Consider the following 51,216-nt stretch of genomic DNA (forward strand, 5'->3'; position numbering starts at 1 on the left):
CTTCTCGTATCTCGATTACGCACATGTGGCTTAAATCAGCTGAATTATTTTATCCCAACGTGACTTTCATCTAACCACCCAGCTGATTTTTTTCAAAATAATATAAATATTTGTATTTATGTCTGCTTTCAACTGACAGTAGGCTACCGCCAATGATGTTTACATTTACAAAAGGTTTCCAGGAAATGAGAGACAGCAGTCTTGCATATAGGAACTAAATTTAGACTGAGCTTGTCCAGTGTCATATGAACAATTACCATGGAAACAAGTGTCACGTTGTCTCACTTGTAGCTGGATGAGAGTTGAAAATCCCTAAATGAGGAGATGTATCCAGTCAAAACAGCATTAAAAATATCGTCAAAATGTGTGGGTGTCATTAAGCTAATTCATCAAAGCTATTTATTTTCCAAATGAATTACATTGTGCGTGACTGAACAAAAATATTATTATGTTTTGTACAGTAGCCTATGTAATGTTTATTTTTTATAATGCTATTAAATAGGCTATTATTTTGTTTATTGCTTAGACTAATTGTTTGGTTTTACATATTGTGCGAATTAAACTAATGTTTTTGAGATACACAGTGGTTTATAAATTTATGATAAAATTACAGATAATAATGTGTTGTGTGTACTGCATGAGTCTACTGTTGCTATGGTTACATCCTCAGGCGAACATATGATTTCTGTTCGCGAGCGCCTAATTATCGCTTATAAGTGAAAATACCAGCTCGTACTAATGTAACTGCGAAACCACTGTTAAAACGTATATACTTTTTTGCTTAGACAACCTTGGAATGGAGATGTATTTTACTTCAAAAAAAGAGAAGAAATTACTTTTGTGAGTCGTGACTATAGTCAGCATTAATTGTCTCCATACATGCATGGTAAGTTGTCACAATGTATCGGAACTGACAAAAGTCATGCCAAAAAAACTAGTTCTAAAATATTATTTTTTTTTTTTTTTTTTTTTTTTTATTAATATTCCTAATATTCACACATAGGCTACATCCCAGAGATGTCTATTTGGTGTGCGTGTTTACATCTGGAAGAGGTCTCTATGACGTTTCCTGTCAGACGTTAAATATACATTTAGAAAATGTCTTTAAGATGTTTATGATTTATGTAAAACTGACATCTTAAAGACGTCTCTAAGATGTTTGTACACAGCAGATGCTTTCCAATTCCAGATTAAGTGCTCTTTAACAGACATCTTGCAGATGTAGGCCCCATGTGTATCTGGGTAAATAGCTAGTAAAAATGTGTTGCTATTGGAATTTTAGTTCATTTACAATTAGAAAATAATTATTTTAGTACTAGTTTTTGAATGAGGTGGTGAGGGTGAAACCAACGAAGATAGGCTACTGCTAGAGAAAACAAGATTAGCCTATGCATTTGGAGTTTTGACTATTGAAAGCTTTCCCCGAGTGACAAACAGCCCTACTTTCCCCGATAAGGCACATAAACGGATTTTCTTCAATAAGCAAAAACAATGAGCAATTCAATTTCATCAGATAATAATAAATGAAATTTCTCCTGAGTAATTTCAACAGTATCTTTAGGAACAAGGAGAGGAAACCCGGGTGGAAACAGATAAGCGCGATTTGAATCAAGAACTTACAATTATTTTTAAATGAATCCAAAGGAAACCAGAAAATGCATCGCATGCTTCATCCTTCCCATAATAAATAAATAAATCCCAGGCACTCCAGCACCTCCGCCGGCTGTGCGGAGGAAGTGAACGGTGAACGCAGAAGCAGCACGCGCGCGGGAGTCAAGTTTGGTTGAACTCCGGTGTGTTCATTACCACGACAGCGGCTGCGTCTCTGCACTGAGTCTCACAGATGTTTATGATCGTGCTAACGGAATGGAAAAGACACCTTGATAAGCTGGACGACACAATCCACTGGAAAAATCCTCTTCCTACTTCCGGGTGTGAGGTTGTAGCGCAGGATACTTCTGTGCTTCTGGAGATCGGTAAGAATCGCGTGGAAGTGCAGCAGTGAGCCGAGCTCTTCGTTCACAGTCTAGCTATTTAGTTGGGTGTCATGTCGCCGCGACAACTCTTTGAACTCGGTTGCAAGTTCATGAATCTCGATGAATTATAATTTTGATTTGTACGAAGCAAAAGGTTGCATATCTGTGTACAGGGACTGAAACAAAACACCGTTCCTATAGGATAAAACTTGTAGAAATGAACTACTTTTAAATGACATGCAAATTCAACGAATCTCAGATAGTCAGTGATGTTGTAGGGCTAAAGCTCGTCTCTCATCCACATACAGCTGCATTATATAACAACCTCTGTTTAGGAATAAAGGGGATGTGAAACGGTTATATGAACACAGACTGGCCCAGTTATCATGCAGGGATTGTCATTCCAGAAATGCTCTTTCCCCGTCAGTCCTGGACTACATAAAGCAGGGTTCAACAACAAGGTTTTGCTACAAGGATTTCCCCCCTGCTTTCCTGGATGGGCCAGTACTTCAGATATTTACCTGCCCTGCCAGCATTTTCATTAACCCCATCCATAGACATTATATATATATTTTGTATTAGCTTATAAGCAAAATAATAAAATATATTAGAAATAATAGAAAATAAATGATATTGCAATATAACAATATTCAATAATAAATTAATAATTAAAATAATTCATTTCAGGATAGATATATATTCAAGAACACACTTTTACTTGAAAACAATCTGAACATCAGTGACTGGTTTATACTTTTTAACCTATTCTAACCTACAGAATGCCAATATGTTCACTAGTCCCAACACAGAAAGATTATTATTATTTTTAGCAAAGTATTTATGTGTGTTCCATAACACATGTTGGGTTTTCATGTTTTATGGGGACATCACATTCCATAGACATAAATATTTTTGTCACACCCCACACACACACACACATTGCGAAGATGTGTCTAGATATTATTTGCCATATATGTATGTTTATATGTGTGTCTATATGTATATTTATATATATATATTGCTTATAAAAACTCAATTACAGTTATAATTCATAAACACATCTTTGCTAGCAAACAGTGCAATGATGCAGAATATTACTGATAGATGAGCTAGATAACGTTGCATTGTTGACACATTTAAATCAGCACATTTGCAACAAAAAAGGTCAATGCGTCATTAAAAACCTAATGTATTCCATGCAAATTTATGAAAGGCACAAGATAAACATATGTAAGATTTAATGACAATGCAGCACTGGGCAAATAGCTGACTTTTCCATTAACTGGCCTGAAATTGTCTCACACTATAGCCCTTGTTGAGCCCTACGATAAATCTATCCAATAACCATACACTAGAATAATACTGTTTCTCCTGTCTTGTCCCAGTCTGTGTGTAACAGCGTTTCTGGGGATATTACTATGGATTCCTATGGACGTGTGGAGTTCCTGCAGGCTCTAGCAGAGGGCTGTGTGCTACCCACTGCCCAGCAGGGTTTAGAGCAGGTGTGGCAGCTTCTGCTCCTCTGCCTGCTGTGTCGGGTCATCTGCAGACTAGGTGAGTCCATCGTGCACAACCCCAGCCCTCAAACACCTGTGAGACTGTTAGTCTTACCCCAAAGGATGGGAGCGTGGCCTAGATGGTTCTTGTATGGCTAACTTCAGTGCTTTTTGTCATCCGTTTCACAGCAAAATGTATTGTAGCTAGGGCTGCACAATATATCGAAATAAAATTAATATCATATTATGGCTTAGTGCGATTGACAAATTGAACAGGTTGTGATTTAATCAAATAAATATATGTGTGGTACTTATTTCAGAGTAAAGCTCATCATTTACACGTGTATAGTTCACGATACAGCATTGAGGTGTAAATATCGGTATTGTAATTTTATAGTAAAATAATTTTATTTTATAGTTTTATTTAATTTAATAATTACCATAATAAATGTAAGATATACTAGACATTTTCACTCCGAAATTGCTAGTAAATTTCACAAATAATCACACAAAGAGTGCTTTCTTTGTTTTATTAATTACAACTTAATATTATATTTTTATTACAGTGAAGCTTTTCCTAAATCGTTCGGTGCTAAAAAAAAATTGCCATTAAAAAAGTCTTCTGAGTAAAAAGTCATTTTTAAGGTTTTCATTATCAGTGGCTATTCAAGTCATCTGGTGAATATTCCTGTATTATTTTATATCACAATATATATTGCAGATAAACAAAATCTCGTAATGTCAGTTTTTCCAACATTGTGCAGCCCTAATTGTAGCGCAAATTTCCACACTTGATCTTGTTATATCGAACTCATGTTACTGAATCGGTCCATCTGTTGAGTCTTGATGCTAATGGCGTGTCTGTGTTTGACAGGTGTCTCGTGTCATGTGAAGCATCTGAGCTCGCTGGCAGGCGGTCTGTATGTGCTGTACGTGTTCTTTGAGCTGCACACGATGTGGGTTATTATCCTGAGTCTCCTCTGCTACCTCATCCTGCTCCTCAGCATAAACTCCAGCAACCGAGGGGTCTTCCTCTCCGTCGTCATCCTCATCTACATGCTGATGGGGTCTGTCATCCACTGCATAGCTAGGGCTTAATGAACACAGAAAACTGCCTGGCTCAAATTGGAAAAACTAGACGCAGCTAGTATTTGATCACCAGTGGTCACATATTTTGTTAATTTTCATTATAGGGAGCTTCATATGATAGATGCAGCAACCTGGCATAAGATGAGAGGTGTGTCTTTATTGATTCATTATACATCTGCATATTTTACTCAAGCTATTTTTTTTTTATACGCATGTTATTTTCCTCAAATGTCACTCACCATCGCATCACATCCCGTACTGACTGTTTTGGTTGCGTCCAGGCTCTCAGATGGTGGTGGCCATGAAGGCCATCTCTCTGGCCTTTGACCTTGATCGAGGCGCTGTGTCCTCCTTTCCCTCCCCACTGGAGTTCATGGGATACCTCTACTTTCCTGGAACCGTCATCTTTGGCCCATGGATCAGTTTCGCCCGCTACACAGATGCAATTAATGGACAAAAAATGGTAAATAAATGTATTTTTTGTATTTATTAGAAGTATTTTATTATTTTTATATAATTTTATTTCTGTGAGCTCACTTATTTTTACCATCTATTTTAGTCTATCTTTTATTATCTCCTTTCGTAAATATTAATGTGAACATTTATTTATGTGTACACAGGGGTCAGATGTTTTATTTAAGTAAATGAAGGCTCATTTTCAGCAAGGATGATTAAATTGATCCAAAAATGCAGTAAAGACATTTACATAGTCACAAAAAACATATTTCAAATAAATGCTGTTTTTTTTTACTTTCTATTAAATAAAGAATCCTGAAAATCCACTATTTTAACCAGCACAACTGTTTTCAACCTAGATAATAATAAGATGTTTCTTGAGCTCCAAAACAGCATATTAAAATTAATTCTGAGGGATCATGTGACAGAAGACTAGAGAAATGGCCATCACAGGAATAAATTACACTTTAATATTTATTAAGTTATCTTAAATTGTAATAATATTTCACAATATTGCATGTTTTACTCTATTTTGATAATAAATAAATATATAAATTTGGTGAGCATAAGAGTCTTACCGACCCCTAGCTTTATAACTGTATAAAAATATATGTACAAATAGCAATTTTTCCAATACATATGGTTTCAATACAGTTTTCAGAAAGTCTCTTTACATGCATATGCAAATATTGACATTAAAATGAATTGAATGTGTTTTGCATTTTTCTTTAATGAAGAGAAGATAATCTTGATTTGTGCTGAGCGCATTTCCATCAGCAAAGAGCTTGTTATTCAGTAACTATCTAACTATCTCCTGCAGAGCCTTGGCTGGTTCGGAAAGATTGCTCTGAGCTTTCTGAGGAGTCAGATCTGCCTGGTTATTTCCAACTGTATTGCTCCTTATCTCTTTCCTTACTTCATTCCCATCTACGGAGATGGACTTCCTCGTAGGTGAGCTGCTCTTCCCTCCCTTCCTCAGAGATTCCATATTCAGAGGAAATGAAATTGTCTGTTTAATATTGTTTTTATTGGTCTTTTGTCCTCAGGTGGCTTCACGCTTATGAAAATGCAGTGTCCTTCCACTTCAGCAATTATTTTGTCAGCTACTTGAGTGAAACAACCACTGTGATGGCTGGAGCTGGATTCTCTGAGCACAAAGACCACCTAAAATGGCATGTACTCATGCTTTTTCTCTCTTTATTTCTCTTTCTTTGTAAAATAAGAATTATTGAGACCTAATGTGACATCGTGTTAATTCAAAGGGATATTACAGTAGCTAAACCTATGAATGTGGAATTGCCGAGGTCTATGGTGGAAGTTGTTACCTCTTGGAATCTGCCCATGTCCAAGTGGCTTAACGCATGTATGTATATTTATCCCGGTTTGTGATGTATTACTGATTCATATGTTATATATTAATGTTCTCTCTGTACAATTTACCACACAGACGTCTTTAAAAATGCACTCAAACTTGGCTCCTTTCCTGCCATCTTGGTGACCTACACCGCCAGTGCATTGTTACATGTAAGTATGATTTTCAGCTCTCTGGTTATTAGGAAGGTTTGTTGGCACAGAATCAGGTTCCATCTGTTTAAACAGATTTGGGTTTGTATAAGAATAAAACAACACCTGATCCAGAAAACAGTTTCCCTCTAACATGACAGCTTGGATAAAGATGGTTTGTTATCTCTGAACACCATGACCCAGATTTAAACTGCTGTCTACAGCTGTTGTGGATAGATAATTCAATCACAGCTGCCTACCCTGGCAGCTTATTCCTTGTCACCTTAGTGAGCTGTTGTAGTTGTGCATGTTACTCACTGTGTAGCCATGATAAAGTCATTCATGCTGTAATACCAGTTTGGCCTTTAGGAATGTAAATAAGCTATATAAGAATAAAATCTATACGAATTATTAGATATACATGTATCAGAATGTCTCTGTAAGTGTAAAAAAAGTTAAATTTTTGTTTCATTTTTTAGCCAATCAAAAACACAGTGTGAATGTGAATCTGTTTGGGTTCGCTGACTATTAATGTGTTTTAGAGAAAGGATGTTTGGTTGTAGGGATGGGGGTGGGTCAAAAATTAGTAAAAAGCATGATATTAAAACACCTTTAACATTGTGTGAATTTTTTTTTTTTTTTTTGATTTTTTTTAGAACTTCACAGGACAGTAATCAACCGGCACTATATCAGTGACAAGGATGCTTCCTTAAAATTTTGTAGTTGAGTGAAGCCCTCTGGTGGTTAATATAGGACATTGTAATTTTCAGAACTTATATATTCAGTCAATTCACTTGGGTTTAATAAGAGTTTGTAATGTTTTTTAAAGAAGTTTGAGTTTATATTCACCAAGGCTGTATTCATTTGCTCAAAAATACAGTAAAAACGGTAGTATTGTTAAATATTGTTACAATTTAAGATGTAATTTATTATTGTAATGTCAAATCTGAATTTTAAGCAGCCATTACACCAGTCAGTGTCATGTCCTTCAGAAATCATTCTAATATGCTGATTTGGTTGAGATTTTTTTATTATTATTTTTCAATGTTGAAACAGTTGTGCTGTTTAATATTTTTGTGGAAACTTTGATACATTTGCTTTGGATTTTTTGATGAATGAAATGTTCAAAGGAACAGCAGTTATTTGAAATAGAAATCTTTTGTAACATTATAAATGTATCAGTTGCTTTTGATCAATTTAATGCATCCTTGCTGAATAAAAGTATTAAGAATTTAAAGGAAAAAAAACCTTTCTGACCCCAAACTTTTGATAGCAGTAATTTGATTTGTAGTGTATTTCTATCATTAATTAATTACGTGTTGTTTGACAGGGTCTCAGCTTTCATCTAGGGGCCGTGCTTCTGTCTTTGGGATTCATCACTTACGTTGAACATGGTAAACAATAATTTTAGTTCATTCATGCATTCTTGCCATCAATAAAATTACCAGAGCTTTGATACAATCAGTAAATCAATTATATTAACATATTAATGTTAATGCATACAGTCATCATGACACACATTCCAGTAGATATGACATTCATCTGTATTTGAAGTGACATGACATCAGTAGTCTAGGTAACAGGACTGAAATACAGACTCTTTGTTTTTTGGTTTTTCTTGTAGTCCTGAGAAAGCGGTTGGCGGCTATATTCAGTGCTTGTATACTGTCAAAGCGCTGTCCAAGTGACTGCCATCACCAAAATAAGAAGGTGATCTGTTATTTTAACCAAGTCCTGCACTCCAGGATCAAATGTTTGTGTATTGTGAAATCTGTAGTTCATGGATTTCCAGTGCAATTCCTTATGAAGTTATATTATTGAATTGAGATCTCTTTTTCTTTTTTCTTATTGTAGACTGTGTGGGTGTATGGTGTAAACATGTTCTTCAGTGCATTGTCAATATTCCACCTGACATACTTGGGATCACTTTTTGACTCTGAAATGGACAACATGCACGCTGAGGAGGTGAGACATTTTTTATATGCATTCTTTTTTCATATACAATTTAATAATTAAATTTTGTATTAATATAAACAATCAACTACTAATAAAAATCTATCAAATCCAATTAGTAAAAGTTGCTTGATCGCAGTATTTTGTTTCCACACAGGGTTACATGGCCAGTCACACCATTCAAAAGTGGTCGGAGCTAAACTGGGCGAGCCATTGGGTGATGTTTGGCTGTTTTGTGTTTTATTGGCTCATTTAAAGAGAATGCTATAGTATTGAAAACAATCAATGGGTCATTCACTGAACCTGAACATGAAATATGGTGGATGCTTGCTGAGAAACCATAGACTGCCGTTTTCAACAATCAGCGTTACCACATCCATCCTTCTGTCCCTCACATGGAGAAGAGTGCCATAAAAAGTGCCTTACGACTCATGGTTACAAGAATAATTTTGTCATAATATGATGATACTTGTTCTTTTTATTTTGATTTAGATTAGGTAAAATTTTTGATTAAAATCAAAATCAGTGAGCAGTTCATCTTAAGTGTTACTTGTATCTATTTTTTTGCCAGTTTTCGGCTCTTTATGGGTTCATATAGAGAATAAAGCATAGTCTCTTTTAGTGTGACCATGTTATAGCCACTTTTATAGTACATGTCTTAGAATGGTAAACATGTTTCATATTTTTACCTAAAGGAGTGGATTAGGTCTGACAATAATATTTATTATTTTCTAATAAAAAAAATTGCCAACATGACTCTTTTTCTTGAATTTTATCTTTTGCATTACTCAATAGCACTTAGGTCACTTTGTTCTCTGACAAGTAGGCACTTTTATCCAAAGACAATTACACTCATGTCATGGTGATAGTGCAGCCATGTGGTGTACTGTGATGTTATTTTATGGAATTCTGAAGTATAAAAAGAACATCGTGTACTACCAAAATACATGTAAAAACGAAAAATAGCATTACCATAATGTCATGTCATACACCACCACAGTAAAACGTGTTTTGGTGGGTTAATTGTTAGGTCCTACTTTTAGTTAGTTGGGGATTTTCTATCAATTAGGAAAAATCTGATACAAGAAGTCCAAGCTTGGGTCACTGATAGTATATAAAAACAGTTAACAGTGGAAATGTAGAACAGAAGTTATCTGTACTTTACAGTGACGTCTGACCCAGACGTGTCCCCCACAGTTCACACGGTATTGTTTTAATATCGCGAGAGTTCGCACAGCCCCTCACTACGTAATGTGCCGTGCTGCTTATGGCGGCGCTGGTGACAGTGCTGAAAGCTGTTGGGGTGAGTTTTTCCTCTATATTTATTAAATGTTGTGATGTCACAATTTTCACACGGGTATATGAATGTATGAGCTTCCGACATTTGCGTTTATATTACTCTTTCTAAATACCCGTGCGTGTTTTTGAACAGTTAAACGGTTGAGGGTGGGGGCAGTGTTTCCTCTGCGTGTGTTCTAGCGGTTTAGCATGTTAGCCAGCGCTTCGCTGATACTGGGGAAGAGTCGCTTTAAACCATGAATACACACGTATTATTTTGACCACATCCGTCATGGGCGATGTTGTGCAAAGGTCACTTGTCAAGAAATGAACTGCCCAGTCGAGCATCCAACGCAACAGCAGCGGTCCAGCGTGACCCGACAGCCGCCCCGGGTGCCTTTGTTGTCGGGATGAGTGATTTATTTTAAGCCCGTCTGGATCATAGTCTATACCTCTATGTCGACACATAAGTTAGTTACTTGAGTTAAACAACTCAAACCCCCTTTTGTCAGGACAGGAGACGAGTTTACTTGTTTTCCAAACGAATTACTACTAAAATTAGCGTTTCCATTGTCATGACAACATGAAAATAACAGGAAATTTGGAAATTGTGATTTTGCAGGCCCTGGAAAGTAATTAAAAAAGATAAAACTTCTAAAAAAAAACATTTTATAATGAATAAAATATGCTTCAACTAATATTCCGCCGCACTCGGAGAAAGAACTTGCTCTTTGTAATAGCAATATTCGTACAATTCTTTGTTAAAACCCTTTCCATGGTTTCCCACTTGTGTCTGAATAAGATATGGAAATGCCTTGTTTAAAAAGTTTGGCAACGGTCATATTTTCTCATTTAAATTTGAAATATTTGAAAAGATTGTCTTTTAACCGTTTGTTGTTAGTCTTTATCCTCACAGTGCACTTTCTGAAATGCTCGTCGGAGTTCAGTCTTGTCTGAAATGGCATTGCTAGTGATTTTGTCTTTGGATGAGATCCAGATGGATCCACTCCCGGCTATTGCTCAAGCGCTGTTTGCGTCACTTAGTTTAATGTCCTAATTTTTTGTTTACGCATGCTGTAGAAACCTGCCGTTTCTTTTATTCTAATGAAACTTGTGAACGAAGAACAGTGGTTCCGATACTTTGTAGCTTTTATTTGAGCCGCTGTCAAGTCCAGCTGAGCAGCACGCGCTCGAGGGTGTCGACGTCACGCGCTTAGGCCTATGAACTTCGGGATAAATTCACTTGTTTTTCCACACATTTTTATTGTACCAATTTTGACATGTTTACAATATTGTTTTTACTTAATTGTAAAGGGATAGTTCAGCCAATTGTAAGTTTCTCTCCCTTATTTAATTCCAACACTCCTGGCAATTTGTTCCCTCGTGCTTGTTTTTTGTTTTTTTTTCTAAAATTCGAAATCGCCAACTTATACAATCACATACAGTGACAACGAGTAGTTGTAAAGCTGTAAAACGACAAGATAATATAGCCTACCATAAGTGTATTAAAATTAATATTTTTTGGAATTATCTGAATTATTATTTAAAGGGAATTATTCCTTTAATTGTCACTGGAACCACGAGGTTGTAAATCTAGGCACACAATGTGTTCTCAATGTTTGTTTGTCTGGCACTATTTGTGTTTTTCTTCCATAGAATGGGGAACAGGTCAAATTCTGCCTATGACTTCCATTTTAAAATCAGCATGAAATTAAAAAAAAAACTATTTTCTCAATGTATTGTTGTGTTATTGTTCTAAATTCATCCATGCATATGTTTAAAAAAATGTTTTGATCTCGTTATGTTTAATCATAATGTCATAACTGGGCCTTCCAGTGAAAATGGCAGACTTCTCTCTAAAGTATGCAGGACTTCTCCAGTAGTTAATTCTGCTTAAACCTGCTCCTGCAAGATCATCTGCCTACACTTTTGAGTACAAAATCAAATCAACAACCAATGCATAGAACTGAGTCCCTGCCCTACATTTTTTTCCTCTTTCGATAAATTGTTACACTCGGATGTATTTCACAATATGGAGGAAAAGATCTGTCCCTATTTCAGTTTTATTGTAACTTAAAATATTTATCTCTTTGTTTCTTGTGTACGAAATTGGCAAGCTATGTAAGATGTTGTCTCCATCCATTTTAAGCCTTTACTTGATCCATCATATCAAGTTGTGAACTGGCCTATATATCAAGCTCTTTGATCCTCCCACCTCTTGTGTAATAGACCAGAGGGAACTGTATGATTGGCATGCTGGATATCTGCAGTTGTTAACCGCTTGAATTGAATGTATTCCATAAATGCTCAGCCAACTGCGGGTTCACGCTGAGACTTGTTGATCCACGTGTTTTCAGTCAGCTGCTCACTCTCTACACCAGGCCTCTGAGGAAACTTTATTTTTAGGGCTGTGTATCAACAGGAGAGTAACATGCCGTTTTAACCCACATGAAATGAATGTGACTGAGGGGATTGATTGTTAAATCATTTCTTGAGGGTGTGTTCAATGCTGTAGGGGGCAAAATTAGACCAGAAATCAATCAATATAGTGTATATTAGACTAGATGCATTTAATGTGTAACTTATCTGTCTGTGATCTAATATCCTTTTTGTTTTCTTTCCCTAAACAGTATGAAGTGAAACCGAATTGATTTTTGTACCATCTGAAACCTACTTCAAGTTCAGATCATCTATCGGTCAGAAGAAACGTCAAGGAAAAAGAAAACACAACAAACATCCCCAAAACGACCCAACGGTACAACAACTCTGAAGACCAAGACGAAGAACTGCACTGCTACAAAACGAGAAAACTAAAGCAACACGAAGCAACCAAACGAGCAAACCAAAGATTTAAGAAACAGAACCAGGCCGCAACGAGCGTAGCAACCAACCATCAACGTTAACAGCGAAGGCGAGACCTGATCTGAGACAAGAAGTTTGTGCCTACTCAACAGCTTTGAAAAAGCACACGTCCCAACGCTGCGCCAAGCCCTCCTCATCCTCCCCGCACCTCTTCCTCTTCTGGGGTGCGGAGAGGGCTTTTCAGTTTTTACCTTTTTCTTTCTGTCAATTGCAGACCGAATCCCTCCCTCCTGATCTTTTTCCCCCCGTTCACCTAGTCTTTCTCTTGTCTTTGTTAACTTTTTTCCCCCCAAAAGAAGTGTTCATACACCTGCACTTGCCTTTTTATTTGAATATCTTTATTTTTTGTTTTGCTTTTTGTCCTTTATTTTTGCAACTTTTTGTAATTAGAACGTCTGCCAGAGAGCCGAACCTTACAAGTGTGTGTGCATGCGCGTGTGTGAGACGAATCTGAAGCATCGATTAATTGATTGATTGGTCCAAATCATTACAGCCTTCCAAGACAACAGAACAAGGTAAGTCATGCCAGACACTCCTCCTTACACTTTCTATCCATTACCTAATGAATAATCCTGATTTGTCTGGCTTATTTTTATCTATAATTTACAGTGTGCCAAATCAGGCCAATTTTTCATGCTGTTTATATCTCTTAATTTAAATCTAAAAAGGCTGAAAATGGGTTGCTTTGTTCCAGAAACTAGTGAGCTGCCTTCTGAGCAGCATCCTAACTGAAATGGAATGTGTTTAGCATTAGCATCTTGCTAAGCTAACAACGCAAATAAAAAAAACATTAAATTTTATATATATATATATATATACAATAATCAATCAATCAAATCCTCTTTCTTGGACAACCTCTTGGATGGATTTCATTTCACTGCAGCAGTTGCAGTGCATTATGGGATTGCCTTCTCTTATGAAGGATGCTTGCATGCAATGGTGCTTTATAATGTGGCCAAAATATTTAATAGGTATTTTGACTGCATAAGGCATTTCTACTTTCTCCCCCCCTTAAAATGCTTCTTATGTAGGCAGCTCACTAGGTTTTGGAACGGAGATCATTCAAGTTCAACATATAATTTAACTGGCAGTTAAAGTTTTGAAATAAGGAATTGAAGGGATAGTTCACCGAAAAATGAAAATGGTCATTTACTCACCCTCATGTCATTCCAAACCTATAAGACTTTTGTTCATCTTTGAAACAAAATTGTCATGTCAATCATGTCTTTTCTAGGGCTGGGTATCGATACAGATGTCCCGATTCGATTTCAATTCACAATATCTCAATTTGATTTGAGATTTTTGGTTTAATTCAGTGATTCAATTTTCACTGGCCCCAACACACAAAATAATAATAAATGAATAAAACTGTTATTTTTTTTTACCAATGTTTGTATTTATTACCTATTGTAATAAGGTTATTACTCCAAAATGTTAGATACCAGTGAAATTGAACAATTCTCTATTCCAATTTCGACACCACAGCTAAAACTACTATCTAACTAATATAAATTTCAAAGATTATTAAAGACAAATAAACAGTCATTTATAAAATAAAAAAAAGAACAAATAATCAAGCCACCATCAATAGCACAAATAAATAAATAGAATAGAACAAAGATACAAAAGAAATAATCAGGTTTTTCAGGTAGGTCTAACATTTAGTTTTCAGGTACAGAAATTGAATAGTATGTAAAATAACACTGCTGCATATAATCTTCATAAATTAAATAAAGATTAAGCATTAAAGTTTCAAAAGTTATTCAGTGAAGGGCAGTGATTAATTTCTTTTTTTTGTAGTTTGATTAACATAAACACAGACAGCAGCAGGAGTATTAGGCTGCTGGCACAGATCTAATATTCTGATACACATTGTCTTTCTCTACTGAAATTGTTCACTTATGCCGTAACGTAATGTTTACTATGATACTTGCCAAGGTGGGAATTTTGAGAGAAATTTGTGTAAATCTGTCCGTTCAAGCTCAAGGAGACGTGCATTATTTGCACCATGTCTGAGATATGCAGCTTTGTGTGCGCTTCGAATGTGTGCGCACCAGCCACGGCTCTTATGTAAAATATTCATCCAAAACATAGACCTCAATATAAACTAAATCAATAATAAATTGTAAATGTGTTTGGCATTCTGCAACAAATGTATGTATTATGATATCAAGCGGGGCAGCGGATGCCTTAGGCCTCCCCAGCTCAATTTTCGCAATTTTCCAATATAAATCTGTGGTAAAAAAAAAATAGAACTGCAGTGCGCTCTAATTGAGACCTATTGGGGCAGATTTCAGACTGCCCGGGTTATTTTCTCATTACCTTATGTAAACCTCACTCCAGACCAAGATGATATCAGTCCGCTTCAGCTATGTGTATATTAGGACGAACAGACATGCCAACTAGTTACTGACCTGACCCAGACTATGTGGAGTTGCGTATCAAATTAATGATACATTTTTAGTTTAATCATGCTCATGAATAGCCTTTTTATAGTTCTGTTGTGTTTGTTTGTTTTTTGTTTGATAATAGACATGTTTTTTTTTTTTTTCACTGAAATTCCTCTACAACTTGTAAGTTTTAAAACAACATTCGGAGTAAAATACTACATTAAGGCAATTCTAAGATAGCATTCTGTACGTGTGTCATGTGAACTTAAAGACTGCTAATTCACATTGGAGTACCACCCTTAGGCTGAATAACGAAACCTCTGCCAAAAGTGTTCTGCGTTCAGCTTACAAAATGTTTATCATAAACTAGCGCTAAGACCCAGAATCTGCCCTACCAAAATGTACTTTCAGGAACTGCTACAGGCACTGCGCGCACACAACTTCCTACACAACGCACGCACGTCTTCTTGCGCTTGAATGCTTATTGTCAAGGCTTGAAAACGTGTGAAAATGACAAACTTTCGTGACCATGCAGCACTGGCCCGATTGGGACAGTGAACTTTCAGGGAATGTCTTTCACACTGAAAGGTGCTCTTGTTAAACCATGTTAAACTCTGAATAAATGACAGGGTCCCCTCTGTAACATCACGCTAGGTAGAAGATGACATCTAGTGGAGAAGACTAGTAATAAGATTAACATCAATCAGATTCAGATATTATGTTCAATGTTTGCTGTCGTGGCTTTTGAGAATCAATATTGAATTGACCACGTTTTAACGAAAATGTTTCGATTTAATGGAAAAATCAACTCATCTCAAAAAATCATGACAGAACGACATGAGGGTGAATAAATGACAGATTTTTCATTTTGGGATAAATATTTTAATTTCTAAATTCTAATGAATGTACTGTAATTTCACACATTTTGTCCTGTTTGTCTTGTTCAAAGTGAATATTGAGTGAACTAAACCTGTGCTAGGTTTCATTGTTTACTCATGTGCCAACCTCTGTTTAAAGTAGTTGTAGTTTTGGCATACATTTGCTCAACAATTCTTCCTTCTAGTTGGGCATAAAATACTTATGATCTCTTTCCCTTAGAAAAACATATCTGAAGTACATAATTGAAGCTGTCTTTAGAAGAATTTATTAGGTCTTGGCCCAACCTTCTGTGCAGATGAGGCACACTTGCATGTTGTCTGTAGGGTCCTCTCCCCAACACACACCAACAGCCCTCGACTGACCCTACTGTGCTGCTTTGTTCACTGGCTGTTCTTGTTGCCTTTCCCTCAGTTTATTTTCACAGCTTCCCTCCTTTCTTCACCTTTGCAGAAATCCAGAGGTGTTTTTGTTTGGTGTGTAACCAAAAGGAGAGGGTAGAGGGGAAGGGAGGAGCTGCAACACGACGACTGAATTAAAAATTAAATAAATTCTAGACTCTGGGAAACGGCTTAATCTGATCCATCCCAGGTGTAGTAGATTTGGCCACTGTGAATGGGATAATTATGGGTAGTCCCTGGAAAGGTTTTGTCGAGTTTACCTTGCCGGCGTCGCCACCTGCAGCTTTTGTTAGCGCTGACCTGAACAGCACCTCGCCCGTCGGTCTCAGCCTGTCACCCTACGGCCGTTCCGTAAGTGCCCAGCCATCCGCTCTCCACCCTACTTTCCCCCACGCTCCTGAACTCGACTCGTTCATTGAACACACACTGTTGCCCCTCTCTGTGCTGTTCCTTTACCACATCATCCTGATCAGCAGGCTTAGAGGCTGGCCTCGATCACTTGCCATAGAGACGAGCAGCAACGAGAGGTGGCGAGGCAAGAACGATTATATTGTTTTCACTAAGACTAATATAGTGGCTGGTACATATGTTTACTTTACTCATTTGATTTGGCTGCTGTTGAACCATGTCTGACTGACAGAAAATGGATTTTAGGCTTTGTTTTCAGACACTAGAGTGAATATAAAGTATTTATTGGTGTTTAAAGTCCTGTATCTGTTTCGATGTAATGGCCCAGTGGTCGAGGCTGGTCGGAGTCTGTGTCATCTAACCATTTTATGTTACCGTATAGTCTAGTAGTGCCATTCCCAGTCGCTTCATCAAACTAACACATTCTGATTTTCCTCGAGCATGTCTTCCAGCACAGGGAGAAGAATTAAAGTAGTTCACCCTAAAACAAAAAATAACATACTCTCATATGTTATTCCAAACCTGAATGCCTTTTTCCCCCCCTGTGGAACAAATATAATAATAAAAAAAATGTCCTTACAATTAGCCTCATTCATGAAATTTTCATAAATTAGTAAATTCAGAGTAATTTGCACATAAAATAGATCTTCCTGAAAACTCTTCTGGATTAACAAACTATTCATAAACCTCAGATTTGATAGTTAAACGTGTGTATGTAAATTAATTACAACTATTCGTGAATAGGGCGGGCGTGGACTCTCATTCACAATTAGCATAACCCCCCTCCATGAATTGCAGCTACGTAAATTACATGTCCAGGAAGTCTGGAATTTTCTGGACTTCCTTCTCTGGTTTGGCTCCAGTATATTGCATAAATGCAAAAGAGACTATTGGCTATATGCCTAAAAAAATCTTCCATTTAAAGTGTGTGCACCAAAGCTTTTTTTAGCCAGCTGAAAATGCTCAGCTAGGGGTGCTTGAGCATTTTGGAGGCGCAAAATTTTTTCCAGCTGAAAACCTGGTATTATACAGAATATCCACGGAAGTAATGTAACTAGTATCTGATTTCGCAGATAGTTTGTTTTATCAGCAATTTTCTGAATATAAAAATGCTAAGAAACCAAAAATTAACTTCATTGTCATTGTACAAGTAGGATGTGATGGTTGGTCTTTGTGGTATTTGTCTCACCCCTCCTCCACTGGGATTGGATAGCTGGTTAAAAAGTGAAGTGACCCCAAATTTTTCAACTTGTCGACCAGAAAAAATGCGTCAAACACCCATTTATACTTATCTTCCAAGCACTAGTAGTCTCTGGGGATATATCAGAGCTCGAGTTGAAGCCGCTTTCTCAAGCCTTATCACTGCGGACAGCGAGCCAAATACGTTTAACCTCAATAGTTAAAGATGGCCAAAATGGGCAAACAAACACTTGAAATATTATTAGTGTTATCAAAATGCAGTTATCCATTTGCTTAAAAGAACACGAAACGTTTAGATGTTTTAAGGACCATTTACGTGTGGTAGGGAGCAGGTGTAATTTATTTCATGCCAACATTTTGAAAATTCAATCATTTTCATAAATCCGAAAATTTGCGTCAGAACAGCTTGACGAACGATTTGCACAAATTTGTTCTGCTTGTGTTTCATGAATGAGGCCCAATGAAAGTCAGTGGGGTCAGATGTTTTTAGGACCTTCTTTTTGTAATCCTTAGAAGAAAATTATTGGAATCGGAGATGATTGTTTGCATCTGAAGTGTTTGTCATTCTCATGCTTTAATGCAAAATGAAATCTCTCTGACTGAATAAACATTTCACATGCTTTATTAAAACCATCACTAAAATTGAACACGTTCGTTCTCCTTGAATGGAGCAGTCAAGGAAAAATGTGTGATAGCATGACATTGGAATGCATCGCCGTGTAAAGAAAATATTGTTAGTAATAATAGTACAGCTGTTGTAATGGTTTTGGTCATCTGTTGGTATAGTATATTGACATTCCCATTTGTCATTTGGCAGCACCGTAACAACGCAAAAGGAGTATATATTTGTGTTTTTGTTTTTACCCCATCTAAGTCATCACAGTGGTTTGATAGCCCCTTTGACAGGTCTCATAAGAGGGTGTTTTTTTTACAGAATTGAATACTCTGTAAGGTCTGCTCCAATGTGTTTATGATGCCATGTGTATTGGCTCTTCCTGTTTGATGATCCTTCATTTTTAGCTTTTTTTTTTTTTTTTTTTAAATCCACTCCCCCCCTTATACCCCCCAGTGTCCCACCACCACCTACCTCCCACTCAAGATGGAGGCCTCTGATGCCCCTGTTGCTGCCCCCACACCCTCCACCTCAAGCCAGCCAATCCCCCGCTCTGCCTCAGTTTCATGCCATTCCTCTCGCGCAGTAGGGGGCAAAAAGCAAAAGCGGACCCCCTTGTATCAGCGATCTGTAAGTGGTCATGATGGGACAGTGTGCTGGCTTGATGTTCTCACAGTGTCAATACCTGACACTAACTGCATGCTTGGAGTTGAGTTTTCAAGCTCTTTGGCTTTGTGGAGCTTTTTAGAGCCATGGTATATCTGTTTTTAATTGTCTAACTTTGACTACATGCCTGCTGACCGTTACAATTAACTCTATTTGTGGATGAAGTTGTCCAGAGAGACTTAGTTGAAACTTTGGATGTGGTGATGAGTTTGTTTGCGTGTATATTCTAATATATAACTAAATGCGTGTGGGATGGATTAAATGCATGAACGTAATTTCTTGGTTTAATGACACCAATGGAATTTTAAGTTAAGTGTTGTTTTCTTTAGTATTGTACAGGTTTCAGCTTTATTTATCTTGGTCATTTTGATCAAGGAACCAGTTCAAGCAGGCCACACAGAGGAGAGAAACTCTTACATCTACATTCAACTATTTTTTTCTTTATTTTTTGTGTGTGCTGCATTTAAAGCCTTGTTTCATCCCATTTTACCATTTCCGCACTTGTGTTCTGATCTATTGTGGAACATTCGTATGTTTGGACAGAGCTGAAGGTTGAATATTGATGAAGTTAATTTTTGAACGTGTCTTATTTCTCCATAGATGAGTTTTGACCCCAGTCTGCTGCATAATAATGGCCATGGTGGATTTGCCAATGGAACAAGCATGGGAATCCGTGAGACAGGAGTGGTTGAAAAACTGCTTACATCATATGGTTTCATTCAGTGCTCTGAGAGACAGGCCCGTCTCTTCTTCCACTGTTCTCAGTACAATGGCAACCTGCAGGAGCTTAAGATTGGAGGTATGGGTCGAATGGGGTGGGAGAAAACAGCAGGAACTAGTGCTGAGCAGTATAACTAAAAAGTGTATTTATTAGCCTTTTGAAAGTAACCATTTTGGCCAAGTTCACTACCAAAAACATTAAATGTTTTTGATCATTGAATCAGCATTATGAATCACTTTATTAAAACAGACAAGTATATTACCAAAAACATTTAATCAGCATTATGAATCACTTAAAACAGACAGTTTGAACAGATCCATGAAAATGAATTAAATCTATCCACTCTAACACCATTTTTTGCTACTGAAGTTTAAATCTGAGACTCTTATCTCCATTTTAACAATCTCATCCTTGTTGCGTGATCAGGAAGAATTGTGAAACTAGACTAGTGACAATCTTTAGGGAAAGCTTTTGGCTAAATAAAAAGATAAATATAGCCACTTATTAATCTCATAAATATAGCCACTTATTTATCTCATAAATAATATATCTTATTTATAATATAAAGCGGCAATCATCGGGGGCAAAGCACTAATGGCCCATGTGGATGATTAGCGATCCAATTGAAATATATCTTATGATGATTTAAAGCTAAATCCATCTTGGATCTTCACTGAATGTTAGAGTTTGATCATAAGTATCTGTGTGGACTCGTATTCAACATTTAAATTGTTTTATTCATACCAAAACAATAAATGTCTTTATACAAATGTTATAATATTTTATCGTGAAAAGACTATTTTTTGTCTCTTTGTTTTAAAGAGACAGCATTATATTTAATCGTGTCTGGCAACTTGAAAAAATGTTTTATTTGGGTCTAAAGTAATCTATAAGCATTTCAAAGATTTCTATGTACACTAATTATATAAAACTATACGGTCAGTACACCATAGTTATACAAATGAATTAGTCTATCCATTTTTTTCATTCAAAGGGATGGAAACTGATAGATAAAGATTAGGCTTAAAAGATTCTAAAGATTAGGCATTGGATATCTAGTGGACCACATTTATTGTAGCCATCTTTCAGTTGAAATGGCCGACATTTTAGAATTTGTGGTTAGCTCTAATTAAAATCATTACAATAAACACATCTCTAGCAAAATCATCACGAATATATTGTCAAGATTCAATATCGACAAGCGCTAGTAGGAATCGTAAATATTAAATATTTTGTTTTGTTTCCAACATGAATATTAATGCAGGAATTGACTTATTCCGTGTCATTCTGTCCCATTACTTTTCAGATGATGTGGAGTTTGAGGTGTCGTCTGATAGACGCACTGGCAAACCAATTGCGGTGAAGCTGGTAAAAATCAAGGCAGAAATGTTGCCAGAAGAGCGAATTTCTGGGCAGGTGGGGCCTGACTTGCACGCCTCTCCTTTAACTGTGCTGCATGGTTTTATTCATCCAGTTAAGGAACACATTTTACTTTTGTGTTTTATTGTCCTTGTCCCATTAATGTCTGTCATTGTTGGGGATTTCAAGCTCATTTTTAATCCATATTGATCAGGCAAACGCACATGCATCACTGGTTTCAATTATCAGGAATAACATCTAGCAATGCTTAACTGACCTGATGTTATTGCTTTGTTTTGTGTGGGTTCACGATGAGCTTGATTGTCTTCGTGTTTTGTGGTCTTGTTGGGTGGACTTTTCATCCTCATTTAATATACAATTGTGGGAGAAACAAATCTTGATTTGTTGTCAATGTTAAGTTTGTCAGTCATATTTATATATTTAGTTTGTCTGGTTCTTTGAACTCAGACGTAAAAGTCAATTCTTAACCTTAAATGTTGTTCTTAATTAAAAATCTAATTTAGTTTACGTTAAGCATCTATGTTTAGGGACCTCTTTAGCATTTTAACATATATGGTTGATCCTGTTTCTGTCACCAATGCAACCTCTAACCTTGCCTTGTCTGTTTGTACGGTCCCTTTCTCCAGGTAGTTTCAGCTATCCCCTCTCACCTGGACGGGAAGTCTGCACCTGGCCAAGTGCCCACAGGCAGTGTGTGTTATGAGAGGAACGGGGTATGTGTCATTTATCCTCCTTTGCAGAGTTTCCTAAACATTTTAAACGCTATCACTTGTTTTCTTCCCCCGCTTGTGACCAGTTTTCCTTTAAGTTCTATAAAAGCAGATTTAGCTAAGCAAACCTAGAGAAATGCACTGAATTAAACACAAACGCACAGTACTATGGTTCATATTAGCCTCTACATGGTGCATTGATTTTGGTAGTTGATGTTTCTGAAAATGTTTGTGGTTTGAATCTTCTCACAGGAAGTGTTTTATTTGACATATGCCCCTGATGATGTGGAAGGAAATGTTTCTTTAGATACTGGAGATAAAGTCAGTTTTTACATGGAGACCAACAAGCAGTAAGTTGTTTTCTTTAATGTCTAATTGATATAGGTAAAATGTCAAAAGGCGCTTTTTTTTTTAATGTGGAAATGATTTATTTTTGTTTCTTTCAGTACTGGTGCTGTTAGTGCTCACAACATTGTATTGGTAAATAAGCAACAGTCAAGATGTCAGGGAGTGGTTTGTGCTACCAAGGTAAGGATCTGATTAAAAAATGAGTTTTGTAGTTTAGTAGCTGCTTTTTTTTTTGTAGAATGAATGAGGACTAGTGATCTCCTGCCCTCTGGTGGGAAAGCAAATGTGAATGGCAAATGTACTTCAGACTGCTATTATCTCTTAAGTCTGGGTTAATCAAGTTTTTTGTTGTTAATGTGTTTTTAAAATTATATAATGACAAACAGTTTTTTTTTTATTATTATTATTTGAACATTGTTATAACTTGCTGGTTTAGAATGCAGCTGCACATTTTTTTTTTTTTAACTAGTGCCATAATTCTTAGTTTATGAATGCTCAAATTTAATTTTGAAAATATAGTTTTAAATATATTTGGCCTGATGTTTCAAAGCTATGATTGTGTCTTGCAGGAGGCCTTTGGATTCATTGAACGAGGGGATGTTGTGAAGGAGATCTTCTTCCACTACAGTGAGTTTAAAGGGGATCTGGAGGCTCTACAAGCTGGAGATGACGTGGAATTCACCATTAAAGAACGAAACGTAAGCTTGAGTAGAAATAAAGAACTTCTGAAAGCAAAACTTTATTATTGATGTTCTATTGGTCTTTTGTTTGTAACTGGAGGAATTATAACCATTGAAAAGTTACAAAAGGTTTTACTTTCTATCATTTTGAGTAAAATGCATGAGATGCATTGCTGTTTCAAACAGCGTTATAGATGTTTCTCTTTGCTTCATAGGGCAAGGAAGTGGCCACAGATGTGAGACTGTTGCCTCAGGGCACTGTTATATTTGAGGATATTAGTATTGAAACCTTCGAGGGCACTGTCTCCAAGGTTATTCCCAAGGTTCCTACCAAGAATCAGGTTTGTGAATCAGCTCTTGTCATTAGTCTTCCTAGACTCTCTTGATAACATTACCATATAGATACTGCTTGCATGTTAAATCAAATAAGACTCCATTTGTCTCACTCAGAACGACCCACTGCCTGGGCGGATCAGTGCCAGAATTAATTTCACTGACAAAGAGCTGCTATTTGGGGAAAAGGACACCAAGTCCAAAGTGACACTGCTGGAGGGAGACCATGTCCAGTTCAATATATCCACCGACCGTCGGGACAAACTAGAGAGAGCGACAAATATCGACATCCTCCCTGACACCTTCCATTTCACCAAGGAGACCCGTGAAATGGTACAACTGCAGAACTTTGTCTTTGTGATTTTTCTTGCAATACTTTTACTTTTTGCTAATGTTGGCTTTGTCTCTCTACTTGTCTTTTTGTGCAGGGTGTGATAGCTGCTGTGCGTGATGGTTTTGGCTTCATCAAATGTGTGGACCGTGACGCCCGGATGTTCTTCCATTTCAGTGAGGTTCTGGAAGAGAGCCAACTGCACATTTCCGATGAAGTGGAATTCACTGTGGTCCCTGTGAGTTCCTAGATATTACCAAACCTGAACCACTTTTGTGTTGCTGATTTTCTCTCAGCTTCAATAAATGCAGTTTTTTTATGTCCGACTGACATCCTGCCCTCTAGATACTGGAATAACAGGGTAGCTGCGGGGTCTTAAAAGTCTTAAAAAGGTCTTACATTTCATTTTCCTAAATTAAGGCCTTAAAAAGTCTTAAATTCCATTGTCAAGTCTTAATTTTTTAAACGAATGTCTTAAATTTAATTATACTAGCCTTATTCAAAGTCAACCAGACTGCAACGCAAGGTGAAATGGGGGGAAAACCAGTCCCTCCAGGATTTCGCGATGGCAACTATTAATGCAACTTCAACAAATCCCCGTGAATTCAGTGCACCTTGCAATTTTGACCAATCACCGCAACTTTTCTGCAACTTTGACCAATCATCGCGGTCTCCTGCAAAGCGTCATCATACGTCATCAAACTCACTTCTTTGTTTTGTTCAGAAGACGTAGCAGACATGTGTGCTGCTAACGTCTCACATTTACCTACAAAAATAACAGCGAGAGAGAGGCGCGATCGAAATGTGTGTGTGTGTGTGAGAGAGAGACGGATCGAACTGTGTGTGTGAGAGAGAGAAAGAGGCGCGGGCGCGATCGAACAGTGGAAACATAAAAACATACTCCGTCATTTTGTTCATCAAACAGCAAAGTGTTTACTTATTTGTTTACACTCGCAATAAAACACAACGTTGTGCTTTTGTCGCACTCTAAACTCTTGTCAAACTGTAACCTACAAAGGAAGCAAGATGACTGAACTTATTGTAAAATCGAACGCTTTCCGAAGGAGCCACAAAGACAAACTGGCTGAGCTTAAGAATATAGATGAAGAGATTGTTGCCAAAGGTGTTGAGCTAAGAAACTTGTAGCTACTAAGTGATTTGATGTTGTTGTGATGTACTGAAAACTCTCTCTCCTATACCTCTCTCTCGCTCTCCTATCTATCTATTGGTGTCTCTCTTTCTCATATCTGTCTATTGCTCTCTCTCTCTCTCCTGTCTCCTGTCTAATCTGTCTATCTGTTAGTTTATCTGTTTATTGTTATGAATGTTTGAAAATTACCAAAAACATGGTGTTAAATTAGTTTTTTTATAATAAATGTATTTTTAATTAAAACATTTGTTAGTAATAGTCATTATTGGGATTTGATCTGGTGTTTTACGGCTGCATAATGGGTGCGATGTAGGTCTTAATTTTCATTAAAGTGGTCTTAAAAAGGTCTTAAAGTCTTAAATTTGGGGTGATCAAACCTGGGGAAACCCTGAATAAGACTTTATAAACAGCTGACCAATCTGGGTTTTTCACTGTAAACAGAGCAGGGGCAAAAGTAAAATTGATCTTACATTGCCTCAATCCAGCTTTAAAACACCCCCTCTTGCCTTCATCAGGACATGCTGTCAGCCCAAAGAAACCATGCCGTGCGGATCAAAAAGCTGCCCAAGGGCACAGTGTCATTCCACACTCAATCTGAGCTGCGTTTTATGGGGGTGGTGGAGAAAGAAGCCGTGCCTGCTACTACCAACAAGAACTACAGCCCCAGCAAGGTCAAAGAGAAGGTAAATAAACTCTTGACTTCCTGAAGCTACACTACTGTTCTAAAGTTTGGGGTCAGCAAGATGTTTTTGAAAGAAGTCTCTTATGCTCACCAAGGCTGCATCTATTTGATCGAAAATACAGTAAGGGTGCCTTTACACCTGAGCGTTTGTTTCGGAACCTGGTGCATTTTCTCCCTTGGTTCAGTTCGTTTAGGCATATGTGAACACAGCAATCACGCTCGGATCCGCACCAACAGAATCGTTCCGAGACCGTCTGAACGAGGTGGTTTCAGCCCGATTGCAAACAAGCTCTGGGGCGGTTCGCTTCAGGTGTGAAAGCAATCCGAACCAATGAACCAAATGGTATTATAATTCATAACAGGAAATGTGCTATATAAATAGCAGTAGTGTCTGATTCTGTGAGTAAGCACATTAGTTATCACAGTTGAAAACAAAAAGAGCACCTGTTCATCTTAAAATGTTATGTAATTGCGCTTCTCCGTGCGAGAATTCTGTCCCAATGAAGCCTTGATTACTGCTCTAGCTGCATTATAACATTCGTATAGTGTTTGTGTGTCTTGACACTGTTAACCTCTTGTCAGCGCTGGGAGATCCAGAGAGAGTGCGTTTGAATTTGCTATAGTAGTATTACATTTGTAGTATATTATTTAACAACGGGAAAGATGGCTACATTCGTATAGTGTTTGCGTGTGTCTTGACAGTTACAAATAAAGCCACAATAAGCTCATGGAGCAAACTTGTCAATCTTCTTGATGGATGACGCACAGGACACTGACCAAAAAGAGGACTTGCATAAACACATTTTGGTATCCTTTGAAAGGTTGCCTTGTGAAAGCAAACCGAACCAAGAAGAAAATGCAACATTGTAACAAATTAAGTCCCTGTTTCAGAACAAAACAAAAAAATTATTTATAGGCGTGAAAACGCCCAAAAACAGCTCTATTGTGAAATATTTTTACAATTTAAAATATATCTTTTAATATATTTTCAAATGTAATTTATTCCTGTGGTGGTAAAGCAGATTTTTCAGCAGCCACAAATATAATTCTAATATGCTGAATGGTGCTATAGACATACAGTATTTCTTATCACAGTTTAAAATGGTAGTTCTGCTTAATATTTTTGTGGAAAGAACCTTGATGCATTTTTTTTTTCATTATTTGTTTTAATAAAGTTCAAATGAGCAACATTTGTGAAATATAAATCTTTTGTAACATTTTAAATGTCTTAACTGTCATTTGATCAAATGAATGTGTCCTTTAAATAAAAGTAATAATTTCTTTCAAAATTCTCATGACCCCAAACTTTTGAACTGTAGTGTAAATGTAGTTGATTTTATTTGTATTTCTTTGTGTGAATGGCCCCTAAGGGTCCTTAAAGTACACAACTCTGGAAATTTGGGAAACCACTAGTCATAAGTGGAAATGAATGACTTTGAACATGGAGGAATTCAGTTGCTAAATATTTTTGTTTTTTAAATAATTTTACTTTCCAGACTTTAGCTTTCATTTCCTCTATCTGCTTGTCTCCCTCTTGATTGACCCAAGCACGAAATACAATAGCAGGCTTTGAGGTGCTATGTAATGCTACTGCCTCTTGTCTGACCCTCTTTTCTTTCTTTTTATTTTTCCTTTTTTATTTATTTTTTCCTTTCCTTTTTTTTTTTAACCATGCTCGTCTACATTAGAAAAAAGACAAGGTAGGCTGCTGTTTCCTGCATGCTGCCTCTCCTCCACAATGTAGACCAGTTCAGTCATGCTGTCAGAAAATCCTATTCTGAAAACATGATCTTTAACGCATTTGAGGCAAATTGTTAAAGTACCAAGGATGAGATTTAGCTTATTGTAATTATTTTTAAATTAGTATTTCATTTTTAATTCGATTCACCTGCAATAAAAATGTTCTGATTGGTTAGAATAAATCACAGATGTCTAATCCTCCGCATTTCTCTCCTTTAAGGGTAAAGTTGAAAAGGTCAGTTTGATCTGTCTGTCTGTTTGGTTATGAGGGCTGTTGGCATGAGCTGGGAATGATTTAACAGCTTTTAAGTCATACAGACATGTTAACCTCATAACCATACCAACTCAAGCTGTGCCACTCACTGTGTGCATTCTTTTGTGAGGGGTACAACGGTTCGGTTTCTGTGTTGCTCATGCAATTACTCTTGAAAATGGATACCACACAATTCATACACATTTTCAACTGTGGTACAGATGTACTGAAGCGTGGGTGGCAAACTGTATGGGAGCAGTTTTACCCCTAGTTTTAGTGTGCGCATGATGACTATATCTTTCATTAAATGTCTTGAGTTTCTTTATTTACTCATTGTGTAAATACACGTTTTTTCCCCATGCTTTGCTTTTGTTTGGATATTTATTTTGCAAGTTAGGAGTTGCAAAATGTATTGCTGCTGCTGATATCCAGAGACACATTGGGCCTGTCCAAAAACCCACTCTTGTCTTCTTACATTTCTTGTGTACCTGACAGGACACTTTTCTCGTAAAAATGTAAGTGTTTACAGAGCTTTACGACACAATTTAGTAATTGTGGTGCTTCTAATTAAGAGATAAAAAGCAAATGTTGTACAAAATACACCCATCTTTGCACCAATAAAATGGGCACCAATTTGTTTTACTGCCAAGTTATATGTAATATCTAATTAATTTAACTTGCTGTGGAATGTTTTCCTTGACATCTCCTGTCGAAGTTTCAGTGGCACTTGAGTTCCTGAACATGATGCATGATGGGATACACTTAGCTTTGAATACTGCTCCGAAGTGGTATTTGTTGTGTGTTAAGGGCACTGAGCTTGCGCACTGATTTTGCGCACGCACTTCCTGTTGTGTGCATGTGCTCTCAAGTGGCCAAGACCACATGTGTGGGTATTTGGACAGTCCCAATCTTTACATGGTTCTCAAGTATCTGCAGTCTGATGTGTGGATGCTGGCCATCATCACTGACACTAGTTGAAGAATAAAAATGTTAGTTCACAACTATGGATAATTTCTAAGGTGCACACTCGGTAGTATTTTCTTTTGACCAATTATTTTTTTAAATCATGAATACTTATGAGACTCATGCTGTAAGTCCAAGATGACCAAGTGCAACATAACCAGAGCTGAGGTGCACTCTGTAATTTGTGTGCATGTTAAAAAAAGTTGTTGGTCCTTATGTGAATGTGTGTAATTGTGCCGTCACCAGGATGCAGAAGAAGGCTTGATTGCGTATGAAGAGAGTGGAGAGAAAAGCACTATTCCCTACCATATTAAAGACCTGGATGGAGGCATTTACCCACAGCTTGGAGACAAGGTACGTTAGGCACTACAGCTCGTTGTTGTGCTTGCTGAATTTGTGCTTCATGTTAAACTCCGCTTCACCTGAAAGATTGGAATAATTTTATATTTACCATTTTGTTTATTTGGAAGCATTTTATTATAACCATTTTATGAAACAAATGTTATCTAGAAAAACATCTAATAAAAAATCTAATATTTTTAGAAAACAATTTTTTTCAGCTTTTTAAAGTGACTTGTAATCAAGATCAGTAAGAGCAGATGTAATTTTTGATTTAATGTAAACCGCCTTGTCTCCACTAGGTGGAATTCTCCATCAGTGAGGTGAAACGCACCGGACAGCAAAGTGCTGTGTCCTTCAAGGTCCTTAATCGTGCTGTTGGCACCAAGAGGCTTCTGGGATACATAGCCACACTGAAGGATAATTTTGGCTTCATAGAAACATCCAATCATGATCAGGAGATCTTCTTCCACTACAGGTAAAGTTTCTACCTGATGGTTTCGACTTGTTTTTTGTTTTTGTTTTTTTCTTTATAATGGTTTACTCTGAATTGTTTGCAGTGAGGTGTGTGGGGATGTGGATAACATGGACCTGGGAGATACGGTGGAGTACACTCTCTCCAAGGGTAAAGGAAACAAAATCAGTGCTGAGAAGGTCACCAAAGTTGCAGCTGGTATGTTAGAGACTTTCTATGGGCTTGGCATTAATAATACTTGGTTCATGCAAGTAATACAACTCTGTGTGTGTCAGTGAATGGAGTAGGAGAGGATGTGAGTATTACTGTGTTCCTGGGGAAAGTGGTTCGGCCCTTGCGCAGTGTGGACCCTTCTCAGACAGAGTATCAAGGCCTTATTGAGATCACAGAAGATGGTGAGTGACATCTCCTGACGTCTTTTTAATATTTTGTGTATCTAGAGTTGTGTAAACGATGTTCAAAACCATTTTAATAACTGTTCTCTGCTCAAACACTTTACCAGGCTCCAGTAAGGGTCAGAGTTATCCATTCGGCATCGTTGGTATGGCCAATAAAGGTGACTGTCTGCAAAAGGGTGAAATGGTGAAGTTTCAGTTGTGTACAATGGCCCAGACAGGACAAAAGATGGCCTGCAACATTGTTCCTCAGCGCAAAGCCCTGGTGGAGTGTGTCAAAGATCAGGTAAACTCATGTCCACAGTGAGTTTAATGATGCAAGAAAGTGTTAGACACTTGCTAAAAGTAGTCTGTTTCCCCAGTTTGGTTTCATCACATATGAAGTTGGAGACAGCAAGAAGCTGTTTTTCCACGTCAAGGAGGTGCAGGATGGTCTGGAGCTGCAGGCTGGTGATGAAGTAGAGTTTTCTGTGATTTTGAACCAACGCACAGGCAAATGCAGTGCCTGCAATGTTCGCAGAGTCAGGTAAGACTTCTCGGTTAAATGTAATACAAAGTTATTTTTGTTATTATTATTATTATTATTAGGGGCCAAGCACCAAAGGTGCGGAGGCACCTATTTATTATTATTATTATTATTATTGAGTTGTAAATCGTGTTATAGTTATATTTGCTTTTTATCAAATCTAACCAGAATAATTTTTTCTTTTCTTTTTATCCAGTGAGGGTCCAAAACCCATAGCAACGCCTCGACCTGACAGACTTGTCAATCGTTTGAAGAGCATCACTCTGGATGACACTAACGCTCCCCGTCTTGTCATTATCAGACAGCCTCGTGGCCCAGACAATTCAAAGGTAAAAATAAACTGCATTTCTGTTTAGCATTTTTTGGAATTTGTGCAGGGGGAGGGGGGGGGGGGGGGGTATTTTTAAGTAAAAAAATTAAACTTCTTGCACCTAAAACTGCAATTTTAGACATTGAGAAGAGATTGTTAAAACAATTGTAATAGTTGGATGATCTTGATATTGACCTGGTGTTTTGTTCATACAGGGCTTCAGTGTAGAGAGGAAACTCCGCCAGCCTGGTATTACTGACTGAGACCTGTTCACCCCTCTCCTCTTCACTACGGATGAGACACCTTGGAGAAAAGCAATCAGACAAAGGGCATAGGAAGGGATTTGTGTGTCTGTTTCTCTCACACTCATTTTATCTCTCTCGCCCATAAAAACAATTCACAGAATAACAAACACATCAAGACTCGAACATTAGTACACACAGGTCCCTTCCTTTGTCACAGGATCCCTTGCAAAAAAAATACTCATCTCATTGTCTTCATTGTATGTGTGATGGTTTTGTGTGGTTGTAATTTGAGCAAAACCCCCCTCGTGTTGTGTGAGTGTGTGGTATGCATCATATGTTTGGAAAAAGTTCACTTGTAAGGTTGTTATTGTTATGCAGAGGATATGAGGAGAAATCTGGGGTTTGTAGTTCTCACATCTTTTAGATTGAGATGTGGGGACTGTTTGACCCACTTTTCATTTCTGCTGAAATTGAAATGCCAGGAATTCTGCACCTGCTGCTGTGAGTGAATTATTGTTTTAGAGTAGCTTTGCCTGTCTGTATTTTGATTTCCGTTATATATACTTTATTCTTCCTGTATCACTTGAATACGTCTCCCCATGTTGTTTCTCACCCAGGTGATATTGAGATATTGTTGGTCTCTTTCTGGTGAGAAATAAAATGACCTTAAAGTTCTTTTCACTCACGTTTTCCACACCTAATTCCTTTGAGTAGCTTTTAACATGGATCTGAAAACGAAATAAATTTTCTCTCCGCTCAGAACTCACTTGTGTATGGTTTTTGATTGTGTAAATGACAATTTTTGAGATTTATATTGTTTTGTTTTTTAAGGAGCCTTTTTTAATTCCTGTCCTGATTTCACTAGCTCCGTCTGGGCATGTGCAGAATTCCTAATGGCATCTTGTAGCCTGTGGTCTTTTTAAAAAAAAATTCTTCTTTTTTTAAAGATCTTTTTCTTTGCACATACTTTTTTTCATTTTATTTCTTTTTTTTATTTCTTGAGTTTAACTTAAACTCAATATCTGCTAATGAATAAATAAAGAAAAAGGTGCCTAAAAACAAACAAAACAAAAAATAAAACAAAAAAAATTGGTGTCTCCTCTATCCCCAAACAGCCACCAAAATATAAGAGCAATTGTAGGGTGGCTTTTTTTTTTTTTTTTTTTTAATTCGAGAATACTGGTGTGCATCCCCCAAACCTGTGGGTTGAGAAATACTGTATGTACTGTGTGCTTTTACTTGGGTGGACCTTTTGAAAACCTAAATAAATCAAGCAAAGTGTGCAGAACTTGAGAAAAGGGGAGAACTGTAATAGGTAAAATTTAAAAACATGCAGAGAAAGGATGTTGATAGAGGCTATTTACAGTGCTTCTTATGACAAATGGAGCTATTACTGTCATGAATATTATCTGGAGCACTCTGGGTTTGTGTTGAACCTTAGGGTTCTCCTATATACTTTTGTTAATGGGCTTGAATGAAACAATTGAAATAAACATTTTATGAGAATCAAAAGGGTATTGTTTAATATTTTTTTCTAGTAAAGCACTATACAGAACCTTAGACATAAATCATGCCTTTGCAAACTTTTGTGGCATTAAAAAAAGAAAGAGATATCCCTGAACAGAGAAGGGGTTTCGTGTGATTAAACTCTGGTGCTTCCCAGATGTATGGTGATTTCAGAGCGATGCACTATCTTTGGTTTTGTCACTGATGTTGGATTCTGGCTTTGAGACCATCGTGTCCACCATTCCCTCAGGTCTGCTGGCCCGCGTAGAGGAGGATGTGAAATCTGGTTTCCTGAAACAAACACATACGGGAGTTTGGACTCCAGCGTTGTTACCACCCTTTTTGTTCCACCGTCCCCATGCGATCTGTCTGCTGAAATCAGTATTTGTTTGACGCTTGTTTGTTTTGGCGTGTCTACTGGGCTATTCTGTTCAGTGATGTTTTCTTGTCCTGTTTTCTGCTGGGAGTTTCTCAGGTCCATTGCTTGCAGTTTCTGTTTGTACTCTTCTAGTTTAGCTTTGCACTCGGAAGCAGCTTCTTTTGTCTGAAAGAACTGCCTCTGAAGGTCTCTTTCAAAGACTTCCTCCGCCTTGAGCTCATTGAGCCAGAACTTGAGCTGTTCCTCTTCTTCCGACAGGGACTCTGAAAATGTCCTGGTGGCCTGCTGCTGCTCAAGCTCAATGATCAGCTGGTCCGTTGACTCGATTTTGAGCTTTATTTCTTGCAGACAAGACTGTTGTTGGACAACTAGTCTCCTTAAATGTGAAATCTCGTCACTCTCGGTTTCAACGTGGCTTGTTTTGACCAGAGGAACAACTGGATTGATGGTTATCAGATCCTCCTTTGCCTCTTTCAGTACCTCTTCCTCCCGTCTCTCACATTCAGCACTATTATCAGTGCATCTCCCACGGTTCCCAAGGCAACTAATCAAAGGCTGATGTGGTGCTCTAATTTTGTCTTTTTTGTCCCTCGACAGCGGTGTCCCAGAGGCTGGTAAACCTTTGGTTGGTTTTAGAGACGTGTTATCGGAGTGCCCATTTCCTTTATTGCCTTCCTTGTCTTTCTTCTTATCTCGTCCTGATTGCTGCTTCCCGCCCCTGCCCAAATTTTCCAGCCAACCCCATGCTTCCTCCATTAGTGTCAACGACTTCCGCTTGGGTCTCTTGGGTTCCTCAGGGGGTGGCTCGGATTGGACGCCGAGGTGTGATAGCGGAGGAAGACTCTGGCGGTGTAGGCCGATTGCCCCGCTGCCTCTCCGTGGCCTCCCCGTCCCCTCCGCTCGCCTCAATAGGGCCCAGGGCTGGTTTGTTTCTTCCCCAGGCGATGGGCCGATATGCTTCAAAGTGAGCTCCACCTCCTTAACTTGCTCACCATATTTCTCCAAGGACTCCAGGAGAAGTTCATCCGGAGACACGTTACGTTCAAATTCTTTGAATTTTTCTCTCAGAGTATATCGACCAGTGCGACCTAAGAGTGAGAACAATATTAAAAAGTGATATTTTGGGGATGAATATACATTTACAATAAACTGATTTTTCATTCAGCAGATGCTTTTGTCCAAAGCGACTTTCAAGTGAGGAAAACAACAAGTAATTTCATCCTAAGGAGGCAATAACACAAGAAGTGTTAGCAATACAAAAGTTTACAACATTGTCCAGAATAGTACAAGCTAGAACAGGGAGGGTTATTATAAATAGTGAAAGCACAGAAGTAGTTTTTATTATTTTTTATTTTAAACTCCGCAGGATGCCGTTAAATGCCTGTGGAAGAGATTAGTTTTCAGCTGTTTCTTGAATAATGTCTGGTAATTTGCTGTCCGGAGAGTCATTATCTGATCTGTCATTCTAGACAACTATGTTTTGTGGAACACACACAAAAAAAGATATTTTGATGAATATTTTTGCCAATATAATGGGAGTTTATGGGGTCCAAAAAAATCCATATTTTCCACAGAATAAAATCATACTTTGGGACAACATGAGGTTGAGTAAATGATGATGATGACAGAATTTTCATTTTTGGGTGAACTATCTCTTCAAAGATTTTTAAGAGACCTTTAAACTAATAGTGTTTTCTTCATGTTTGTGTTTTTCATAGTCGTCATGTAGAAGATGCTTTATGGAATGATAAACTCTGAGATGTTGGGCTAGGCATGTACTTACCAAGTGCTTGTGCTAAAGCGATGACCACCTCCTGACATGTTGTTTTCTCAGTGACTCCACAAACAATGCGCTGGACTCCTTCAACAAACACCTTTACCTCCATTCTAAAAGAAAATAAATCAGCTCTTTGTTTTTTCTCTAAACATTTCTGTACTTCTAGAACGTCTCATTCCTCCAATAAAATGACTCTGCCAGTGAGAAAAAAAATGGTTTTACAAGTTCCCTCAACTTCCCTGTATTGAGTTGTACAGATTGCGGAGTTTACAAAATCAGATTACTGTACGATTCATTATGAAGGGTGTGCTGTACCTGTCCTGATGGTCAGAAGATTCCTTCAGTTGACTCGTATAAAATCCTTGTACTTCAATAAGAGGCAGTTTGGTAAATGTTGTCCTACATGGAAAAGTCATGTTGTCATCCTTGACTTAGCTGAACACGTACAAACCCTTCCCTTTAGTAAACACTCAGATCAAGACTGATAACTCAGACTCGGCTGTAGATGTTGGTATGTGTGTTTGTCTGCAGTGCAGTGCATGATATCCCCAGACATTTTTTGGATGCTAATTATTTTGAATCTGAGTAAACATGTTTACATTTGAAATTTACTTCTGCCAAAGCAGGGCTTCAGTTACTAAACAAGTTGTATGAGTTCTTACATGATTTAATCAGATATTGAAGAAAACTAGCACAGACTACACATTTTTTTAATTGAGTAAAGTTCAAATAAATAGACACGTCAAAATTAAAAACAAAAACAAAAAAAATTACAATAACAAAACCCTAAATAATGAAATATTTATATAAAATTACATTTATAAATTTTTTGTGACATCTTTAAATACATATTTTGCCTAGATTTAATTGGTCAGTAATCATGTTAGAAAAAATATTAAATGTAACTGATTTTAAAGGTCTTAATTCATCTGAAAGAATATCAGATATTACAAGAATAGGGTGAGTTGTAACATTAATAGAAAATGTGTACATTTTTAATTTTGTGTTTGAATGGCTTGTGGTAATCAAATTAAGGCCTACGTGTTTAAAAAATATTACATGTACTTTTGACTTCTGTAATTATTTCTTTTAGAAGTGAGTCTGTACACAACCTTAATCTCTAGAAAATATATAAAATACAATGTATTCATTATAAATTAATAGTTTTATATATAAAAAATGTTGTTGTTTTTTTAAAAGCTACACTAAAATGCATGGTGGAAACTGCATACTAGTGTATATGTGTAAAGACTTTTATTTTGAAAAGCTATGAGATAGACAAAAATAAGGTCGATACTTCACACACTTGCGTTCTGCTTGAGCTCTCCGACCTTTTTGACAGATAAACATGAAGATTGTAACATGGAACATAAACGGGATACGAACATTTAAAAATGGTATCAAGAAAATTCTGGATTCATTTGATGCCGATATAATCTGCGTTCAAGAGACTAAAGTTACCCGTAAGTGTTTTAAGTAACGCGGGACTTTGAATTGGGTTCATATAGCACCCTTATTTTTAATAACTTAACAGCTCAGCAATTGCACATTGTTTGCAGGTGACCTGTTGGATGAGAAAACAGCGATTGTTGATGGCTACAATTCATACTTTAGTTTTAGCCGAGGACGAGGTGGATACTCAGGTAAAGCAGCCTACAGTACATTCTGTCAGTAAAATATGCAAAATGACTTTAAATACTTGATTGATTTTAGCATTAGATTAATTCCAATATTTTGTATTTTTAAAATATATTTTGTCTCGGTTTGCAAATTGCAATTGCAAATGACAAGTACTGTACTGAGTATGAGATGAACAACATTTACTCCGTGCCCAGGTGTCGCGACCTACTGTAAAGATACCGCTACTCCATTCCTGGCCGAGGAAGGATTGACAGGTCTGATCGCCAATCAGGGAGAGGCTGTTGGTTGCTATGGTGACCAGTTAGAGTTGTCCAGTGATGAGCTTCTGGCACTAGACAATGAAGGAAGGGCTGTCATCACCCAGCATCACTTCATGTAAGGGTCTTAACTTTAGACTAGTTTTAGAAAAGCTTAACAGGTTTTGAAAGCTTCAGATATTTCTTTTATTTTCAGGGGGAGAGATGGACCACAGAAGCTGACTGTTATCAATGTTTATTGTCCTCGAGCTGACCCGGACAAACCTGAGAGAAAACAGTACAAGCTGCAGTTTTACCAACTCCTCCAGTGCAGAGCTGAAGCCATCTTGAGCTCGGGGAGGTGAGAGAGAGAGCTCAAACCATTACCTGTTCTCACACACACACACAACGTGGCATGTTATTCCCTGATATATTGGTAATAAGTTCTTTCTTTATGTTGCTATAATTCTGTCTTATTGGTCCTCCTTCTCAAATTGTTATCAAGATTCTTCTAAGATATAATGTGTCTTTTTGTTTGAACAATGCATCCCTCTGTCTCTCTTCAGTCATGTGATCGTTTTGGGTGATGTGAACACCTCTCACAGACCCATAGACCACTGCAACCCAGATGATGTGGTAAGTCCGTAAACCATGTTCCTTCATCATGATTTCAGTTGACACAATTTAACCAGGCACAAGAAGTAATAAAAGTCGACACAATAAAAGAAAAAAAGCTTGATGATGCGCCACATTTGCAGCCAGTCATATTTGATTTGTATTAGAGAGTAGAGATGCGTGGATGGGCTATTATTTCATCTGCAACCGCATCACAAAACTCATCATCAGTCCGCCATCCATCCGCACCAACGTTTTTGAACAATTTTCAAAACCGCACCTGCCCGCCATCCGCTGATTGGGCGATACAAGGCGCTGCTGATGACAGCCGCGAGACTAGAAAGCTCTCAGAATATCAGCAGTGAACTCCGTCTCCGATCGGCGCGCAGGGACAAAAATAAATAAATAGCCTAAATTAAACGCACTTCGGCAAACCTGACCTTATCTGATAGGCTACTGTACAATATTTTCATTGTAGCCTAATAGAAAACGCATTTTGGCACATAATTTCAACATCCTGCTATTGTATGGGGCGCCAACAATGTTACGTGACAGTTCTCCATTACGGACGCGAACACTCAGAAAGCGGCACTAAAAGACTTTCAAACTTTCACAGAGGCCTCAAAAAAGCACAAAGCCTTTCTGTAAAGCGAATTTCGTTTTGTATTAATTGTATCTTCATTTTAATCCATGTTTCATTAACCAATTTCCTGGATTTAATAAATAGGCTAAAAAGTAAATAGTCTATCTTGATTGTGTAGGCTATTTTTCATTATAAAATATTAGGCTGTGTATACCGACATGGATCAATTATTAATATTAGATTTCATCTGTCTTTTGTAGACATAGCTGATGGCGCACCAACGAAAAAGCCTATAGTGACTTCGGCGTTTCTTTAATATCGAGGCCAGTGGCGTAGGTTTGATTTTGAAATTGGTGGGGACGGGGACATTCATTTATAAATATATTTTAAGTTTTGATCGAAATTATTGCTAGGGATATATAATTGTCACTGGATATTGGTAGGGACACGTCCCTAGCGTCCCTACTAAATTCTACGCCCCTGATCGAGGCTCTATAGTTTATTATATGATTGTTAGGCCTGTTGATGGTATAAAATGAATTGCACTGTGCCTGAAAAAGACGCGCTCTCCGCTCTCTTCCCGTGCATTCAAAATTAACGGGAGTCTTCAGAACAGGCTCGTCCAGCGTCAACAGCACCGAACTTAGCTCCAATGTCAATCAACGTCTGGGCCACTTGGTGGAATCCTTTACCAGAAACAATATTGAACGGGCGCATATCAAGAGAGCGCACAACTTTTTCCAGACAACACTTTTCTGACCTTCTATTTCCTTTGTTTTTAATTCTCCTTTTTTGAGTTTGTCACATAGCTATTTCGCCGGCGTTGCCATCTCTGATAACTAGCAGTCTCTGCATAGACTCGACTAGCTGATGAAAATTTGACTATTTCAAAGTGTGCTCGTTTTTTTTTTTTTTGGAAGTAGGTATAGTCAGATGACAATATTTAACAATGTATATTTTTCATTTGATTGTTTCAACCGCCCGCCACCCGCCCGAATTTAATTAAAATATTTTTTTTCGTCCCGTCATCCGCCCGATCCGCGGTTTATCCGCGGAGTCCGCGGCTGTAACCGCCAACCGCGCATCTCTATTAGAGAGCAACAGTGCCTTCCTACTTTTTCAGTGGCCTTGGTTCTAGAAGTAATTTTCTCTCTCTCTCTCTCTCTCTCTCTATATATATATATATATATATATATATATATATACATAGCATAGGCACAGTGATTCGTGGGAGTGGGTGGGTGCTAGAGTTCTTTTGGCATGATTTGCTCCCCATAATTCTCTGATTGGTAAAGATTACTTTTTAAAATCTTAGGTAATGACTTCTTTACACGGAAGTCTGCTGTTCAACACAATTATTTAAAAAAGTTTAAATAATGCGGGTGAAGACTAAAATGTCCTAATTTAATATTATCTTCAGTATTTTTATTACTTTTTATTAATATTCATAATCAGTTGTATTAAGTATCTGTATTATTACTTTTTATTTGTATCCATAATCATTTGTAATCATTGTATTTTGTGAATCATAGTGTTCTTGAATACATGTGTGTGAGAGAGACATTGGGTCAAGCTAGACTGCATAAACGGGGGTGAGAGAGTGTGTGCTGGTAGTTAGAGACATGGAATGTATGAAGTTTCCACCGAAGCATAGCGATGGGATATACATTCCATGTTAAATAGAAACCATATGTTCCCCTGGTAATGGAGTATTTTTGGTTAGTGGCATATAAAACCCATCCTCTTTGTCCAGAGGAACAGAGAAGCTAGAATGAAGACATTTGTTTGGTCAATTGTCTCTCTCTCCTATGTCTTGATATTATGATATGATAAAATAAATAAGAGATCTCTCTGCAAAATAACTGGTTTCCGGTCCTGTGAATTATACAACAGGGGAAAAGTTTAATTTCTAAAGGCTAATGGCTACAGCAGGCTAATGGCTTTAAGAGAGAAGAATATACCATTGACTTAACAACCTCCATAGCTTACAGTAGGTCTGTCTTTAAAGGTTTATAAGTTAAAAAATAAATCCCCTATAGAGAAACTGAAATAAATTTTACTTCCGGAACCCAAATGATGCTCTCCATATAATGATATGTGGAACAGTATTTTTGACCAATGAGATTTTACTGTGGTCACCCAATGCAGCAAGGCCACAAATAGAGAAATTAGGTGATCAGGCAAATGTCTTGTTGTGACTGTATAGGACAAAATCTTAAATTTACAAGAGCTATTTCAGGTGATCTCAGCATGAAAGCGAGAAGGGATGGGGGAATGGGGTGCCAAGGGAAAGAGACGTAGATTAAGACGATGCTGAGGTGAGACTTGCGTCTAGGATGGGGATGTTAATTTCGGAAGAGAGAGTTCAAATGTTAATTTTCCAGAAACGTCCTTTGTCTCCTCGGGGAGTAGTCGTTCCTCAAACAGACGGCCCGGCATTTTCGAATTTCCCCAGTCTTACACTACATGCAAACTAACTCAAACCTTCTCCTATTACTGTTCTGTTATTTAGGATAACTTTGAAGATAATCCTGGGAGGAAGTGGCTGGATCATTTCCTGTTTGAAACAGAAGAAAATACAGAAAATGGAAATACTGAAGATGATCTTGCAGACATCTCCCAGAATTCTGCCTCTGGTGGCAAGTTTGTGGACTCTTTCCGCCATTTTCACCCAAAGCGCTCCAATGCCTTCACGTGCTGGTCTACACTCACGGGTGCCAGGCAGACCAACTACGGCACACGCATCGACTACATCTTCTCTGACCGCCCTCTGGTGGAGACGGGCTTTATTGGCGTGGACATTATGCCAGAGGTGGAGGGATCCGATCATTGTCCTGTATGGGCGCAGCTCAGCTGTACCCTCCAGTTTAGTCCGAAGTGCCCGCCCCTGTGCACACGGCACATGCCAGAGTTCATTGGCAAACAGCAGAAACTTTCACGCTTCTTAGTAAAAGTTCCTGAGAAACAGAGCGTTTCTAAAGGGAGTGTAGAGAGTCTACCTGGATCACAGGATGCTGGGGAAATTCGGGAAAACCTGAATCCTGTGGTACAGGGGAACAGTGTTGCAAAGAAGAGACCTACAGATAGAGAAGCAGACACAAATGGACACAAAGCCAAAAGAAGCAAGCAGACGAAAACGGAAAGTAATGCTAAAGGAAGTCTTTTAGCTTTCTTTAAGCCTAAACAAACACTGTTGATACCTTCAAGGGGGAACTTGGGCTTAAAACAGGCAGAATCCTCTCAGGATGGCCCTGGTAGTGAGAGCAACACTAGAAGCTGCCCCAGTGATGCGCAAAAGGAGACAAATCTCTCCAAGTTAACGGAGATGGAGAATGAAAATCAGGATGAAGTGGAAGGAGAATCTACATCCATAGACAAGTCAAAGGACTGTAAGAAAGGGCCATGCACTGGTTTTTGGAAAACTGTTTTGCATGGGCCTCCTCAGCCGCCACTTTGTAAATCACACAATGAGCCCTGTGTTTTAAGGACTGTGAAAAAAGCAGGACCTAATCTAGGCCGGCAGTTTTTTGTATGTGCCCGTCCTCAAGGCCATGCCTCCAATGCTCAGGCCAGGTGTAATTTTTTCGCCTGGGTAGAAAAAGGAAAATAGATTAAAGTCAAGGAATCTTTATGCATACTGTATTTCATGTTTTGAGTGTACATGTATGTGCACTGTGTTGGTTTTATATGTACCATTTTTATTGTTCAACTAACAATAGAGACAGAAATAAATAATGCTCTTTTTCAGCTTGGGTGCTGTTGTCAGTGTATTTTCAGACACTGCAGAAATCCAGTGATAATCATGGAATATCTCAGGTTCTATCTTCTCTTCATCACTACCTGATAAGGAAATTGAGTTCCCATTGTGAGTTATATGAAATTAAACAGACCTTTACCATAAACTGAATTTAAAATTAGGCAACTAAGCAGGAACTGCTGGAGAATGAAAGCCTCTAAATATAAAGGCATTTGTGTTCTGTTAAATATTGTACATGGAATAATTAATTAAACAATATAACTCATTCAATTTAATATGTAATCTTTGATGTGATCAGATCACTGTGTTATACAATGTCTTGCATTTATCATTTTTTTTTGCATTCACATCTTTTCGTCCCATTTGCTCTTCTCTTTTGTGCTTTTGTTTTTCCATTTAATTTAATTGTTTTCTTTTATTTATTTTGCTTTCTTTCCTGTCCCTTTTCATCTGTTATTCATTTATTAATCTCCTTTCTTTAAACCCATTATCTTTCTCATACTTTAGTTTTCTTTCTTTCTTTCTTCATTTGTCATTCATTTCTTTTTCCTTTCCTGATCCTTTTCTTTCGTTGTTCATTTAATAATTAATTCGCTTTTGCTTGTTCTTTAGGTCATTTTCTCTCCTTTCTTGTCTTTCTTTTTTTTCTTCGTTATTATTTTCTTCTCCCCTTTCACAGCAGGCTTCAGTCAGGTGTCTTTTATTTTGATTAACGCATTTCCGGTGTGACTATTTCACATCCTGTGAAGAGAGCTGTTCAAGTTTGTGGATAAAATCTAACGGTACGCGGAGAAAAACATCGACACTAATTATTTCTTGAAGTGTGATGTCTACAGGTAGTCGTGATGGAGTGGTAAGTTTATGAGCTCTGCGTCTACACATTAACAATCGTACGTGTTCTCGCTTGTTGCAAGCTCGTCTAAAATGGCGAGTGTTTTATTGGTGTCGCGCGCGCGTAATGTTATCTTACCTCTGGAAACAAGCAAAACCGATCAAAATTTAAAAAGACATATCAATAGAAACTCGAGACCTATTTTAACAAAGGTTTACTTGAATGAGCGGACAGATAACAGCTGAGCCGAATCAATATTCAGGTGATGCTTAATGTCTACAATTTTACACTTGGTTACTACTTGACAAATTAAGTACTTTTGTGCTACTTTATTTTCCATGTTTTTGTTATTGGTATTTTTTAAATTGAAGGCATTTATTATTGTGACATTGAATGCCACAGGTAAACAGTTAAAAACCATAAACATGTTATCATCATTGATAAGTTTGGGGTCTTTGAATCCAACCTTTCATGTTTTTGAAAGGTTGGATTCATAGTAGAAACAGTAATATTGTGAAATATTACAATATAAATATAACTTGTATTTAATGTATTTTAAAAAGTTATTTATTCTTGTGATGGCAAAACTGATTTTCATTACTCCAGTCTTCACTGTCACAAGATCCTTTAGAAATCAATCTGATATGCTGATTAGGAACAATTTAACATTTATGAAAAAATTATTTGAAATGATAAATACATTTATAATGCCAGAAAAGATTCCTGTCACTTTTGAACAGTTTAATGTCTGCTGAAAAAATCTTATTGATCCCCTTTACTGAACAGTGGTGTGTGTGTGTGTGTGTGAGAGAGTGTGTATGTATGTATATATATATATATATATATATATATATATATATATATATATATATATATATATATATATAATATATATATATATATATATATATTATATATATATATATATATATTATATATATGAGTTTGATCTTATTACTCAGTCCTTGATAGTTCTGATTTGTATAGTATTTTCACAGTTAATACAATATACATTGTTTATGTTTTTTTCTTCATCTTTTAGTGGAACTGGAGTCTACTACCAAGCAATGCCTGCAGTGGGACCAGATGGGAAAAACGTCATGAAGTTGATCCCTGTCCAGAAAGTGAACGGTCAGTTTTTTCAGACGCCGTTTAATACGGAAAGAGACAATGTAGATCTACACCTGAAAGCTTTTTCAAAACCTGTTCATCCTCCTGCTGCGTCTTCATCTCAAACACAGACTCGACTTCCCTCGCTTCAGCCCATAGCAGATGGACGGGTTGTTCTAAAAACACTGCCAGAGTTTAGAACTTTGACTAACTCCATCAAAACTCAACCCAGTGTTATTAATAACTTCACCATTCACAATCAAAAGCAAATGCATGTTCCTCTTACAACACACTCGCTTTCCCAGTATACAGTCCAGTTACCACCTCAACCCAATGGACAGAGCATGACAGCGGTTCAAACGCTGCCTGTTACCGTCAAGTCACCTGTTCTCCCAAACGGTCATTTCCTGCAGATCCCACCGAATGCGAAAGTTAGGACTCTGCCGGCAACTGCACTCCCGCAGTCCATCAAATGCCGGATAATGAACTCTGTGAATTACACTCCTAACCTTGGAAAGGGTCCGCCCACTGTTGTGCTTGTGTCTCCTGTGAACTCTGTGAAGCTAAATTCTGCCCAGCAAATGCTTTTGCTTACTAAGCCGAGTCTAATAAACCCTCCTGAAAACTTGCCAACACCGGTTTGTGTTGCTAAAACTAATGAAGAAGCGAATACTCCCATTAAATGGATTGTCCAGGAGGGAACAGGCGCAACCGCTCCTTGCCTTGTACCTTTATCGACACCCAACATGACCTCTGACATCTTAAAAGCAGTCAAGCGCTCGGTTGGTATGGCAAATGAAATGACGGCAAGTAAAGCCACACCTCCTCAGGCCAGCCAAGAAAAGATCACTCCGGGCAAGGACAACGCATTGGTCATGTGCAACGGGAAAGTCTATTTTGTGGCTAAGAAAAATTCTGAGATCGCCAAGGATGTGATGATCAGCGAAGGTGGAAAAAAGGTTGTTGCCAGCACTTCTCCTGCCCTGCCCGCCAGCTCCGCTCTGGGGTCCAACTCTTCTAAGCGAGCCCCTCCAAAAAGTGTTAGTGAAATCATTGATCTCTGTGATGATGATGATGATGAGGAGACGTCCACGTGCCTGGGAGGCGCCCCGGGTAATTTGCCCACACCAAGTCAAACAGAGGTGGATGAGAGCGATGAAGACTCTAATGTAATATTTGTCTCATATATACCACCAAAGTCAGGTGAAAAAGTGGCAAAATCTGTCTCTCTGAATGAAGGGGGGAAAACGGCACATGCAGAAATGGAAAAAGATGATGTTTTGGAGGATTCTTCTGCTAAAACGGATGATGACAAAATGAATGTGGATGATGAGCAGGTCAAGGAAAATGAAATGGCTGAAAGTAACTTGAGTTGTGTTTCTGAAAATGTGGATATGGAGGCAGATAAAGACTTGAGTAGAAGTCCGCCAGAGACAAGATATCAAGCTGATGTAGCTGTCGCTGAAACTGTCAGCCTGGTGGAACAGCGCCAACATTTCTGTGTTCAAGCCACTGACAATACTGAAAAGGTAATATACCAAGATTACGTTTTGTAAAATAGTAATGTAATATCTTTCAAAAGCCTGATATGTATTTGATGTGTTCTCTCTTCTGTTTCAGGTCATTGGAAATCAAGCCCCTGATCAGAGTCGTCAACCCAAGAGTGACTGTCAGCTGAAAAAAGAATTCGGCATCACCTCTGATGTACAAATTCGCTTGCAAAGAGCAAAGCCAGCTGTGAAGCCAGATCAACAAACAGAGAGACTTATCATAAACAAACGCACATTAGACGGCCTTCGTAAAGTCCTCCAGGATTCAAAGCTGCAGTCAAAAATACAGCAGATGATCCAGGTGAGTTGCATATTTGTGCATCCAGTCTGTTGTAATCAGAGCCGATCCTCCCTATACGCACACTACGCAAGCTGCGTAGGGCCCCGCAAATTACTCAAGGCCCCGCCTCCCCTTCGTGTCAAAGCGCGTCAATCAAAGTTTACAACATCGATGAGATAATTAAGCGGAACTATCCGACTGGTCACGAAAAGAGAGACTGAGAGAAAAACACCATGTGAGTGAATTGCAGGAACAGCGATCAGGCAGACTTGTGTTCTCTCATTCTAAGTTTGATGTCAGCAAAGAACAGTAAAGTTAAGTTGATGTGCATCTCTCTCTATCTGTCTGTCTAACCAACCCGATCTCATGAAAGCGCGTATCTATACCAAGAATTTCTCGTGCCATTTATACGGCAAAAATAGTTTTTGCGTGCATATGATAGGCCTACGCAGTTTTCGTGTGCATATGATTCGCACTTTTTGGCGTTTAATATGCATGCACTCCACAACCCTAATCCTTATCCTTACCCAAGAGATTTACAGTGCGTAGCATATGCACGCAAAAAAGATTTTTGGCGTATAAATAGCACGAGAAATTAAATTCGTGGTATAGATACGCACTTTCATGAGATTACGTTTGATAATACAAAGGGCAACGGTGTTTGTTTATAAACTGCAGCTCGGAAAAGATAACCGCGTCTCTCGTTAACATGAGTTCATATGCGCGTGCACGAAACGCGCACTTTCCAGTAAAACATCTATGGGGACCAGTTACCAGTGCAATATGGGCGTTATGGCACTCCTCATTAGGCGCTCATACTTTTAAAACAAGATAATGATTATCTAGGCTAGTCTCCAAGTCAGTTTAGTTACAACTCTGCAATAAAGCAAGATGGAAAGCAATCTATTGACATTGACTATATTGCATTTAAAATGTTGATTGGCTGGACATATACTGGTCAATATGGATGCACATCCCTCAGTAAATAATAACCATCAAGTATCAATTATTGCTTTTATCATTTAAAACAGTGACATGCAATGGCAAGCCATTTTAGCTTTTATTAATTCACAGGATACATTTTTGATATCAATAATTATATTTGTACTATTTAAAATGTGAATTATTGATATTAATATAAAATATGTCTATTTCTGATATCAGGAATTACATTTTCATTAGTACTAACTAAATGAGGGAGGATTGTAGTGGGAGAACTGGGGTGTCAGGTGTGACTGTGTGGCAATGGCATGGCTCATGGGTCAGGTAGGAGGGCCGGGGCCCCTTAACAGATTTTTGCTTAGGGCCCCAGGGAGGCCAGGGTTGGCTCTGGTTGTAATGTACAGTGCATGCAGTTTTATTGTGTATTTAAGAAGATATTATTTTAAAATATTTTCAAATCTGTATTATTGTTTACTTAAAGGCACACTGTGGAACTTTTCAACCTTTATAATATATTACCAAAACCCATTGAGATGGTACATCGACTTACAATAGGTTGAATGACACGTCTGCCGAAGCCTGAAGGTGTCTGTAATGCTTTTACTAGCACTATGTAACTTCGGGTTTCGGGTAGGAACCCGAGCACAAAAAGAACTACAAAATTCGACCGCTTTACGGCATACGTCACTTCCCCCACCACCCCAACTTCCTCAAATTCTAACGTGAGAGCTCAATTCTAACGTCTGTATGTTCTCGTCATGGCTGAATCAACAGCTACTCGGAAGAAAGCGAAGAAAGCAAAGATTTTGTCAGAGGAGACCAAAAAAAGAAAAAGGGAGTTTAAAATAAACATCGGCATAAAAGTGTATATATAATGTAATATTTACTGCGAATTCGTGTAACAAAACTGATATAAGTCACAACATACTGCCGTATACAAATGTAAATGTAAATGTTTTTTTTACTTTCAGCTCATATATGTTTGTATTTGTGTAAAAGGAAAAACAAACTGAAGACTACAAATAACGGAAATATGTAGTGAGTTATATCAGTTTTGTTACACGATTTCCCGACTACTCGATTTCATCTCCAACCCATTGCAAAGAGATCCTGAAGACGTTTGTTTGCTTCAGGTGCGTTTGATTAAGGTTGGAGATGAACTGTGCAGGACAGACGATCGGCAGGAGCAGGATTGGGCAACCCTTGTCAATGCGACTTACCTGATCAGACATTGTTTTCTGCGTATGCTACTTTTATTCAATTTGTTTTCTTTATAGGATTTATATTATTAATCTTATATTTATATTATTATTTTGGTCAGTAGTGAATCGATTAACTTTCTCCAACATACAAATCAAATGCCGTCTGCACTCACATAAAGACCATAGACTGTAAAAGATAAAGACACGGGAGGTTGACTGTTTGTTGACTTTTGCGACAATGCTGCGGCGCTTGTGGCCTCTAGGGGCACTAGACGTGAAAATTACAGGTCGAGCGCACCCTAGTGGCCAAAAATTCCACAGTGTGCCTTTAAACTATAATTTTTTTTATTTTTTTTTGCTAATTGAAATAAGTCTGAAATAAATAAAATATAAATACTAGATGAAAAACAAACTTACAAAATTAAATTTAGAAATGTTGCCTTGGCAACCAACTGAAATAAAACAAGTTTAAATTGAAGTATTAAAATGACTAAAAATAAAAATTAAAGTTAAATAGAAATATATTTAAAAACAAAAATCATAAAATGACAAAAACATCAAATTAAATTTCTCAAATGTAAACTAAAATTAAAATGAAAAATAGAGTAATAGTAGCTAATTAAAATATGAATAAATACTATTATAGTATATAAATATTACTAATATATAATTTTTTTATATTTCATAAATTAAGGACAAATTTACTTTTTTATGCTTAATTTTTTTTATGATTTCCTGCCCAGCTCTTACATGTTTATCTCTTTCTCCAGTTTGTCCTTGGGGGGAGTAACTTGCCTGACTGAAAACTTGTTTTGGAGGAGATAGGGCTCATAGCAACCACACTGATTAGTTTCATGTGTTTTGTTCATTTGCTGTATCTATAGGTTCCCTACACAAAAACGGAGGACGATGAACGTCTGAAGGTCAAAAGAAAAAAGCAGAAGCAGGATGGGAGTCACAATATTCTCTCTCTAAAACCCTGTAACATTTCACCTTCCTTTAAATCCTCAGTTGTTCCCATGGAAAACGGTTTGGTCTCACAGAACTGTCAAGAACAGGTTTGTTCACCAACAGAATCTGCAGCCGATAAGGTTCATATGCAATCTGAACACATGCTGTCTACTGGTAATACAAGGTGTCTTACTCCTTCACCCGAGCAAAACTCAACACAGACGGCTAGTCATCCCTTCTCACCTACCTCTGTAAGGAAGACGCCACCGCGCTCTAAAAAAGGGAAGGTGTGTACGGCCTGTCCCTGTGGGACTGTTTTAGGGCTTGCAGAAGCCACTTCGTCACTCCATAGACAGGAGAAACCCAATCCATGTTCTGTTGTCGAATCACACAAAGGGACAAGAAAAAGCCCATTGGAGAGCCGCCAACCTCAGAGACTACAACCAAAAGATCAATATCCTGTTAAGAAACGGTTATCAAGTCCATGTAAAGACATGGCTCCATTAGTAAGCTCTACTAGTGAATCCTCAAATAACCTCTCCTCACCTAATAGTTTAAGTGCATCCTCTTCATCCAGTTTACAGGACTGCAACAACCAGATTGTACTGTGCTTCAGCGGAACAAAATACACTAACATGTCGAGCAGCCACACGGATGCTGAAACATCTCAGCAAGACACCAGCCAGGTGCAGACAGCATCAAACGACCCCATCATGCCATTCTCTAAGAAACACCCAGGTCCCGAAATAGACAACTTTCCAACCCAAGCGCTCTACTCGTTGGAAACGCTGGATGCTGAGGAGATAAAGCGGCAGGAGAGGATCAAACGTTTGAAGGATCTCCTGAAGGAGAAAGAGGCTGCGCTGGAGCGGATGCAACGAAGCATGAATGTTTAGTTGTGTCTATGTTTAATTAACTGTACCCTGCATGAGAGACTGAATATGACTGGGAATACCACCATTAAATGTTTAAGAGAAAATGTACAGCATCTTTATTACATTTTTTCCCTTTTTAACTTGATTACTGAATCTGTTTCCAGTTATATTTTATTCAGTGTTTGAGTACCTAAGTGTTTTTGTGTTTGTCTTATTTATAGTTTGTTGCAATATTTCTAAGCAACTTTATATACCATCATCTTTTTTACATCTTTGTATGATTCATGTGCCTTCATTAATCCCGTAATTGTTTTTCTGTAGTTAAATTTATAGTGTAACTGCCTAATTTCGAACTAAAAAGGTGATTAATAAATAAAATGCACTTTTGGAGAACCCTTTGCTTGGTATATGAAAAAGTGAAATCTTTGTATGTTTTGCTAAAAGTACTTTTAATTGTGTAATAGTTGCGCTACTAGTGTACAATGCTTTTTGCAGCATCTTCATTTAGCCAAGTTATCTTAGTACAATATACAATTTTAATTGGTTCTCCCTTTTGCTTCAGACAATGTTTCAAAGTCTTTATATAAAAGAAAACAGTTTCATTCAGAAATGTTTGTGGCGTTAAAACATTCTCTCTGTTGCATGTGCCAGATTATTTACAATGCCAACATTTAGAAAGTGTTTTCAAATTCATAATAGAGCAAATGATTAGAAGATGAAGACCAGAGAGCTGATTCACAATGAACTTTTTATTTTTAGGACACTCTTGATTAGGACACTGCAAACATTGTTATGGACACGTCATTGTATGGCAGATGTTACTGTATTACCTCGCAACTGTATTTCTACATAAAATGGACATTAGATTAAAATCAATCACAGAAGCCAAGAAGTTTATGTAAATACCAAATGATTAATTATTAGAATCAACACAGTGATTTAATTGCTTCAGACATTGCTGGTTTCCTAGGTTGAAATTACACACATTAAATGTTACAAGTGGATCAATATGTTCAGGAGTTTACACTTAAGAATGATCAGAGAGTAAATGGTTATGAGTATTTGGCGTGCTGTCCGGGGGGAGGGCTCCGAGCTTGGAAATTGGGCAAGAACCCAGAGTACTCCCCCGTATCTCTGTTTAGGAAGATAATTAGGCAAGTGTGAGGAGATGGGGTGGTGGAGGGATGCTGAAAACTGTCAAGAACTGGGTGATTCGACTGCATATATATTTATGGGCTTTACTCATGCTGATTGAGTGGACCTGTTGATTACTGATTGCTGACAGCTGGTTGGAATGACTTGATTGTTGATCATTAGAACGTGTTCCTCCCGAACCTTGTTAATAAAACATCAATTGTCAAAAGTCACAATACTTGAAAGGGAGAAATTGAGAAGAGTAGTTGAAAGGACAGGCCAAGAATGGAGTCTTAAAGGATTATTGGGAAATAAAGGAAATATAAAAGATATTTATAGATTAAGGAAAGCATTATTTATTTATCTTCAGAATACAAAATTAAAAAATAGAATTTAATAGATGTAAAACAATGTTGCTACACACTCATGAACAGTAGGTGGCGGTATGCACCTTAAGTTGCTTGCAATCCGCCATGATAGAAAAGAAGAAGAAGAAGAAGTCACAATACTGTTCAGTTTACCATAAGTAACTACATTCTAAAAATACCTTTACGGCAGTTAATTATTAACATTCAATAATGTAATTTTTTTTATGATGATGATTTGTGATCTCTTTAAAAACATCTCAACACTCAGAAAAACAGTTTTCATTTTGGATACCAACACAAGTTCTTCCAACTTTTTCCACAGCTTAAAGGGATACTCCACCAGTTTTTCTTATTAAACTATGTTATTCCCTTAACTAAGACGAGTTGATACATACCTCTCTCGTCTCAGTGCGTGCACTATATCGCTCTGTATTGCCGCAAAACCATGTTAGCACTTAGCTTAGCCCATGCATTAAATATGGGCCAAGCAGAGAAGCGACCAAACACTTCCACGTTTTCCCTATGTAAACACAGTTACTCGAGTAGTGTAACTTGACCTGGGCTGGTGACACAAAATAAACCGTTGCGCTTTTCTAAGCGTTTAAAATTGATGACTATATTGTATGGCGGAATACCATAACAAGTGCTTTTGAGCAGTTCGACTTGGCGCAATAATATCTTCACTAGTGAAAAGTCCTCTTACCGGCTCCCGCTTCCTCTCCCCCTCCCT

General features: G+C 37.7%; 5 protein-coding genes across 12 annotated transcripts; 4 read left to right on the forward strand and 1 right to left on the reverse strand.

Annotated features, from left to right (window-relative positions):
- The first annotated feature begins 1,717 nt into the window (after window positions 1-1,717).
- porcnl (porcupine O-acyltransferase like) lies at window positions 1,718-8,988 on the forward strand. 2 transcript variants are annotated; one of them, XM_056261112.1, is made up of 13 exons: window positions 1,718-1,976; window positions 3,362-3,530; window positions 4,347-4,539; window positions 4,666-4,709; window positions 4,843-5,024; window positions 5,838-5,968; window positions 6,064-6,189; window positions 6,280-6,380; window positions 6,465-6,541; window positions 7,851-7,914; window positions 8,145-8,230; window positions 8,375-8,485; window positions 8,631-8,988. In XM_056261112.1, exons 2-13 carry the CDS (start codon window positions 3,395-3,397, stop codon window positions 8,727-8,729), a joined length of 1,350 nt encoding a protein of 449 aa, XP_056117087.1. In that variant the 5' UTR covers window positions 1,718-1,976; window positions 3,362-3,394; the 3' UTR covers window positions 8,730-8,988. The 2 variants fall into 2 exon arrangements, with proteins under 2 accessions (XP_056117087.1, XP_056117088.1); XM_056261113.1 differs by lacking the exon at window positions 3,362-3,530.
- A 703-nt stretch (window positions 8,989-9,691) lies between these two features.
- Window positions 9,692-32,027, forward strand: csde1 (cold shock domain containing E1, RNA-binding). 7 transcript variants are annotated; one of them, XM_056261100.1, is made up of 23 exons: window positions 9,692-9,776; window positions 12,382-13,128; window positions 18,958-19,131; window positions 19,768-19,966; window positions 21,195-21,361; window positions 21,895-21,981; window positions 22,231-22,328; window positions 22,425-22,506; window positions 22,896-23,024; window positions 23,222-23,347; window positions 23,457-23,672; window positions 23,768-23,908; window positions 25,336-25,503; window positions 27,191-27,202; window positions 27,463-27,477; window positions 28,705-28,812; window positions 29,100-29,275; window positions 29,358-29,470; window positions 29,548-29,667; window positions 29,775-29,953; window positions 30,030-30,193; window positions 30,390-30,522; window positions 30,719-32,027. In XM_056261100.1, the coding sequence occupies exons 3-23, from the start codon at window positions 18,988-18,990 to the stop codon at window positions 30,764-30,766; spliced, it is 2,625 nt and encodes an 874-aa protein (XP_056117075.1). In that variant the 5' UTR covers window positions 9,692-9,776; window positions 12,382-13,128; window positions 18,958-18,987; the 3' UTR covers window positions 30,767-32,027. The 7 variants fall into 7 exon arrangements, with proteins under 7 accessions (XP_056117075.1, XP_056117079.1, XP_056117076.1 ...); XM_056261104.1 differs by having other exon boundaries at window positions 21,195-21,304; XM_056261101.1 differs by lacking the exon at window positions 27,191-27,202.
- Window positions 31,895-34,941, reverse strand: rassf11 (Ras association domain family member 11). Its single transcript, XM_056261110.1, has 3 exons — window positions 34,726-34,941; window positions 34,417-34,520; window positions 31,895-33,721 (listed from the first exon to the last, which is right to left on the reverse strand). Exons 1-3 carry the CDS (start codon window positions 34,824-34,826, stop codon window positions 32,391-32,393), a joined length of 1,536 nt encoding a protein of 511 aa, XP_056117085.1. The 5' UTR covers window positions 34,827-34,941; the 3' UTR covers window positions 31,895-32,390.
- Window positions 34,942-35,715: 774 nt separating this feature from the next.
- On the forward strand, window positions 35,716-41,232 carry apex2 (APEX nuclease (apurinic/apyrimidinic endonuclease) 2). The gene is made up of 6 exons (XM_056261109.1): window positions 35,716-35,873; window positions 35,970-36,053; window positions 36,246-36,426; window positions 36,505-36,648; window positions 36,854-36,923; window positions 39,998-41,232. The coding sequence occupies exons 1-6, from the start codon at window positions 35,759-35,761 to the stop codon at window positions 41,093-41,095; spliced, it is 1,692 nt and encodes a 563-aa protein (XP_056117084.1). The 5' UTR covers window positions 35,716-35,758; the 3' UTR covers window positions 41,096-41,232.
- Window positions 41,233-41,990: 758 nt separating this feature from the next.
- On the forward strand, window positions 41,991-49,088 carry lrif1 (ligand dependent nuclear receptor interacting factor 1). Its single transcript, XM_056261098.1, has 4 exons — window positions 41,991-42,095; window positions 43,117-44,713; window positions 44,805-45,035; window positions 48,043-49,088. Exons 1-4 carry the CDS (start codon window positions 42,088-42,090, stop codon window positions 49,003-49,005), a joined length of 2,799 nt encoding a protein of 932 aa, XP_056117073.1. The 5' UTR covers window positions 41,991-42,087; the 3' UTR covers window positions 49,006-49,088.
- Window positions 49,089-51,216: the final 2,128 nt, after the last annotated feature.

The sequence above is a fragment of the Rhinichthys klamathensis genome, unplaced genomic scaffold (genome assembly GCF_029890125.1).
Source record: "Rhinichthys klamathensis goyatoka isolate OS25496 unplaced genomic scaffold, OSU_Roscu_1.1 h1tg000180l_1, whole genome shotgun sequence".
Taxonomy (NCBI): Eukaryota; Metazoa; Chordata; class Actinopteri; order Cypriniformes; family Leuciscidae; genus Rhinichthys; species Rhinichthys klamathensis.

What these genes read in the sequence shown, in the direction of transcription:
- lrif1 (XM_056261098.1), top strand. An exon ending in CCACTGACAATACTGAAAAG is followed by an intron (nt 44,714 to 44,804) that starts GTAATATACCAA and finishes CTTCTGTTTCAG; the next exon opens with GTCATTGGAAATCAAGCCCC. An exon ending in AAATACAGCAGATGATCCAG is followed by an intron (nt 45,036 to 48,042) that starts GTGAGTTGCATA and finishes CTGTATCTATAG; the next exon opens with GTTCCCTACACAAAAACGGA.
- csde1 (XM_056261100.1), top strand. Translation starts at nt 18,988, where the DNA reads ATGGAGGCCTCTGATGCCCCTGTTGCTGCCCCCACACCCTCCACCTCA. An exon ending in GAGTGGTTTGTGCTACCAAG is followed by an intron (nt 22,507 to 22,895) that starts GTAAGGATCTGA and finishes TGTGTCTTGCAG; the next exon opens with GAGGCCTTTGGATTCATTGA. An exon ending in ACCCACAGCTTGGAGACAAG is followed by an intron (nt 28,813 to 29,099) that starts GTACGTTAGGCA and finishes TGTCTCCACTAG; the next exon opens with GTGGAATTCTCCATCAGTGA.
- rassf11 (XM_056261110.1), bottom strand. Translation starts at nt 34,826, where the DNA reads ATGACTTTTCCATGTAGGACAACATTTACCAAACTGCCTCTTATTGAA. An exon ending in TCTTCTGACCATCAGGACAG is followed by an intron (nt 34,521 to 34,725) that starts GTACAGCACACC and finishes ATTTTCTTTTAG; the next exon opens with AATGGAGGTAAAGGTGTTTG. An exon ending in CGCTTTAGCACAAGCACTTG is followed by an intron (nt 33,722 to 34,416) that starts GTAAGTACATGC and finishes TCTCACTCTTAG; the next exon opens with GTCGCACTGGTCGATATACT.
- porcnl (XM_056261112.1), top strand. Translation starts at nt 3,395, where the DNA reads ATGGATTCCTATGGACGTGTGGAGTTCCTGCAGGCTCTAGCAGAGGGC. An exon ending in AACCTGGCATAAGATGAGAG is followed by an intron (nt 4,710 to 4,842) that starts GTGTGTCTTTAT and finishes GGTTGCGTCCAG; the next exon opens with GCTCTCAGATGGTGGTGGCC. An exon ending in GGAGATGGACTTCCTCGTAG is followed by an intron (nt 5,969 to 6,063) that starts GTGAGCTGCTCT and finishes TTTTGTCCTCAG; the next exon opens with GTGGCTTCACGCTTATGAAA.
- apex2 (XM_056261109.1), top strand. Translation starts at nt 35,759, where the DNA reads ATGAAGATTGTAACATGGAACATAAACGGGATACGAACATTTAAAAAT. An exon ending in TCAAGAGACTAAAGTTACCC is followed by an intron (nt 35,874 to 35,969) that starts GTAAGTGTTTTA and finishes CATTGTTTGCAG; the next exon opens with GTGACCTGTTGGATGAGAAA. An exon ending in ACTGCAACCCAGATGATGTG is followed by an intron (nt 36,924 to 39,997) that starts GTAAGTCCGTAA and finishes TCTGTTATTTAG; the next exon opens with GATAACTTTGAAGATAATCC.